A 72,089-nucleotide genomic window follows, 5' to 3' on the forward strand; every position below is an offset into this window, starting at 1 on the left:
TCCGATTTTCGTCTCATTAGTACAGATTTCGACGGGGAAAAAACCTTATGAGCAAGACTAGGCATGCTCAGAGATGAAAGAACACATACAAAGCAATCCAACACATGACATCACTTCTGAAGTATGTCATACGGGAAAATTCGTTTGCAGTCTAGAGCACATTACAACCAACGGACACCACTCTGGACAAAAGATGGACGACCGGTTGGCGGAAATTCGTAGCGTGTGTACGAGGCTTTAGTTGAAACAACTGATGAGTATCCTGAGAGAGGCTTCAGAAAATGGCCATTATTGAAAACGGACAATCAGCTCCTCTTTTGATTTCAATGGAGTTTGGATTCCAGATCCGAAAACCAATAATATTTACTGAACGTTCACCAAACGAAACCAGAGAATGTTCATCTCAACACTAATGACAACCAATGTAAGGAGCAGTCTTTCCAAAGAGCATCAGTATATTGAGTTCCTTCTTCCGTTACCAATTTCAGGAGACCTTTCTCCACTCACCACCACTGTAAAGGCCCGTACACACGATACGAAAATCGGAAGGGAAATTTTGTCTGACGAACGTTCTGCTGATTTTCAGGTTGTTAGTATGGTGCTTTCGACAGCCGATTACGGATTTTCGGACGACAAAAACTGGATGTGCAGGCTATAAAATTTTTATCGTACGTCAACACAACGTCCGATTTTTGTTTAATTAGTACAGTTTTCCTCTGAAATAAATTGTAATAGCAAGACTGGGCATGCTCAGAAATGAAAGAGCACATAAAAAACAATTCAACACATGACATCACTTCTGAAGTTGAATTCTGTCGTACGGGAATTTTCATATGAAAATAACCTTCACTTTCGACATGAGACTAGCATGCCACAAAAAACGGACAACAGATCGTTCGATAATCTGATCGTGTGTACGAGGCTTTAGGCAGGTTTTCAATGACCACCAATTTAACAGGCATTGTATCACTGACCAGCAATGTAAGGGGGCATTTCTCTACAGAACACCACTGAGAGGGAACACTACAATTTTAACTGTCTGCATTATAATATCAATTCATTATAATTATTATAATAATAATTGTTATTTATATTGATAACATCATTTTTTTTTTCTTTTTCATTTTATCAGGATTACCATGAATAATTTTGTTGTATAGGCTATCCCAGGGTGCCAAATATATACTAAGTACTCCACATTACTTGTTCTTTTTTTTATTTGAATTATTAATATTATTATACAGGATTTATATAGCACCAACAGTTTGCACATATCTCCACTTACTATTTACACTACTTTACCATAGGAAGTAGTTTTAGTAATGATCAATAGGGGTTCTCTGAGACCTAAATAAAATAAAGGCGGCTCTGTAAATTGTATAATGTATTCTTGTTTTTAACACTTTTAATTTTACATTTATCAACATTAAAGCGATAGTAAACTGCTATTTTTTTTACCTGCAAGGTAAAGGCATAATGTGCTAGTATGCATCACATACTACGGTAGCACATTATGTGAAACTTGAAAATACGGCATTCCATCTTAACCTGGTCTTCCTTCCGGGTCCGTGACTGGCCGAAGCTGCAATGATGTCACTTCCCGCATGCACAGGGGAGCCGCCGTTTGAAGGAACAGCCACCAGTGACGTCATTGGTTGCATATACATTAAATATCTCCTAAACAGTGCACGTATAGGAGATACTTAGATATTTACAGTACCTATGGGTAAGCCTTATTATAGAATTACTTATAGGTACAAGTCATAGACGGGAGTTTACTCCCACTTTAAAGAAGTAGGGCCAAATCTATTTTAGCTATAATTCTCCTACAGATCACAGGAGTGCACATCGTTCTGCACCCCTGTAACCCGTTTTCAGCCAACAGATGGATAACAGTCCGCTGTTGGCTGATACCACTCAGCCGGTCCAGGCTCCTGAAAGATCCCAACTTTAAAGTCAGGATCCACTCAGATGCCTGAGCCAGCGGCTCTCGCCCCCTCCACAGCCCTGTACTCCAGTGAGTGCTGGAGGGGCAGAACAGAGACTCTGACAGTCACGGCAAACTGAAGACGAGCTGAGCAATCAGCGGTCTTTGATCGCTCAGTCCTAAGTCGTAGAGGCAGTGGGAGACAGATGCAGCATGGGACTGATGCTGCATCCACCCAGGTAAGTATGTGTGTTTAGTTAAACCCTCTTTTAATCTTTATTTGTCACATGTTTGACCAGTCAAACAGTGCTTTCAAGTCAGAGACATTTAGGAATCCAAAATGTTTTAGTGTTCATATAATAAAAAAAATTCTCCTGTCCCCCTGGGAGTTTTGGGTGTTCCCATCCACCTCGGTTTCATTTTCTCTATTATTGATTATAAATATAAATCCAGCAGGCATGGTGGGGGCACCTCATGATAGACGTAGTGCACAGGCATGGTGGGGGAACCTCATGATAGATGTAGTGCAAAGGCATGGTGGGGGCACCTCATGATAGACATACTGCACAGGCATGGTGGGGGTACCTCATGATAGATGTAGTGCACAGGCATGGTGGGGGCACCTCATGATAGATGTAGTACACAGGCATGGTGGGGGAACCTCATGATAGATGTAGTGCACAGGCATGGTGGGGGCACCTCATGATAGATGTAGTGTACAGGCATGGTGGGAGCAACTCATGATAGATGTAGTGCACAGGCATGGAGGGGGAACCTCATGATAGATGTAGTGCACAGGCATGGTGGGGGCACCTCATGATAGATGTAGTGCACAGGCATGGTGGGGCCACCTCATGATAGATGTAGTGTACAGGCATGGTGGGAGCAACTCATGATAGATGTAGTGCACAGGCATGGAGGGGGAACCTCATGATAGATGTAGTGCACAGGCATGGTGGGGGCACCTCATGATAGATTTTGTGCACAGGCATGATGGGGGAACCTCATGATAGATGTAGTGCACAGGCATGGTGGGGGAACCTCATGATAGATGTAGTGCACAGGCATGGTGGGGGAACCTCATGATAGATGTAGTGCACAGGCATGGTGGGGGAACATCATGATAGACGTAGTGCACAGGCATGGGGGGGGGGGGAACCTCATGATAGATGTAGTGCACAGGCATAGTGGGGGAACCTCATGATAAATGTAGTGCACAGGCATGGTGGGGGAACCTCATGATAGATGTAGTGCACAGGCATGGTGGGGGAACATCATGATAGACGTAGTGCACAGGCATAGTGGGGGAACCTCATGATAAATGTAGTGCACAGGCATGGTGGGGGAACCTCATGATAGATATAGTACACAGGCATGGTGGGGGAACCTCATGATAGATGTAGTGCACAGGCATGGTGGGGGCACCTCATGATAGACGTAGTGCATAGGCATGGTGGGGGAACCTCATGATAGATGTAGTGCACAGGCATGGAGGGGGGACCTCATGATAGATGTAGTGCACAGGCATGGTGGGGGAACCTCATGATAGATGTAGTGCACAGGCATGGTGGGGGCACCTCATGATAGATGTAGTGCACAGGCATGGTGGAGGAACCTCATGATAGATGTAGTGCACAGGCATGGTGGGGCCACCTCATGATAGATGTAGTGTACAGGCATGGTGGGAGCAACTCATGATAGATGTAGTGCACAGGCATGGAGGGGGAACCTCATGATAGATGTAGTGCACAGGCATGGTGGGGGCACCTCATGATAGATTTTGTGCACAGGCATGATGGGGGAACCTCATGATAGATGTAGTGCACAGGCATGGGGGGGCCACCTCATGATAGATTTTGTGCACAGGCATGGTGGGGGAACCTCATGATAGATGTAGTGCACAGGCATGGTGGGGGCACCTCATGATAGACGTAGTGCACAGGCATGGTGGGGGAACCTCATGATAGATGTAGTGCAAAGGCATGGTGGGGGCACCTCATGATAGACATAGTGCACAGGCATGGTGGGGGTACCTTATGATAGATGTAGTGCACAGGCATGGTGGGGGCACCTCATGATAGATGTAGTACACAGGCATGGTGGGGGAACCTCATGATAGATGTAGTGCACAGGCATGGTGGGGGCACCTCATGATAGATGTAGTGTACAGGCATGGTGGGAGCAACTCATGATAGATGTAGTGCACAGGCATGGAGGGGGAACCTCATGATAGATGTAGTGCACAGGCATGGTGGGGGCACCTCATGATAGATGTAGTGCACAGGCATGGTGGGGCCACCTCATGATAGATGTAGTGTACAGGCATGGTGGGAGCAACTCATGATAGATGTAGTGCACAGGCATGGAGGGGGAACCTCATGATAGATGTAGTGCACAGGCATGGTGGGGGCACCTCATGATAGATTTTGTGCACAGGCATGATGGGGGAACCTCATGATAGATGTAGTGCACAGGCATGGGGGGGCCACCTCATGATAGATGCAGTGCACAGGCATGGTGGGGGAACCTCATGATAGATGTAGTGCACAGGCATGGTGGGGGAACCTCATGATAGATGTAGTGCACAGGCATGGTGGGGGAACCTCATGATAGATGTAGTGCACAGGCATGGTGGGGGAACATCATAATAGACGTAGTGCACAGGCATGGGGGGGGGCACCTCATGATAGATGTAGTGCACAGGCATAGTGGGGGAACCTCATGATAAATGTAGTGCACAGGCATGGTGGGGGAACCTCATGATAGATGTAGTGCACAGGCATGGTGGGGGAACATCATGATAGACGTATTGCACAGGCATAGTGGGAGAACCTCATGATAAATGTAGTGCACAGGCATGGTGGGGGAACCTCATGATAGATGTAGTACACAGGCATGGTGGGGGAACCTCATGATAGATGTAGTGCACAGGCATGGTGGGGGCACCTCATGATAGACGTAGTGCATAGGCATGGTGGGGGGAACCTCATGATAGATGTAGTGCACAGGCATGGAGGGGGGACCTCATGATAGATGTAGTGCACAGGCATGGTGGGGGAACCTCATTAAAGATGTAGTGCACAGGCATGGTGGGGGCACCTCATGATAGATGTAGTGCACAGGCATGGTGGAGGAACCTCATGATAGATGTAGTGCACAGGCATGGTGGGGGAACCTCATGATAGATGTAGTGCACAGGTATGGTGGGGCCACCTCATGATAGATGTAGTGCACAGGCATGGGGGGGGGGGGACACCTCATGATAGACATAGTGCACAGGCATGGTTTGGGAACCTCATGATAGACATAGTGCACAGGCATGGTGGGGGAACCTCATGATAGATGTAGTGCACAGGCATGGTGGGGGCACCTCGTGATAGATGTAGTGCACAGGCACGGGGGGGGGGGGCACCTCATGATAGACATAGTGCACAGGCATGGTGGGGGAACCTCATGATAGATGTAGTGCACAGGCATGGTGGGGGCACCTCATGATAGATGTAGTGCACAGGCATGGTGGAGGAACCTCATGATAGATGTAGTGCACAGGCATGGTGGGGGAACCTCATGATAGATGTAGTGCACAGGCATGGTGGGGCCACCTCATGATAGATGTAGTGCACAGGCATGGTTTGGGAACCTCATGATAGACATAGTGCACAGGCATGGTGGGGGAACCTCATGATAGATGTAGTGCACAGGCATGGTGGGGGCACCTCGGGATAGATGTAGTGCACAGGCATGGGGGGGGGGGCACCTCATGATAGACGTAGTACACAGGCATGGTGGGGGAACCTCATGATAGATGTAGTGCACAGGCATGGTGGGGGCACCTCATGATAGATGTAGTGCACAGGCATGGTGGGGGCACCTCGTGATAGATGTAGTGCACAGGCATGGGGGGGGGGGCACCTCATGATAGACGTAGTGCACAGGCATGGTGGGGGAACCTCATGATAGACGTAGTGCACAGGCATGGTGGGGGCACCTCATGATAGACATAGTGCACAGGCATGGTGGGGGAACCTCATGATAGATGTAGTGCACAGGCATGGTAGGGGCACCTCATGATAGATGTAGTGCACAGGCATGGTGGGGGCACCTCATGATAGATGTAGTGCACAGGCATGGTAGGGGGAACCTCATGATAGACCTAGTGCACAGGCATGGTGGGGGAACCTCATGATAGATGTAGTGCACAGGCATTGGGGGCACCTCATGATAGACATATTGCACAGGCATGGTGGGGGAACCTCATGATAGATGTAGTGCACAGGCATGGTGGGGGCACCTCATGATAGATGTCGTTTTTAACGAAAAAAAAAAAATACAAAGATGTATAAAAATAAATAAATGGGCAGACTTGATGGACTACTCAGTATTTTTTTTCTATGTTTCTATATTAGATTTATGGCAGTGCTAAGTACTTATTCCAGCACGCCTCTACAATGGAAGAACACAACCGCCACTGATGCAATGTAAACAGTTGTAATTGTAAAACTGCTGAAATCTAGTTTTAGAGATTAACGTGAAACCTTTATCATGTATTGCACTTTTTTGTTTTTATATGATTTCATCATTGTGATATAAAAGATGATATACTACAACTTCCTAAAATTGATGTATATAAAGGAGCATAGAGGCGTCCAAGAGATGAAGAAGCATTTGGATGCAGAAAGAAACCCACTGACCCACCATTGACAAAAAGGTAAATGCAATTTCTAAAGAATAAAACTTGGAGGGAAGAAAATGTGATGTGATGCCCATAGTGACCGATCAGACGTTTCCCATTAAAGATTGGTCTCTGGGGTCAACCAAACATTTCCATCCAGGGCTGCTGATAGGGCAGTACAAACAGCCCAGTTGTACCAGGCTCCGTCCTATCAGCAACACTGTGGGGCCCAGGCAGCATTACAGTTTATTGCTGCATTAAATTAAAAAATTTAAATATTGAGCTTGCTAAACTTATACCCCGCTCCTACTTGTTTATGGAACGGGGTTATACCATTTCCCAGAAGGGCCCAGGTGCGCACAGAGGAGGGACTATTTCTTCATTTTTGGGGTGCATGTACACCATGCTGCCCTGCAGAGGTGTAACTAGAACCTTCAGGGCCATGGTGCAAGAAACCATGAAGGCCCCCCCGGACCCCTGGCCGGGCCCTTCCCTTTAAGCCTGGGGCTCTTCCCACTGATCCTGGGGCCCTTTACTCTCGTTACGGGGCTCTTTTTTTTTTTTACAGTCCCGCAGCGTGACCCTTTCACAAGTTCTGCAGTGGGCCCCCTTCCTGCCATCTTGGGGCCTCCCCACGGTGGTGGAATGCCAGGGCCCGATCGCAAGTGTGACCTTTGCGATCCTGGAAGATCACCCACTGGTGTCAGTAGTTTTTATTTTTTGGTATTTTAATTGTATTATTTTTTATCATTTTTTATTTTTTTTACAATGTCACTGACTATGACTCTGTCCATTCAGAAAAGGAAGGAGCTGGTAAATACATATTTACCGACCCCTTCCTGGTTCTCTATTGTGAAACATCCCCTGCAGCAGCCAGCAGGAGAGGGGAGGGAGGAAACCTGCAGCATAGTAGAGGGTGGGGGGGGGACCAGGGGAGCACACAGGGGCCCAGAGAAAGCAGAGCACAAGTGAACTGGAAAGGAGGAGTGGCGGGGGCAGCATACAGAGGAACCAATCTCCTCCATTTTCCTGCAGCTACAGGAGGAAAAAGGAGGACAGTGATTTCTCTACATGCTGCCCCCGCCGCCCCTCCTTTCCAGGTGTACAGGGGAGCTGCACAGGCCCCCCTGGAGGATGGGGCCCGGTTGCAATTGTGACCCCTGCAACCCCTGTAGTTACGCCCCTGCTGCCCTGCTACTCAATTTGTCCCGGCTGGCAGAGTGACACTATGATTCTGGGGGAATGTGGTGGAGGGGGAAAGTGGCTATTTAAACATATATTTTATTGGCACCTCCCCTCAAAAGCAAAAATTGTATGTAGGGGGTATGGGCCTATGCTGGTCTGCACACCAAGGGAGTACAGTCCAAAGCATTGAGCCTAGGGGTTTAGGTGTGCCACGAATACCAATATGAAAATAAAAATACTTCCACACTTCCAGATGGTATAAGAATTAAAAAAATATAAGTTTATTCACAGTTCATTTACATAATTTAGGGATATATGGAATTGGATAGACAATACATAAATTACATATGACAATACATATTAAATTTCAAAAGACCAAAGAGAAAACAAAGAATGATGCAAAAAGATCATTAATTTTTAAGAGCTTTACAGAATAGAAAAGAAGCTGGAACTACGCGTTTCGCAAAATATGCTTCTTCAGGCTCCAGCAGGTTAGCTGGCGAGACTGGACAAAAAAAGACTACAAGGCTTTAAAGATCCTCACGGAATTAGAGGATGAGTCGGGTTCCTCCATGGACGGACCCCTCTCCTCTGAACCAGTGGGAACACCAAAAACCAAACAAAATACTTTACAACCTTTCAAACAAAAATCAAAACGATTCCCAAGTCAAACTCATCCAAAAGTAGATCTACTCGTGCATTTAGTAACTAGGGATATAAAACAAATGAAACCTCAAAAAAAGGCCACAAATATATCTGAAACCGAATATCAGGCTCTAAAAAATCTCCAGGCTAGAAATGATATAATTATAAAATCAGCCGATAAAGGCGGAAACGTTGTTGTTTTAAACGATACACAATATACAGAAATGTGTATGGAGATCTTGAACAACCGAGCCTGGTATTCGAGAGTAAGTTGCATCGAATTACAAAAAAATCAAAGACATTTTACACAACTTATCATTAGGGTTGAGCGGACACCTAGATGTCCGTGTTCGACGGGTTCGGCCGAACTTTAAAAAAAAGTCCGGGTCCGTGTCCCGGACTTTTACCGAACTTTTCCCGGACACCGAACCCCATTGAAGTCAATGGGGACCCGAACTTTAAGGCACTAAAATGGCTTTAAAACACCAAAGGAAAGGGCTAGAGTGCTGCAAATGGCAGCAAAACGTAATTAAGAGCATGGCAAGTGCTCTGCAAACAAATGTGGATAGGGAAATAACTTAAAACAACAAAAAAAAACAGAAAAATAAAACAATGTTCTTCTTCATCTCTGAAGGACGAGGCCCATATGGAGTAGGAGGGAGGTTGAGGTGGTGGTGGATGTGGCGGTGACATAGGCGTGCGCACAGGGTGTGCTGGGTGTGCCTGGGCACACCCTAATCACCTAGGGCACATAGCATTGCCAGTGAGGAGATGGGAAAGATCTCCCTGGGACCTGCTCTGCTCTATTTCTCCTTGCCTACAGGTACATGGCCCCGATACATTACTCTCCCTGCTGGCAAACACATGCATGTGTATTTCAACTTTGGGGTGCACACCTTAATGCAATAGGCTGCGCACACCTATGGGCGGTGTAGGTGGAAGCGGCGGTGGAGGAGGACCAGGGCCGGATTAACAGCATCATGGGCTTGGTGCTGAGGATTTTGAAGGGCCTTAGGGCCGTGCCTTGCCATGCACCCAGAGGAGGAAGGGTGCAGCCATGCATGCCTAATTCAACATGGGATGCTGTCTCTGAAGCCCATAAACACATCCATGCATCGCCAACTGTCCCTCCTTGTCCGGCCTTCACGCTGTGTGGGGAGGTTCTGAGGGTGCTGCCTGGGGAAGCGAGCATAGAAGCCAGACTTCTGTGTTTACAAGTGACAGAAGAGCAGTAACAGTGAATATGGCCAACCCGGGGCCTATATAAAAGGTAGGGGCCTGGAGCTGCAGCTCCAATAGACCCTACATTAATCTGGCCCTGAGGAGGAGGACGAGGTAGCCAACACTGCTTCTTTTCACAAATTTTAAATGAGGGTACACCCCAAAAGAGTGAGAAAGAGCAAAAATGGAACAATGGGTGGGTAAGGTCGGTATCCATTGCTATTCTGCATAAGGTACGGAAAAGTCCCGTGGGATCCATGCCTGGTTCATTTTAATGAACGTGAGCTTGTCCACATTGTCTCTGGACAGGCGGCTGCGCTTGTCTGTTATAACGCCCCCAGCCGTGCTAAATACCCGTTCAGATAATACACTGGCTGCAGGGCACGCCAGCACCTCCAAGGCGTAAAGGGCAAGCTCAGGCCATGTGCCCAATTTGGAGACCCAGAAGTTGAAGGGGGCAGACCCGTCATTCACTACATGTAGGCGTGTGCACACATACTGCTCCACCATGTTGGTAAAATGCTGCCTCCTGCTAAGACGTTCCATCTGAGCTGCTGGTGCTGCTGTTTGTTGTGGCGTGCTGACAAAGCTTTTCCACATTTCGGCCATGCTAACCCTGCCTTCTGAGGTGCTGGCGGTGCCCTGGTTGCGTTGGCGACCTCCTCCTCCTCCTCCTCTGCCTTGTGCTTCCACTGTGGCCCCGCTGTCAGATGGGAATGCCAGCAGCATGGCGTCTACCAGCGTGCGCTTGTACTCGCGCATCTTGCGATCGCGCTCCAGTGAGTGAATTAAGGACGGTACGTTGTCCTTGTAACGGGGATCCAGCAGCGTGGCCACCCAGTAATCAGCACAAGTTAGAATGTGGGCAACTCGGCGGTCGTTGTGGAGACACTGCAGCATGTAATCGCTCATGTGTGCCAGGCTGCCCAGAGGCAACGAAAGGCTGTCCTCTGTGGGAGGTGTATGGTCCGTGTCCTCTGTATCCCCCCAGCCACGCACCAGTGATGGCCATGAGCTGGCCTGGGTGCCACCCTGCTGTGAACATGGTTCCATCTCCTCCTCCAGCTCCTCCTCCTCCTCATCCTCCTCATCCTCCAGAACTGTGCCCCTGCTGGACAATTGCGTCCCTGGCGTTTGCGTGTGCAGGAACCCACCCTCGGAGCCCCTTGCGAATGACTGCCCTGAAAGCCTTGGAAATGTTACCTCTTCATCCTCCTCCTCCTCCTCATCCTGTGCCACATCCTCTTCCATCATCGCCCGAATTGTTTTTTCAAGGAGGCATAGAAGTGGGATAGTTAAGCTGAGAACGGCGTCATTGCCACTGGCCATGTTGGTGGAGTACTCAAAACAGCGCAACAAGGCACACAGGTCTCTTATGGAGGCCCAGTTATTGGTGGTGAAGTGGTGCTGTTCCGCAGAGCGACTCACGCGTGCGTGCTGCAGCTGAAACTCCACTATGGCCTGCTGCTGCTCGCACAGTCTTTCCAGCATGTGCAAGGTGGAGTTCCACCTTGTGGGCACGTCACATATGAGGCGGTGAGCGGGAAGGCCGAAGTTACGCTGCAGCGCTGCCAGGCGAGCAGCAGCAGGGTGAGAACGCCGAAAGTGCGCACAAACGGCCCGCACTTTCTGCAGCAGCTCTGACATATCGGGGTAGTTTTTAAGGAACCTCTGCACCACCAAATTCAGCACATGCGCCAGGCAAGGGATGTGCGTCAAACCGGCTAGGCCCAGAGCTGCTATGAGATTTCGCCCGTTATCGCACACCACCAGGCCGGGCTTGAGGCTCGCTGGCAGCAACCACTCATTTGTCTGCTGTTCCATGCTCCTCCACAACTCCTGCGCGGTGTGTGGTTTGTCCCCCAAACAGGCAAGTTGTAAAACTGCCTGCTGTCGTTTACCCCTGGCCGTGCTGAAGTTGGTGGTGAAGGTGTTACGCTGTCCGGATGAGGAGGCGGTAGAGGATGAGGAAGCGGAGAAGGAGGAGTTAGGAACAGGAGGCAAACTGAAGCGCCCTGCAATCCTCGGTGGTGGAAGGACATGCGCCAAATTGCTATCCGCCTCAGGCCCATCCGCCACTGCATTTACCCAGTGTGCCGTTAGGGAGATATAACGCCCCTGACCGTGCTTACTGGTCCACGTATCCGTAGTTAGGTGGACCTTGGCACAGATGGCGTTGCGCAGTGCACACCTGATTTTTTCCCCCACTTGGTTGTGCAGGGAAGGGATGGCTTGCCTGGAAAAGTAGTGGCGGCTGGGCACGACGTACTGTGGGACAGCCACCGACATAAGGTTTTTAAAACTGTGCGTCTCCACCAGACGGAATGACAGCATTTCAAAGGCCAATAATTTTGAAATGCTGGCATTCAGGGCCAGGGATCGCGGGTGGGTAGGGGGGTACTTCCTCTTCCTCTCAAGTGTTTGGGAGATGGAAAGCTGAACGCTTCCACGGGACATTGTGGAGATGGTTGTTGGTGACCCAGGTGGTGGTGTTGCTGACAGATCGTCTGTTTGCGGGGTGGCAGGTGCCGGTATCACTACAGATGTGGATGGAGCGGCCGAGACTGCAGCAGAAGAGGAAGCAGGATGAGCCAGAGACGTTTCTTGGTTTTGAAGGTGTGTACTCCACTGCAGCTCGTGCTTTGCACTTAGATGCCTGATCATGCAGGTTGTGCTCAGGTTGAGAAGGTTCATGCCTCGCTTCAAGCTCTGATTGCACAGGGTGCAAACCACTCGTGTCCTGTCATCAGCACATTTTCTAAAGAACTTCCACGCTAGAGAACTCCTTTGAGCTGACTTTGGTGCGCTCGTTCCCTTGCTGCGTTGGGCAGTAGCGGGCGTAGTGTCTAGGGCACGGCCGCTCCGCTTCTGCACCCTGCTCCCTCTTCTGCTGTGCTGGTGGCTCTGTGCGACCACCGCCTCTTCCTCCAAACTACTCAGTTCACCTGCATGACGTTCATTCCATGTGGGGTCGAGGACCTCATCGTCCTCCACATCATCTTCCACCCAGTCTTCACCCCTGCCCTCCTTGTCGGTCTCCACAATGCTGAACGCCGCAGCAGTTGGCACCTGCGTTTCGTCATCATCGGAGACGTGCTGCGATGATCCTTGCATGTACTCATCTTGAGGAATAAGTGGTTGGGCATCGCTGCACTCAATCTCTTCCACTTCTGGGGCAGGGCTAGGTGGATGGCCCTGGGAAACCCTGCTGACAGAGTCCTCAAAAAGAATAAGAGACTGCTGTATGGCTTGGGGCTCAGACTGCTGGCCTGATTTGCAAGGGGGTGAGGTGAAAGACGGTTGGACATTGGCTGCAGGTGCCAACTCTGACCTTTCTGCAGTAGACTGGGTGGGAGACAATGTGAAGGAACTGGAGGCACTGTCAGCAGCAAACCAATCTACTATCGCCTCAACTTGTTCTGGCCTCATCACTTCTAGGGGCGTTTGATGCCCTACCAAATACTGATGCAGGTTCTGTCGCCTACTCACACTTGAGGAAGGTGTTTCACTTGTGCGTGTAGCTGGCACAGATCGACCATGTCCTCTCCTTGCAACAGGAGCTCTACCAGCAGCACCACGACCCAGGCCACGGCCCTTATTTGACGGTCTCCTCATATTTCTGTAATTTAAGATCTTGCCCTAGAAAGGTTTTTATTGAATAGCGGAATAGAAAATATGATCCAAAAAAAGTGTATGTATATCACACGTACACAACCACACTAGGCCCCAATTACTATTGTTTGTACCCCTAAAAGGCTAGATGAGGAGTAGGGGGAGTATGGAACAGGCAGCACCCTCAAACCTTCAGAAGTATGAGATGAACCCCAACAACTTGGAAAGGTGGATCTCTCTCACACGTACCGACACAGACTATCCCGCAATTCAATTGATCCTCAAAGGTTTTTATTGAATAGCGGAATAGGAAATATGATCAAAAAAAGTGTATGTATCTCGCACGTACACAACCACACTAGGCCCCAATTACTATTGTTTGTACCCCTAAAAGGCTAGATGAGGAGTAGGGGGGGTATGGAACAGGCAGCACCCTCAAACCTTCAGAAGTATGAGATGAACCCCAACAACTTGGAAAGGTGGATCTCTCTCACACGTACCGACACAGACTATCCCGCAATTCAATTGATCCCCAAAGGTTTTTATTGAATAGCGGAATAGGAAATATGATCAAAAAAAGTGTATGTATCTCACACGTACAGAAACACACTAGGCCCCAATTACTATTGTTTGTACACCTAAAAGGATGGATGAGGAGGAGGAGGAGTATGGAACAGGCAGCACCCTCAAAGCTTCAGAAGTATGAGATGAACCCCAAAAACTTGGAAAGGTGGATCTCACACGTACCGACACAGACTATCCCGCAATTTAATTGATCCCCAAAGGTTTTTATTGAATAGCGGAATAGGAAATATGATCAAAAAATGTGTATGTATCTCACACGTACAGAAGCACACTAGGCCCCAATTACTATTGTTTGTACACCTAAAAGGATGGATGAGGAGGAGGAGGAGTATGGAACAGGCAGCACCCTCAAAGCTTCAGAAGTATGAGATGAACCCCAAAAACTTGGAAAGGTGGATCTCACACGTACCGACACAGACTATCCCGCAATTTAATTGATCCCCAAAGGTTTTTATTGAATAGCGGAATAGGAAATATGATCAAAAAAAGTGTATGTATCTCGCACGTACAGAAACACACTAGGCCCCAATTACTATTGTTTGTACACCTAAAAGGATGGATGAGGAGGAGGAGGAGTATGGAACAGGCAGCACCCTCAAAGCTTCAGAAGTATGAGATGAACCCCAAAAACTTGGAAAGGTGGATCTCACACGTACCGACACAGACTATTCCGCAATTTAATTGATCCCCAAAGGTTTTTATTGAATAGCGGAATAGGAAATATGATCAAAAAATGTGTATGTATCTCACACGTACAGAAGCACACTAGGCCCCAATTACTATTGTTTGTACACCTAAAAGGATGGATGAGGAGGAGGAGGAGTATGGAACAGGCAGCACCCTCAAAGCTTCAGAAGTATGAGATGAACCCCAAAAACTTGGAAAGGTGGATCTCACACGTACCGACACAGACTATCCCGCAATTTAATTGATCCCCAAAGGTTTTTATTGAATAGCGGAATAGGAAATATGATCAAAAAAAGTGTATGTATCTCGCACGTACAGAAACACACTAGGCCCCAATTACTATTGTTTGTACACCTAAAAGGATGGATGAGGAGGAGGAGGAGTATGGAACAGGCAGCACCCTCAAAGCTTCAGAAGTATGAGATGAACCCCAAAAACTTGGAAAGGTGGATCTCACACGTACCGACACAGACTATTCCGCAATTTAATTGATCCCCAAAGGTTTTTATTGAATAGCGGAATAGGAAATATGATCAAAAAATGTGTATGTATCTCACACGTACAGAAGCACACTAGGCCCCAATTACTATTGTTTGTACACCTAAAAGGATGGATGAGGAGGAGGAGGAGTATGGAACAGGCAGCACCCTCAAAGCTTCAGAAGTATGAGATGAACCCCAAAAACTTGGAAAGGTGGATCTCACACGTACCGACACAGACTATTCCGCAATTTAATTGATCCCCAAAGGTTTTTATTGAATAGCGGAATAGGAAATATGATCAAAAAATGTGTATGTATCTCACACGTACAGAAGCACACTAGGCCCCAATTACTATTGTTTGTACACCTAAAAGGATGGATGAGGAGGAGGAGGAGTATGGAACAGGCAGCACCCTCAAAGCTTCAGAAGTATGAGATGAACCCCAAAAACTTGGAAAGGTGGATCTCACACGTACCGACACAGACTATCCCGCAATTTAATTGATCCCCAAAGGTTTTTATTGAATAGCGGAATAGGAAATATGATCAAAAAAAGTGTATGTATCTCGCACGTACACAACCACACTAGGCCCCAATTACTATTGTTTGTACCCCTAAAAGGCTAGATGAGGAGTAGGGGGGGTATGGAACAGGCAGCACCCTCAAACCTTCAGAAGTATGAGATGAACCCCAACAACTTGGAAAGGTGGATCTCTCTCACACGTACCGACACAGACTATCCCGCAATTCAATTGATCCTCAAAGGTTTTTATTGAATAGCGGAATAGGAAATATGATCAAAAAAAGTGTATGTATCTCGCACGTACACAACCACACTAGGCCCCAATTACTATTGTTTGTACCCCTAAAAGGCTAGATGAGGAGTAGGGGGGGTATGGAACAGGCAGCACCCTCAAACCTTCAGAAGTATGAGATGAACCCCAACAACTTGGAAAGGTGGATCTCTCTCACACGTACCAACACAGACTATCCCCCAATTTAACTGATCCCCAGAGGTTTTTGATTAAATAGCGGAATAGAAAATATGATCCCAAAAAAGTGTATGTATATCACACGTACACAACCACACTAGGCCCCAATTACTATTGTTTGTACCCCTAAAAGGCTAGGAGTAGGGGGAGTATGGAACAGGCAGCACCCTCAAACCTTCAGAAGTATGAGATGAACCCCAACAACTTGGAAAGGTGGATCTCTCTCACACGTACCAACACAGACTATCCCCCAATTTAACTGATCCCCAAAGGTTTTTGATTAAATAGCGGAATAGAAAATATGATCCCAAAAAAGTGTATGTATATCACACGTACACAACCACACTAGGCCCCAATTACTATTGTTTGTACCCCTAAAAGGCTAGGAGTAGGGGGAGTATGGAACAGGCAGCACCCTCAAACCTTCAGAAGTATGAGATGAACCCCAACAACTTGGAAAGGTGGATCTCTCTCACACGTACCAACACAGACTATCCCCCAATTTAACTGATCCCCAAAGGTTTTTGATTAAATAGCGGAATAGAAAATATGATCCCAAAAAAGTGTATGTATATCACACGTACACAACCACACTAGGCCCCAATTACTATTGTTTGTACCCCTAAAAGGCTAGGAGTAGGGGGGAGTATGGAACAGGCAGCACCCTCAAACCTTCAGAAGTATGAGATGAACCCCAACAACTTGGAAAGGTGGATCTCTCTCACACGTACCAACACAGACTATCCCCCAATTTAACTGATCCCCAGAGGTTTTTGATTAAATAGCGGAATAGAAAATATGATCCCAAAAAAGTGTATGTATATCACACGTACACAACCACACTAGGCCCCAATTACTATTGTTTGTACCCCTAAAAGGCTAGGAGTAGGGGGAGTATGGAACAGGCAGCACCCTCAAACCTTCAGAAGTATGAGATGAACCCCAACAACTTGGAAAGGTGGATCTCTCTCACACGTACCAACACAGACTATCCCCCAATTTAACTGATCCCCAAAGGTTTTTGATTAAATAGCGGAATAGAAAATATGATCCCAAAAAAGTGTATGTATATCACACGTACACAACCACACTAGGCCCCAATTACTATTGTTTGTACCCCTAAAAGGCTAGGAGTAGGGGGAGTATGGAACAGGCAGCACCCTCAAACCTTCAGAAGTATGAGATGAACCCCAACAACTTGGAAAGGTGGATCTCTCTCACACGTACCAACACAGACTATCCCCCAATTTAACTGATCCCCAAAGGTTTTTGATTAAATAGCGGAATAGAAAATATGATCCCAAAAAAGTGTATGTATATCACACGTACACAACCACACTAGGCCCCAATTACTATTGTTTGTACCCCTAAAAGGCTAGGAGTAGGGGGGAGTATGGAACAGGCAGCACCCTCAAACCTTCAGAAGTATGAGATGAACCCCAACAACTTGGAAAGGTGGATCTCTCTCACACGTACCAACACAGACTATCCCCCAATTTAACTGATCCCCAGAGGTTTTTGATTAAATAGCGGAATAGAAAATATGATCCCAAAAAAGTGTATGTATATCACACGTACACAACCACACTAGGCCCCAATTACTATTGTTTGTACCCCTAAAAGGCTAGGAGTAGGGGGAGTATGGAACAGGCAGCACCCTCAAACCTTCAGAAGTATGAGATGAACCCCAACAACTTGGAAAGGTGGATCTCTCTCACACGTACCAACACAGACTATCCCCCAATTTAACTGATCCCCAGAGGTTTTTGATTAAATAGCGGAATAGAAAATATGATCCCAAAAAAGTGTATGTATATCACACGTACACAACCACACTAGGCCCCAATTACTATTGTTTGTACCCCTAAAAGGCTAGGAGTAGGGGGAGTATGGAACAGGCAGCACCCTCAAACCTTCAGAAGTATGAGATGAACCCCAACAACTTGGAAAGGTGGATCTCTCTCACACGTACCAACACAGACTATCCCCCAATTTAACTGATCCCCAGAGGTTTTTGATTAAATAGCGGAATAGAAAATATGATCCCAAAAAAGTGTATGTATATCACACGTACACAACCACACTAGGCCCCAATTACTATTGTTTGTACCCCTAAAAGGCTAGGAGTAGGGGGAGTATGGAACAGGCAGCACCCTCAAACCTTCAGAAGTATGAGATGAACCCCAACAACTTGGAAAGGTGGATCTCTCTCACACGTACCAACACAGACTATCCCCCAATTTAACTGATCCCCAAAGGTTTTTGATTAAATAGCGGAATAGAAAATATGATCCCAAAAAAGTGTATGTATATCACACGTACACAACCACACTAGGCCCCAATTACTATTGTTTGTACCCCTAAAAGGCTAGGAGTAGGGGGAGTATGGAACAGGCAGCACCCTCAAACCTTCAGAAGTATGAGATGAACCCCAACAACTTGGAAAGGTGGATCTCTCTCACACGTACCAACACAGACTATCCCCCAATTTAACTGATCCCCAAAGGTTTTTGATTAAATAGCGGAATAGAAAATATGATCCCAAAAAAGTGTATGTATATCACACGTACACAACCACACTAGGCCCCAATTACTATTGTTTGTACCCCTAAAAGGCTAGGAGTAGGGGGAGTATGGAACAGGCAGCACCCTCAAACCTTCAGAAGTATGAGATGAACCCCAACAACTTGGAAAGGTGGATCTCTCTCACACGTACCAACACAGACTATCCCCCAATTTAACTGATCCCCAGAGGTTTTTGATTAAATAGCGGAATAGAAAATATGATCCCAAAAAAGTGTATGTATATCACACGTACACAACCACACTAGGCCCCAATTACTATTGTTTGTACCCCTAAAAGGCTAGGAGTAGGGGGGAGTATGGAACAGGCAGCACCCTCAAACCTTCAGAAGTATGAGATGAACCCCAACAACTTGGAAAGGTGGATCTCTCTCACACGTACCAACACAGACTATCCCCCAATTTAACTGATCCCCAAAGGTTTTTGATTAAATAGCGGAATAGAAAATATGATCCCAAAAAAGTGTATGTATATCACACGTACACAACCACACTAGGCCCCAATTACTATTGTTTGTACCCCTAAAAGGCTAGATGAGGAGTAGGGGGAGTATGGAACAGGCAGCACCCTCAAACCTTCAGTATGAGATTGTGTTCACTGTACCCCACAAAGATTGAGTTCACTGCACCCCACAATGATTGTGTTCACTGCACCCCACAAAGATTGTGTTCACTGCACCTCACAAAGATTGTGTTCACTGTACCCCCCAAAGATTTTGTTCACTGCACCCCACAAAGATTCTGTTCACTGTACCCCACAAAGATTGTGTTCACTGCACCCCAAAAAGATTGTGTTCACTGCACCCCAAAAAGGATGTTGTTCACTGCACCCCAAAAAGGATGTTGTTCACTCCACCCCAAAAAGATTGTGTTCACTGCACCCCACAAAGATTGTGTTCACTGCACCCCAAAAAGATTGTGTTCACTGCACCCCAAAAATGATTTTGTTCACTGCACCCCAAAAAGGATTTTGTTCACTGCACCCCAAAAAGGATGTTGTTCACTCCACCCCAAAAAGATTGTGTTCACTGCACCCCAAAAAGATTGTGTTCACTGCACCCCACAAAGGATTTTGTTCACTGCACCCCAAAAAGATTGTGTTCACTGCACCCCAAAAAGGATGTTGTTCACTGCACCCCAAAAAGGATTTTGTTCACTGCACCCCAAAAAGATTGTGTTCACTGCACCCCACAAAGGATTTTGTTCACTGCACCCCACAAAGATTGTGTTCACTGCACACCAAAAAGGATTGTGTTCACTGCACCCCAAAAAGATTTTGTTCACTGCACCCCAAAAAGATTGTGTTCACTGCAGCCCAAAAAGATTGTGTTCACTGCAGCCCAAAAAGATTGTGTTCACTGCAGCCCAAAAAGATTGTGTTCACTGCAGCCCAAAAAGATTGTGTTCACTGCAGCCCAAAAAGATTGTGTTCACTGCAGCTCACACACAGAAAAATGGATGTGGATCACTGACACCTGCCTATCTCCAATCCCACACCACACAGCAATATCGATTGTAGTTTGTAGAACACAGTTTCCCTAAAATTCAGCAGACTCTGTCCCTAACAGGATTGAGAAGAGATCGTAGATCAGGATTGAGTGCAGATTCACCCCACCCCCCACACAGCAATATCGATTGTAGTTTGTAGAACACAGTTTCCCTAAAATTCAGCAGACTCTGTCCCTAACAGGATTGAGAAGAGATCGTAGATCAGGATTGAGTGCAGATTCACCCCACCCCCCACACAGCAATATCGATTGTAGTTTGTAGAACACAGTTTCCCTAAAATTCAGCAGACTCTGTCCCTAACAGGATTGAGAAGAGATCGTAGATCAGGATTGAGTGCAGATTCACCCCACCCCCCACACAGCAATATCGATTGTAGTTTGTAGAAGACACTGACCCTATATAATTCAGCAGACTCTATCCCTAAAATGCCTACAACTCGCCCTGCCTAAACACTCCGACCTGTCCCTCAATTCTATCCGGACACAAATGGTTTTTTCCTGCCTATCTTTCCCTAATCAGCAGCCAGCACGTTGATGTGTGCTCTCTGTCCCTGAATCTAAGCAGCATAATGACGCCGCTGCGGCTGCCTCGAACTTATAAAGACTTGGTCACATGCTTCAGACGGCCAATCACAGCTACTGAGACATTTGCAGGCATGGCTGGGATGGCTTAAGGCACACCAGTTAAACGATTGTTGATTGGCTGTTGAAAGCCCGCCATGAAAAGAGCGCCAAAGCATGCAAAACCCGGAAATAAAACGACCGAACACGGATTTTTACCCGAACATACAGTAAAGTGTCCGTGTCCGTGTTCGGGTACAAAAAATCCAATTATTCGGTACGAACACGAATAATACAGTCCGTGTTCGCTCAACACTACTTATCATCCAATATCTTCAATGGGGCATTATCACTAAAGAATTAGCAGATTTTCTGATTATTAAAGAACCGACCACCCCTACTTTTTATGCATTACCTAAGATGCACAAGGGGAAAAAAAATCCTCCCGGACGCCCAATTGTGTCTGACATCAATAGTTTGACACAAAATGCCAGTTCTTACATAGACGCTTATCTACGTCCACACATAGAGGCACTACCATCTTACCTTAAGGACACAATGCACATGTTATTAACTATTGAAGGAATCCAAATAGGAAAAGATACACTGTTAGTCTCTATAGATGTTGAATCCCTGTATTCAAACATACCCCATAATTTAGGGGTGGAAATAGTGGAAACTTTCCTCAATGAAAGGGGACTCGACCACAGACGTTTGAATAAATTTATTATAGATTTATTATTTTTCATCCTTACTCATAATGTCTTCGTCTTCGACGGCTCCCACTACCTCCAGGTACAGGGAGTAGCGATGGGGACCAAATGTGCCCCATCCTACGCTAACCTGTACCTGGGGGGGTGGGAGCGTTGGTTGTTCTCTCAGGAGCAATTTTTACCTTTTATGGAATACATCGAGATTTGGAAGCGTTATATTGATGATATTTTCGTTCTGTGGTCGGGTCCCCTTGACAAATTGAGGGATTTCACCGAAATGTTAAACAATAACATCTTTAATTTGCATTTTACATATATCTTGGACCAACATAAAATTCCCTTTTTAGATCTCGAAATCTATAGAGATCCTAATAATATAATTGCTACAACATTATTTAGAAAACCTACAGCGACTAATTCCCTTTTGCACGCGAATAGTAGCCACCCCAAACATGTCATAGAGGGCATACCCACAGGACAATACTATAGAATTAAACGTAATTGCTCAGAGATGCAAGATTTGAACAGGAGGCTAAACAACTCCAAACAAGATTCTTGAATAGAGGTTATAGTAAAAAAAGCACAAAAAGGGCCTATAAAAAGGCCAAAGATAGCCCACGTGATCTTCTCCTATTTCAAGGGGAGCCCATGGCCAATACTAATAAAACTAAGTTAATAACTAAATTTTGCTCTCAATCAGACCAGTTGAAAAAAATCCTAACAAAACATTGGCATCTCTTGACAGAAGATAAGGTCTTAAACAACTTTGTAGAAACCAAACCTAACCTTATATTCAGAAGAAATAAATCCGTTGGTGATTTAGTTACAGCGAGTCACTACGAGAGAATTAAAAAAAAGGACCCTTGTGAAAAGTTACCACATGGCACCTTTCCCTGTCGCTCTTGTGCATATTGCCAATTCATTGCCACGCAATCGCAACAAAAACTGCCAAACGGAAAAACTTTCATATCAAGACATTTTGTCACATGTGAAACAATCGGTGTAGTTTATCTGTGGAAATGCGAATGTCCAGCCTTCTATATAGGTAAAACTAAACGCCACTTTTGGGAACGCATCAAGGATCATGTGACATACACAAAAGGAGGGGATCTTGAAAGCCCAATAGCCCGTCATATAGCCTATATACACAAATACAAACGACCAAAGTTTAGTTTCTTTGCTCTAGAAAGAATCCAGCCAGGCCCCAGGGGTGGACCCTTTGACAATGTTATTCTTCAGAGAGAATCTCGCTGGATTTTTAATTTAAATGCCTGTATTCCTCCAGGCTTAAATGAGCAACTAAGCTATGCTCCATTCTTGGAAAAATAACATTGTCCTCCCTTATCTGGGTTTTTTTGAGAGGCTAACCACCTTTAACGGTAGATGGTTTAAACCCCATCTTTTTAACGCCACATTTGGAACTTTTTTCTGTCAGTCATGATGTTCCTGGGAACAATCATCTCCTTCCCCCCTTTTTCCTTTTCCTCTTTCCCCTTTTCCTCCTCCCTTACCCCCCCCCCTTTTTTTTTTCCTCATTGTTTTGTTTATCATTTAACCATCAGGGGACCTTTTGTCCTGTTATCCTTAACTCCACCTAACATGTAGTAAGCTTATAAATAACCTATCTATGAGCAAGGGTTCTGTAAATGTATAGATGAATTAAATTTGAAAATATATATAATTATTCGCATATTAATTATTGACGGATGGATATACTATTTTACCCATGAATTTCTATTTTGTTCATGGGATTATTTTATAGCTCCTTATTTAATTATCATGAATAATAGTGAAAAGTCTAATCCAGAAACATTATACTCTTTAAAATCAGTAATTCTTGGAGATGCGATATATATATATATCCAATTTCCCGTTTCTCTGAAAAATATATCTCTCCTAAATTGTATCCCTAGTTATCTTTCTTCTTCTTTGTTGGCTGCTCTGGCGAAATCTTCTATTATCTTATATTAAGAAGGAAACTAAATGTTATTATTTTTATAGTCCATTGCTGAGATTGCCCATTCTTATGTTATTTATATATACCATTGTAATTCTATTCTTGAGAGATACCTCCTTTGCTGACACTACAGGTGGTACGCTATCGCCACTTCCGGTCCATATGACCGGAAGTGGACGTTAGTGATGGTGATGCAGGAACGTCCTCCCGCAAGTCCATCACGGACAATTGGCGGGCGGACGTGGGGGGCGGGAGACGCAGGGGAATTGTTTTGGCGCCAAACTTACGCTTATTTAAGTGCCAAACAAATGTGCACATTGACATTGCCAGCCAAACTGATGCGGACACACATATTTGAACTTCCCAGATTTCTCAATCTTTTCGCACTCTCTCATTTTAGCGCTGATGGAATAAGGTAAAAGCCCTAAAAGACTTTAAATACAAATTTTATTTTATTTTTATTTTTTCTTATAGATTGTATTCTTGGTCACTTTTGACCTTTTTTTCTGTATAGATAAGGTTAATAAACCATCTTTATGATCTCTCTTTTCTATAGAGACTGGACAACTGCAATTGACTTTTCAGTCAATAATATCCACAAACAGCGCTATTGAGAGATATGATTGAGTCGTCTGTTATTTATATCCTTATTTTTTTATCCTCCCCTTTGGGCCTCTCTTTTTCTATCCAGGCCATATAAATGATTATTTTTTTGATGCCTCTTTTATGCTGAGAGACATAAATAACAAATTAAAAGACTCTATCCCATCCTTATAGGGTAAGTTTCTTTCCCAAACAATCATATCCCTTTTTTACATATTGGCATTTATTTTTACCAACACTACACACACTCCTACCCATATTCCCTTTTCCTTCCTTTCCTATCACATTCTTTTCCTATGCTAATTATCTATTTATTTATAAATACTAATTCCTTCCCTTGGCACTTGTTACTTTTTTCACTACCTGTAACATTAATTTTTTCACTTTATAATTCGATTGGGAAAGCAATCATTTCACTTTATCCTTTGGGCACAATTTTCTTTATAATCACACTCTGTGTTAATCAATGAATTTTGATAACCCTGGCAACATTATCTCCTTATTTATAGGTCCCAAATATATACAAAATCTTTTTCCACCCATATTCTTTTCAAATTTCCCCCCCCCCCTTCTACTTATCATGTGACCATACGGAAAAGACATATACTCAGTCAACTGACCAGATATATATATCCAGTAAAAAACAACGTCAAAACAAGATCATAGGTAAGCTTTCTTTGGCATTTGTATAATACTGATTTTCCTCATATATTTGCCAATCACTTCTCTTCATGTCTGGCCCTTTCCCAGACATACCCTGGACTTCTCATCCAGGGGTTGCTGGGGTTTGGCCTAAACGCCCCCCCTCAAGCTTCTCTGATGGATTACTTTATATACAAATAATGAGCTTTATTATATTTAATTATTCATTTTTTTTTTTTTTTTTCCCCTTTTCTTTCTTGTCATTTTATATAATTGAATGTCAAATAAGATAATATCCGCTAAGTCATTCCTAGCTTTAAAATCTAAGGAATATACAATAAATATATATTCATCCAATACTGGCTAAAATGAATCAATTTGTGTTTTTAAATGAACAATTAATATCTGAATATTTAGAAATATTTAATATTAAACAATATTGGTAAATAGTTAAACCTTTTTTATTATTTTTTGTAATTATGTATGTTTCGATTAGACGTGTTGTATTACAAGAGCATATATTTCTATTATAAAATAATACATATATTGTTTATCTCATAGAAGTACCTATATCCTTAACCTGCTGGAGCCTGAAGAAGCATATTTTGCGAAACGCGTAGTTCCAGCTTCTTTTCTATTCTGTAAAGCTCTTAAAAATTAATGATCTTTTTGCATCATTCTTTGTTTTCTCTTTGGTCTTTTGAAATTTAATATGTATTGTCATATGTAATTTATGTATTGTCTATCCAATTCCATATATCCCTAAATTATGTAAATGAACTGTGAATAAACTTATATTTTTTTATTTTTTATACCATCTGGAAGTGTGGAAGTATTTTTATTTTCATATTGGTATTCGTGGCACACCTAAACCCCTAGGCTCAATGCTTTGGACTGTACTCCCTTGGTGTGCAGACCAGCATAGGCCCATACCCCCTACATACAATTTTTGACACTATGATTCTCTGCCCGGTGCCCGCCTCCAGGTCTCAGTTCCTGAGATGTAAAGGAGGCTGACAGGAAGCATCTGAAGTAGATCGTGGCTGCAATGGACACAGTGAGTGAATAATAGAGCACAGAATCCTCACTGGGTCCTATTGTGTATCTCCCAGCACAGCAGGTTATCATTAGCATTACAAAAATCATCACAGGCAGCACAGTAAGCTTGTGCTCCAGTGACGGCCCATCCATTGGGGGCACAGGGGCGCTGCCCCCTCCCCCCATCCATGCTTCTATCCCTCTAATCTACATGCAGAGCGCCGGACGCATGGATTCCAATTGTTTTTTTTTATTAGCACGTGATTAGAGCCAGAGGCTCTAATAGGCTTAAAAAAAGAGTGGGCTCGGGGCGCAGAGCACTGAGCCCCGAGCCCATCCGATTGTGTGACAATAGCGAATGAATATTTGCTATTGTTATACGGATTCTCCTGGGCAATCAGGAAGCAGGTCCTGAGACCCGTTTCCCGATTGGCTGAAAGGAGAAGCCATCCTATTAGCGGAGGAGGGAGGAGACACAGGAGAAGCCAGACCCACGAAGGAGACTGAGGGGGGAAGCCCCCGCTGCCTGCCCTCCACATGTCAGTCCAGGGTGAGTGAGCTGGCGATCGGTTTGGAGGAGGGGGTATGGTGTGTGGGCTAAAGCTGGTGTGCGGGTTGGAAATGGTGTGGTCGGGGGGGAAGCTGGTGTGCGGGTTGGAAATGGTGTGGTCCGGGGGGGGGGGGGGGTTATGGTGTGCAGGCTGGAGCTGGTGTGGTGTGGTCTGGTGTGGAGCTGGTTCTCTCTGACGTAAACAAGCCATTACCGGCTTGAACAAGCATCTGATCAAACCCATCTTGGTTTAATCGGATGCTTTAAAGGCCAGAGGACAGATACGGGGTCTAAAAGACCCCACATCTCTCAAAAAAGAGGCCCTTTTATGGCCCATGCTACCACAACAGGTGATTTTTTTTTCCCTTGTAAAAGCAAAAAAAGAAAGAAAAAAAAATTAAAGATACAGTGTGAATTTTTTTTCAATTTTAATAAAATTAAATTAAAAAGAAATTTAAACTGCCCCTGCTCTTTGGTGCTCATGCGCAATTGCAAACGCACACGTTGGCCCGCTACACGGATGTGTAAACAGCACAAACCGGCATTTTGTTTCCAAACGCGGTCAAGGGCAGGGACAAGGGTGGGGTCAAGGGCATGGTTGAAGGGGCCCCGTCAGGTAGGCTGTACGGGGCCCCATAATTTCTAACAGCAGCCCTGTTTCGATCTCTTTCCCTGTTGTCAAAAGTATAGTAAATACTTCGACATAACCAATCTTTTTTGCCTGTACAGAAATGTATCATCTACTGCTGCTCCTTTTGTTGGGATCCATCTATGCCCAGGAACCAGGTGAGCTAACAATCTAATATATCTGTATTCAAATTTAGTAAGCAAAACGGTAATGTAAAACTTTTATTGCATGCTGACTGTTTGAGGCTCCAGTATAAATTATTAAAGGAAGTTTTTTTTATAAGTGGGAAAGGGCTTGAACCTCTCAGGTTGGGAAAAAGGTGCATGTCTGATATTTAGTACAGTGAGGTGCAATGTCAACCCATTGAATGAGCTGGCTTAAAACTGATGTTTATATATATACCTGTATATATATCTATCTATATATGTATATAGATATCTCTATATATATATATATATATATATATATATATATATATATATATATATATGTATATATATATATATATATATATATATATATATATATATATATGTATATAGATATCTATATATATATATATATATATATATATATATATATATAGATATAGATATATAGATATATCTATATATATCTATAGATATATCTATATATATCTATATCTATATATATATATTTATCTATATAGATCAGGGGTGTCAAATTCAATTTAATCGCGGGCCGCATCAGCATTATGATTGCCCTCAAAAGGGCTGGTTGTATCTGTAAGACTAGATGTCAAGAGCATCCCCTACCCTTACATAAGACGTCAAGAGCCTCTCCACCATCAAAAGTTGAGTCCCCCACCCTCCCTTACATCACAGTGCACCTCCCTTACCTTGTGGTGCTGCTGGAAAGAGGCTGGAGGCATTGCTGGAAAGCAGAAAGTATAAGGTCTGGAGGAGGACTGGTGCTCTCCTGCAGCTACAGGAGAGGTGCGAGGGCCACATAAAATGGCCTGGAGGGCCGGATTCGGCCCGCGGGCCTTGTGTTTGACACCTGTGATATAGATAGATAGATAGATAGACATATATACACTATATTGTCAAATGTATTGGGACGCAATTGTATTTTACACGCACTTAAACTTGAATGGCATTCTAGTCTTAGTCCGTACGGTTCAATATTGAGTTGGCCCACCCTTTGCAGCTATAACAGCTTCAACTCTTCTGGGAAGGCTGTCCACAAGGTCTAGGAGTGTGACTATGAGAATGTTTGACCATTCTTCCAAAAGTGCATTTGTGAGGAGCCAGGCACTGATGTTGGACAAGAAGGCCTGGCTCGCAGTCTCCGCTGTAATTCATCATAAAGGTATTCAATCGAGTTGAGGTCAGCACTCTGTGCAGGCCAGTCACGTTCCTCCCCCCTTAAACTCGCTCATCCATGTCTTTATGGACCTTGCTTTGTGCACTGGTGCGCAGTCATGTTGGAACAGAAAGGGGCCATCCCCAAACTGTTCCTACAAAGTTGGGATAACGTAATTGTCTAAAATGTTTTGGTATGCTGATGTCTTAAGAGTTCCCTTCACTGGAACTAAAGGGCCAAGCTCAACCCCTGAAGAACAACCCCACACCATAATCCCCCTCCACCAAATTATTTGGACCAGTGCACAAAGCAAGGTCCATAAAGACATGAATGAGCGAGTTTGGGGTGGAGAAAGTTGTCTAGCTTATAGTCCTGACCTCAACCCGATAGAACACCTTTGGGATGAATTACAGTGGAGACTGCGAGCCAGACCTTCTCTCTAACATCAGTGCCTGACCTCACAAATGCGCTTCTGGAATAATGGTCAAACATTCCCATAGACACACTCCTAAACCTTGTGGACAGCCTTCCCAGAAGAGTTGAAGCTGTTATAGCTGCAAAGGGTGGGCCAACGCAATATTGAACCCTACGGACTAAGACTATTATGCCATTAAAGTTCATGTGTGTGTAAGGGTGTCCCAATACTTTTGGAGATATATATATATATATATATATATATGTAAAACAAATCCTGTATATAGATGTTTTACAGCATATACAATGCTCAAAAAAAATGACAGGAACACTTTGAAAACATTATGGGGAAAAATATTATGCTGGATATATATACTGATATGGACTGGGTAATGTGTTAGGAAAAAAAGGATGACGCATTGTTTAATGGAAATGAAAATGATCAAACTACAGAGGGCTGAATTCAAAGACACTCCGAAATGAAAGTGAAAAATTGATGCTAGTCCATTTTGTTGAAATTTCATTGCAGCAACTCAAAATGGTAGTCAGTAGTTTGTATGGCCCCCACGTGCTTATATGCATGCCTGACAGCATTGGGGCATGCTACTTTTGAGACGACGGATGGTGTCCTGGGGTATTTCCTCCCAGATCTGGACCAGGGCATCACTGAGCTCCTGAACAGACTGAGGTGCACCCTGGTGGCATCAGATGGACAAAAACATAATGTCCCAGAGGTGTTCTATTGGATTTAGGTCAGGGGAGCGAGGGGACCATTCAAAGGGGTCAACTCCTTCATCCTCCAGGAACTGGCTGCATACTCTCGCCAAATTGTCCTGCACCAGGAGAAACCCAGAACCCACTGCACCAGTGTAGGGACTGACAATGGGTTCAAAGATTTCATCCCAATACCTAATGGCAGTCAGGCTGCCATTGTCTAGCCTGTATGTGCGTCCCTCCATGTATATGCCTCCCCAGATCATCACTGACCCACCACCAAACTGGTCATGCTGAACGATGTTACAGGCAGCATAACGTTCTCCATGACTTCTCCAGACCTTTTAGCATCTGTCACATGTGCTCAGGGTGAACCTACTCTCATCTGTAAAAAGCACAGGGCGTCAGTGGCGGACCTGCCAATTTTGGTGTTCAATGGCAAATGCCAATCAAGCTCCATGGTGCCAAGCAGTGAGCACAGGGCCAACCAGAGGATGTTGAGCCCTCAGGCCACCCTCATGAAGTCTGTTTCTGATTGTTTGCTCAGAAATATTCACAACAGTGGCCTGCTGGAGGTCATTTTGTAGGGCTCTGGCAGTGCTCATCCTGTTCCTCCTTGAACAAAGGAGCAGATACCGGTCCTGCTGATGGGTTAAGGACCTTCTACGTCCCTGTCCAGCTCTCTTAGAGTAACTGCCTGTCTCCTGGAATCTCCTCCATGCTCTGGAGACTGTGCTGGTAGACACAGCAACACTTCTGGCAATGGCACGTATTGATTTGCCATCCTTGAGGAGTTGGACTGCCTGTGCAACCTCTATAGGGTCCAGGTATGGCCTCATGCTACCAGTAGTGACACCGACCCTAGCCAAATGCAAAACTAGTGAAAAACAGTCAGAAAAGAGGAGTAGGGAAAACATTTCAGTGGCTTCCACCTGTAAAACCATTCTGTTTTGTAGGTCATCTCATTTCCCATCCAGTGCCCCTGTTGCTAATTTCATTAACACCATAGCAGCAGAAATTGAATACCAACCCCCCTCTGCTACTTAACTGACCAGATCAATATCCCAGGAGTTTAATTGACTTGATGCTATACTCTGATTAAAAAGTGTTTCTTTAATTTCTTTTTTTGAGCAGTGTAAATAAATAAATATATATATATATATATATATATATATATATATTTTTTTTTACTATATATACAGTATATATATATATATATATATATATATATATATATAGTATATATCACTTTTTCTGAAAAATAATCAGAAATAAATTGTTAACAAGGTTTTCAGCCTTTCCCTACTCTACTAAAAAAAGGAGTATTTTTTTTTTTTTTTTTCATATATACCTTAGTACTTTATATGGAAATATACAGGATTACCAGGGCTGTGAATGTGCAAAGGGATGTGATACCTGCAGTTGTTGCAAGTGACCTACTGAATCTCCTGTTTTTTGTTTTTATTCTCTTTTTTGTTTCTTTATTGGTTGAGGCAGATGGTCTTTTTTTTTTTTTCAACCTAACTATGTAACTATGAAATGTTCTGTATTAACCACTTGCCGACCAGTCACCGGGACTGTACTGCGGCAAAGTGGCTTGATTCCGTCCAGCGACGTAGACCTACGTTGCTGGACTCCTCCCCCTGTAGGTGGCGCTCGCGCGCCGCCTGAGGCGCGCTCCCGCTGTTTTCAGTCACAGCGGGAGTCGGGCCAGGGGAGGAGCGGCGGCGATCGCCGCTGCTCTTCCCCGATCTTCGGGGAATCGAGTCTGGAGATCCGCCCGCTTGTGTAAACAGAGCGGGCGGATCTCCCAAGTGACAAACAGTGACAGATTGCAGGGTTCAGCATAGCTGAACATGCGATCTGTCCCTGTGTCACTCAGTCACCTCCCCCCACACACGTCAGTATGCACCAGACATACATTAACCCCTCCCTCTCCAATAAAATGAACCCCTTCCCTGCCAGTGCCATTTTTACAGTAACAGTGCATATTTATAGCACTGATTACTGCAGTAATGTCACTGGTACCCCCAAAAGTGTCCAAAATGTCAGTCAAGGGTCCGATCTGTCCGCTGCAATGTCGCAGTCCCGCAAAAAAAATCGCAGATCGCCGCCATTACTCGTTAAAAAAAAAAAACACCAAAAATTACAGAAATCTTTCCCTTAGTTAGTAAACGCAATAACTTGCAATAACTTGCGCAAACCAATCAAAATACGCTTATTGTGATTTTTTTTTACCAAACATAGGTAGCAGAAAATAAATTGGCCAAAAATTTAAAAAAATTTTGATTTTTACATTTTTTTGGGGGGAATTTCATATAAAAAAATTTGAAAAATATTGTTATTTTTTCAAAATAAACGCTCTTTTTTTGTTTATAGCGCAAAAAGTAAAAATCGCACAGGTGATCAAATACCACCAAAAGAAAGCTCTGTTTGTGGGGAAAAGAAGGACATAAATTTCGTTTGGGTACGGCGTCGCATGACCGTGCAATTGTCAGTTAAATTCGCACAGCGCCAAATAGCAAAAAGTGGCCTGGACGTAAGACAGCAAAATCCTCCGGTGGTAAAGTGATTAAGGCAGCTGCATTATCGCAATGAATAGTGCTTAGGAGGATCTAATAAAACACAAAAAATTTGAATGAAAGCTATGGGATTTTGAGAAAGTCAGCAGACAGGGAACTGATCTATGATTGGTACTCCCACTGTACACCCCTGTGGTCTTTTGGTACTCATTGCATGTTCCTCCTAGCGGCCCATTAGTCAATGTTTTACCTGCTTGGGTGCTTCCCCAGGGCCAGTGAAAGAAGATTTTCAACTGACTGGGTTCTTCCACCTCAATGGCTTGGTTAATTTCTTTCACATTTTCAGATTTTTTTTTTCTGATATTTTTTATGTATTTTTTTCCCTCTGATCTTTTAACCACTCCTGGACCGGCTGCAGTACATTTAATGTAGTGGGGTGGCCCCCGTACAAGCACAACTACGTATCTGTAAGCCGGAAGCAGATTCTAGGTTGGGGGTGTGCATTAGCACCCCCGTCTGCCTACTTCCCTGTGATTTCACACAGCGGGAGTTTGTCAGCAGATCCTGGCCAATGATTCATGGCTGGGACCTGCTGATCGGATATGTCGAATCACATCCCAGAGCCCTGTGTTGACAAACAACACAGTACTCTATACAGAGGGAACAATTGCTTTGTTTCTTTTCCCTGCAGGGAAAAGAAACAAATCGATCTGTAGTGAAATGCAGGAAATACTACACACCTTAACCCTTGTTAGGCACCAAGTTAAAGAGGAAGTAAACCCTCCTCTGACACTTGTACCTATAGGTAGGCCTAGGATAAGGCTTACCTATAGGTACTGTAAATATCTCCTGAACATGCACTGTTTAGGAGATATTTACCTTACATGCAGCCAGTGATGTCACTGGCGCATGCGCTCTGAAGGAACGGCCGCTGGTGCCGTTTCTTCAGAGCCTTGTGCCGTGACCGTCGGCTCCCGCGCGCGTGCATGCGCGGGAGTGACGTCACCGCGGCTCCGGCCAATCAGATGGCCGGATGCCACGATCCCGGAAGACGGGCGACTGGACATGTCACCCGTCATACAGGCGATGCATACTAGCTCATTATGGGTTGTAGCAAAAAAAAAAAAAAACTTTTTTGACACTTTTGGGGTTACCAGTGACATTTCTACAGTAATCAGTGCGATACATATGCACTGTTACTGTGAAAATACACTGGTAGTGAAGGGGTTAACTTTATTTGAGAGGGAGGGGCTGTGTGTGTCCCTAGGGGCGTGATTCTTACTGTGATTGGCTGTGGCTTGAGCTGTAGGAACACTGATCAACGGTCCTACTTTGTAGAACCGTGTGATCAGTGTTTCTACACCGGGGAGAATGACAGGTGGCTTGTTTACACAAGCCGCCTGACTTTCTCCCTCTCCCCCGACGATTGCCGAGTGACAGGCGGACATCGGGTCCGCCGGTCACACGCACGGGGGGGGGGGGTCCGTGACCGCGCGGGAGCGCGCCTCCGCGGGCGCGCGCTCGCTCCCCAGAGCCTCACAGGCTAGCGATGTAGACCTACGTCGATCTTCCTGTGAGGGGCTGACTGCCGCAGTAAATATACTGTGAGCAGTCGGCAAGCAGTTAATAGCAGCAGCTTATATATATTATATTTTACATTGTCTATGTTTTAGACTATTTATTGAGCTTTCTCTTTTGGAGCGCTGGGTGAGCAGGTTTCCTTTATTCTTCCTGCTCCCATTTCTTAACAGTGTAAATATGCTGTCCCCTCAAAATAACTCAAAGCACAGCCATTATTGTCTAAACCACTGGAAACAAAAGTCAGTACACCCCTAAGTGAAAATGTTCAAATCGGGTCGAAAGTAGCAAGTTTTTGTGTGGCCACCCCTATTTTCCAGCACTGCCCTAACCCTCTTGGGCATGGAGTTCACCAGAGCTTCACAGGTTGCCACTGGAGTCCTCCTCCACTCCTGCGTGAGGACATCACAGAGCTGGTGGATGTTAGAGACTTTGTGCTCCTCCACCTTCCATTAGAGGATGCCCCACAGATGCTCAATAGGGTTTAGGTCTGGAGACATGCTTGGCCAATCCATCAGCTTCTTTAGCAAGGCAGTGGTCATCTTGCAAGTGTGTTTGGGGTCATTATAATGTTGAAATACTGCCTGCGGCCCAGTCTCCGAAGGGAGGGGAATCATGCTTTGCTTTAGTATGTCACAGTACATGTTGGCACTTATGGTTCCCTCAATGATCTGTAGCTCCCCAGTGTCGGCAGCACTCATGCAGCCCCAGACCATGACACTCCCACCACTATGCTTGACTGTAGGCAAGACACACTTGTCTTTGTACTGCTTACCTGGTTACCACCACACACGCTTGACACCTTCTGAACAGAATACGTTTATCTTTGTCTCATCAGACCACAGGACATGGTTCCAGTATTCCATGTCTGCTTGTCTTCAGCAAACTTTTTGCAGGCTTTCTTGTGCATCATCTTTAGAATAGGCTTCCTTCTGGGACGACAGCTGTGCAGACCAATTTGATGCGGTGTGCAGCGTATAGTCTGAGCACTGACAGGCTGACCAGCTCCCCCCCCCCCCCCTCAACCTCTGCAGCAATGCTGGCAGCACTCATACATTTATTTCCCAAAGACAACCTCTGCATATGAAGCTGAGCACGTGCACTAAACTTCTTTGGTTGACCATGGCGATGCCTGTACTGAGTGGAATCTGTCCTGTTAAACCGCTGTATGGTCTTGGCAACCATGCTGCAGCTCAGTTTCAGGGTCTTGGCAATCTTCTTATAGCCTAGGCAATCTTTATGTAGAGCAACAAGTCTTTTTTTTTTAGATCCTCAGAGAGTTCTTTGCCATGAGGTGCCATGTTAAACTTCCATTGACCAGTATGAGAGAGTGAGAGTGATAACAAAATTTAACACACCTGTTCCCCATTCACACCTGAGACCTTGTAACACTAACGAGACACATGACCCTGGGGAGGGAAAATTGCTAATTGGGCCCAATTTAGACATTTTCATTAGGGGTGTACTCACTTTTGTTGCCAGCAGTTTAGACATTAATGGCTGTGTGTTGAGTTATTTTGAGGGGACAGCAAATTTACACTGTTATACAAGCTGTACACTCACTGCTTTACATTGTAGCAAAGTTTCATTTGTTCACTGTTGTCACATGAAAAGATATAATAAAATATTTACAAACGTGAGGGGTGTACTCACTTTTGTGAGATACTGTATGTATATATATATATATATATATACATATATATATATATATATTTTTTTTTTTCCATTTATATCACAAAAAAATTAAAAACCCAGTGGTGATAAAATGCCACCAAAAGAAAGCAGTATTTGTGTGAAAACAATTCTATCATCTTTGTTTAAATACAGCGTTGCATGATTGCGCAATTGCCAGTTAAAGTAGCGCAGTGGCGAATAGTAAAAAATAGCCTGGTCATGAAGGGGGTAAAATCTTTCGGCGCTCAAATGTATCCTGTTCAAAAGAATACTATTGGCGCTTTTCCACTGCATGGAACCGAACGGTTCGGCTCGCTTTTTTGCTTTTCCACTGCTGGTACCGCATGGTACGGTTTTGGAACGGTTCGGTACGGTACGGCGGCGCTTTTCCACTGCATGGAACCGAACGGTACGGCTCTGAAATACAGTACCTACTCGATTGTGGTTCCAAGCGTACCATACCGGTACTAAATTCCACAACCCCTCCCATGCAGCCTGATTGGTCCTCACTACAAGGCAGTGATTGGTCAATAATCATCACTGTCATTGTTTATGCGGCAGTAGAGGCCGTGCAACCACAGAGTATTCCTGCCCACTACTTAGTAATCCTGCCCACTACTTATCAGTACTATAAACAGTGGAAAAGCAAACCATACCGTACCGTACCGAACCGTTCCAACACCGTACCATGCGGTACCAGCAGTGAAAAAGCAAACCGGGCCAAGCAGGGCCGAGTAGAGCCGAGCCAACACTTGCCAAATGTGACATTAGGAATTTTTAAGCGGACTGTTGGGAGCACAAGTAAAGGAACTGTAATGGCAGAGATCTCCAACAGTCTCCTGTAATATGTCCCCAGTTTATGACTGTAATTTGAAGCAAAACTTTTATCCCCAACCACAACAGTAGCATTTTTTCAGTTTCTGAGAGTCTATTCAAACACGTTCACTGTCTCTGACCATCTCCTCTAGCATGCCCATAGTCACTTACCATCTACTCCAGTATGCCTGCAGTTTCTGACAGTTTTCTGCAAGATTAAAAAATATAATTTGTAGTCCTTTGTCAAAGTCAAGGGCTGCACCAGAGGTCATATATATCTAGTAATTTGACTAGTACTATATGTAGCACCCTACAGGTAGGAGCTAGGTAAATGTATAGTGGGCCATGTCTGCCTAACAGCAGGGCTGTGATTTATTTAGATAGGGTGTCAGGACTTCCAGATGTGCCTGCTGAGGGGAGCAGTATCCCCGCTGGCTCCTGTGAGAGGCTTCTCATAGGGCAGTGGAGGAAGCCCAATCAGGGGACACATTCGAGCTTGTAACTACCCCAGAAGGCAGATTATGCTGCAAAGGATTCTGGGAGTGGGTATAAGTTTGGGGAAAGTGCGTGACAGGGTGTCTTTGGCGGGAGCAGAGTCCCAGGAGGGAGAGAACGGCTGTCTCTCCTCCTGTCTGAGGAAGAGGATGTCTCGGGGTGTCGCCTGAGAATCCAGAGAGTGCTGAGCTGAGGGGATCCGGTGTGCCGAGAGCCTGCGGAGCATGAGAGGGGTCCAATCCCGGGAAAGCCTACACAGGTCATGAGTACTGTGGATTGCCCCTGGGGGTCTGCCAGAGTCAGAGGGGACCACTCTGGAAAAGGTTCTGGGATCCAGTGGCAGCTAGCTGAAAGGGGGTACCTAGTTTGAGGACCCTCAAGTACCGGCTCGGCTCTACTCGGCCCTGCTTGGCCCGGTTTGCTTTTCCACATACCATGCGGTGTTGGAACGGTTCGGTACGGTACGGTATGGTTTGCTTTTCCACTAAACTAGTACTAAAGTTAAGTGGGTGGGATAACAACGGGGTGGGTGGGATTCTCTGACCAATCAGTGGCTAGTAGTGACTGCATGCAAAGGATTGTGGGATATGGTACCGGGTATGGTACCTCTTGGAACCACAATCGAGTAGGTACTGTTTTTGAGAGCCGTACCGTTCGGTTCCATGCAGTGGAAAAGCGCCGCTGTACCGTACCGAACCGTTCCTACACCATACTATGCGGTACCAGCAGTGGAAAAGCACAAAAGCGAGCCGAACCGTTCGGTTCCATGCAGTGGAAAAGTGCCTTAATTCTACAATTCCCAGTCCTGGGTCTTCTGGACTTATTGTCGAGGATCCAGCACTTCTATCAAGCTACAGTGTGTTGTCAGTGTTAGTAGGCGTTGGCTGGCGTCAAGGAGCGCCAACGGGTATTTTTCCAGGATGAAGTCCCAAGTGTAATTAGTTAAGCCTAAAGGAGTATCCCACTCATTCCCTTCTCCCATCCCCCTTTTCTACAATAAAAACCACAAAACCAAGATGCCAGAGTCGTCCATGTCTCAGTCTACACACCCAGGGCCCGCAGCTCACATGGGCTGGAGAGGTAACCGGTAACAATGGCAGACCCACATCAGGCCACAGGACTGGAAAACCTGCTACATATAGTATGTCATTAACTTCACTTTCCTCCTTTAAGCACTTGACCTCCAGAAGGTTTTACCCCCTTTGTGATCAGGGCATTTTTTGCTATCCAGCACTGCACTACTGTAACTGGCAATTGCTTGGTCATGCAACGCTGTAACCCAAATCAAATGTGCGATGAACTTATCTGGGTCTTGAGTTATTTTTTTTTACCAAAGAAATGTATAAATCAGTTTTTTATAATTTAGCCTGTGTGAAGGTTATACTGTAGAGTCTAAAACTATGAGATGTCTATTTGAAAACTGATCAATCCTGATGTACTGATGGCCATTTCATTTCTTGAGGCCCTAAAATGCCAGGACAGTACATATGTCCCCAAATGACCAATTTTTTGAAAGTAGACAGTTCAAGGTATTTAGTAAAAGGCATGTTGTAATTTGTTGTCAGACTTTTTTGGAAAATGAACAAATTAAATAAAATTAGTTTGTCTTCTAATGTTTTTACATACTGTTACCAATGCAGTACAGCATCATCATATAACTGGCGTTGTGGTGATCAGGGATACTGACTGGTGACAGTATGTAAACAAAAAATGAATGATTACATTTTTCAAACATGTTTTTTTTTCCCTTTTTTTCCCTGTTTCTTTTACATACTGTCATCAGAATATATCAGTGTTACCATAGTGACACTGTAATACTTTGAGGGGGGATCATGAATTTTTTTTTTTACACTGTGATTGCTTATAGCAGTGATGATCACTGTTATAAGCAATAGTTAACTGTCATGAATGGCTTTCCATTCATGCAGCTTGCTTACTGTTGACATGCTGTGATTGGCTGCAACTAATCACATGGAACAGGGTGTCAGGTACCATGTGATAGTCATGGGCTAATCATACCATAGTAAGCAAACAATCATGAATGGAAACCATTCCGGACTGTTTTGTTTACACTCTAATTATGTGATCACTATGATTGGTCATAGCAAAGACATGGTATCCCACCCATTCACAGTGGTCGGGTACCATAATCTGCTGTGTCCCAGGGGGGGTGCATAAGTGCACATGTACATTGCAACGTACAGGTACGTTGTCTAGCCTAGCTGTGCCACCCACCTGTAGTAAAAGTACTGTGGGCAGGGGGCTAGTGGTTAAATATCCCATTTTAGTAAAAATATTTAATGTTTAAAAAGCACACTTTTGATTAAATGGAGCTTAGCTTGGGGTGTATCTCTAGTCTTGCCTCCAGCAGGCACTGTAATGTTAAACATTTAGACCTTCCTGTAAAGCATCTCAACATTTCCCAAATGTATTTTTTTAAGATAATTTCTCTCAAGATGATTCAATGTCTCAAGATGACTCGATGTCTCAAGATGACTCAATGTCTCAAGATGACTCAATGTGTCCAGATGATTTGATGTCTCAAGACGACTCAATGTCTCAAGATGAAAAAGAGGATCCAAGTGGCCAAGAAAATTACTCTGACATGCCTGATGCCCTGAAGACAACCCATTTAAATGACTGCCTTTTGGGGAAATGCCACAATGTCTCTATAGAAATAAATAAAAGATTTGGTGATGTTTGTCCAGACAAAAGTACCTGTCACTATCAAGCTTTCAACTGCCTTACAACCTTTGCGTGGGCTCAGGTTAGTGAAAATCTTAAAGATAATTTTTTTCCCCTCAATTTTCATTAAACACAAGAATATGAAATAGATAGGTGGGAGGATGAAATGGGATACAAGAAGGCAGACAGGATGGGCAGCAAAATAAAAATAGAGACCAGTCTGCAACATTTTACAACCCAGACTAAAAGTCACTAATGGCCCGTTCTCACTGCCGCGACTTGAAAAGTAGTTCCTGCACTACTTTTGGGCCGACTTCAGTGTGACTTCCTTCTATAATGAGGGACAAGTCTCACTGAAAGCCGCGAACAAGTAAACACTACAGAGTCGTGCTAGAAGTAGCGCGACTCTGTAGCCGCAGCAGTGGAAACCGAGCCAAAGTATCTTTTATGACTAGGTTCAATTAAGCCTTGGCTTCTTGTATGTAAATTCTACAAGTCTTTGAAGAATCACCACGCTCTTTTAGAGCATTCTTGAGAAAGTTTTCTGATAGTATGGCTAAAATATTTTCTTACCTACATTTTTCCACTATATTCTCTCTTCTCATTAGTGACCATGGGTCTGAATTACTGTTTATCCCAAAGTAGGTTGGAAAGCAGTTTTGTGGCTGGGAGATATAAATGGTCAAGGAGTGGAGAGTAGGAGCAGCTCTTCAATCTTGACTTTAAACTTCAAATTGGAATGTCTCTATAAAACACGACTTTATAAATAGTAATGTGTGAATCTGCCTGGGTTCAATTCACCAAGGTTTCAACAAATCTTGCTCGAAATTTGGCAAACCGAAACTTAGAGATGATTCCCTTTGAAGGTCAAACGTTGCTAAATTCTGGCAATTTTTAGGGCTAAAAAGCAAATTATTGTCAATAAAGGCATGCAAAGCTTGACACTGCCTTGGGAAACATGTACCAATGTATTGTTTACAATGCCATATTGCAGGGAGAGTGTCTTTTCATGCAACTTAGAGGGCAACAATGAAAATTCACCAAATCTTTAAGCACTTGCTTACTGGGCACTTGTACCCCTTTCCTGCCAAGGCCAATTTTTAGCTTTCAGTGCTTTCTCACACTTCAGAAGATAGAAATTAGCTAGTAATTTGATGTGGCTCTCCTTTTTTCTGCAGATGCAAACCTAAACTGTCATTTCTATCAAGCTCTCATTAAGAATTAAGAGACCACAGATGATATAGCAGTGTAAATTGGCCAGCAGCAAGACAATTATGAAGGCAAGGCTAGGGCCAAATTTACAAGAGACAAAAAGTACAGGCTGGGGTTTTTCTATAAGAATTAGGATATCGTGAGGAAACAGCAGTGTAATATTGGTCAGGAGTAGGGCAGTTTAAATGAGATAATATAAATTTTAGGCATACGAGATAATATAAATTTTAGGCATACATCAGTTAGGCCTATTATTCCTATGGGAAAGTGGAGTGCATTGGATGTGAGTCATATTATGTAAGGTATTTTAGTTGCACAGTGTTCCTGCACTGAGCTTTCTTTCCTTTCAAACCATGCAGAGGTGTGCTGCAAACAAGAAGCAACTTGAACAGACAGTCAGGAGCACGTGAATACTCAGCTTGAAGTACCCCAAAATTGCTCAGCTTGAAGTACCCCAAGCTGTATCGAAAAAACACACCAAAGAAATACAAACCCTAAAATACCATCCTTAAAACATACACATTTTTTTCCTAAAGGAAGCCTTGCACAAAAACAATTTGGTATGAGCAGTGACTGCTGACCTCAAATCGTCTACATAATAAAATGAAAGACAAAAAAGGAAGGGGAAGGGGTTAATTGGTGAGGGAGCTAGCACTCTGAATTAAAGAACAGTTTCTTAACTGACACTACATTCTCCCTATGAGGGCTATTAGCTTTCCCTGCAACAGCTTCCAATTCACTATGGCTGCTCTGTGCTCCCCTTTAATAGTGCTTTATCCAAAAGTCCCTTTATTGGCCCTCCCAAGCCTGCTGGCCATAGTGCAGTGCATTATGGTTTAAAAAGAACGCCCCTAAGTGAATCCCAAACCCACAGAATTTACCTCAAACCCATGGAATATAAACATGAACCTCATCCCTTTTTTTTGTAAGGTGGTAACAAAAGTTGATAAGGAGGTATCAAAAAAAGTTGATAGAATAACAAAGATGTAACTTAAAGGAATCTGACCCTTTTGCTTCAAAATTTGGAGTTATATTCCTCTTAGGAAAGGTCAATGAAACTACAATTTTTGTTTATTGAATTACAATACATTTTTACTTTGGTCCTTCAAACATGTGTTGACAAATTTGTCCCTTCATAGCCCTAAACATCATGCTGAGGTCACATGTTATGGAGGGTGTCACTTCATAGCCCTAAACATCATGCTGAGGTCACATGTTATGGAGGGTGTCGCTTCATAGCCCTAAACATCATGCTGAGGTCACATTTTATGGAGGGACCCTATACATGTATTTGTCACCCCTCAGAAGTATGTGGACACCTGACCATCACCCATATATGAGCCCCTCTCTTTGCGGCTACAACAGTCTTCACTTTTCTGGGCAGGTTTTCCACAACATATGGGGTGTGGCTTTAGGGATTTGTGCCCATTCTTGAAAAAGAATATTGTGAGGTCAGTAATGATGTTGGATGAGATGATCTGTCTCTCCATCAGCAGTCCAATTCTTCACAAAAATGTTTAATATGTAATATGGTTGATTTCAAGGTTCTGTGCAGCACCCTCAAGTTTCTCTACGCCAACCTAGCCAAACCATATCACCATGTCGTTATGGAGCTGGCTTAGTGCACAGAGGCACAGTAATGTTGGAATTATTGTTACAAAGTTGAAAGTAGGGCTGAACGATAGTCGATGTGATATCGACTATCGTTCTGCGGGCGTGGGCGACATTCATATCGCCGAAGACATGATATTGTGCAGGCAGCCGACACAAACGAGTTTCCCCTTGCTTTCGGCTGTGATCGGAACTCCGCCCCTCCAGCCCGATGCAATCCAGCCCTCCCAGCTCTGCCTCTAGTCTCCAGCCGACCATTACTCCGCCCTGCTCCGCCTATTGTCTCTCCTGTCTGCATCGGGGGCGCGCACGGGGGCGGGATCAGGCTGTAATGTGTTGTAAATAGAGTCAATGAGCGGAGCAGGGCGGAGTAATGGTCGGCTGGAGACTAGAGGCAGAGCTGGGATCACAGCCGAAAGCAAGGGGAAACTCGTCTCCAGTGAGGGAGGGGGAGCGCTGTGTCAGGTGTAGTACCGGTGATGAGAGGACGGTGACGGGGATCCTCCGGTGTCCGCTATGGAGTTCGCAGAGCTGATCAAAACCCCCCGGGTGGACAAGGTGGTCCTGTACCGACCCTTCCTCCCGCCAGTGGGCGGGACCCTGTGCCTGACGGGTCACCATCTGATCCTGAGCTCCAGACAGGACAACAGTGAGGAGCTGTGGCATCTCCACTCATGTTGGGCTGTGTTCTAACTTCTTCTACCTCCTATCACCACTGTGAGTCCCGACTCTGCCTAATCCACACTGTCAGTGTCTTCTGCATTCCACCCAGAGAAATATCGCGATATATATCGTTGAAAACCAAATATCGCAATGTACTTTTTTCCCCAATATCGTGCAGCCCTAGTTGAAAGGACACAATGGTCTGGATTGTAATTGTATGCTGTAGTACCCTTCACTGGAAACATCTGAACTTAAAGTGTTACTAAACCCAGGACCCTGCATTCACTATATCTGGTCTCCCACAGTACACAGAACATGGACATGCAATTATTTTATTAAATATAAACTGCTAAATACCTTTCCTCATTAGAAGTTAGAGCAGTCTTGTGACTTCTTTCAGTGTCCAGCCAAGCACTCGTTAAAGCTTGTAGGAGGAGTTTTCTGACTGTCCTATGAGACTGCAAGATCGGTGACCCTCTGTCTAGACAGTGCTGATTGGCCCTGTGCTGATTAGATGCACCCTCCCAAAAAAAAAAATCCTCTCTAGCAATACACACCAAACTGAGCATGTTCAGCCTGTCTCCATAGACTCTTCTGTGCTCAGGAAATTATTAGGTGACAGTGGAAGGAGGGGAGAATCAGAGAAGCCAGGATCAAACAGCCTTTTTTACGCAATGTGGAGGATTAACCCCTTAGGTCCCACAGTGAGTATAACAAGCATGCTTTACTGCATATACAGACTGATTTTACTATAGTAGGTTTAGTAACACTGTAATAATTTAACCACTTAAGCCCCGGAAGATTTTACCCCCTTTCTGACCAGGGGGTATTTTGCGATTCGGCACTGCGTGACTTTAACGGACAATTGCACGGTCGTGCGACGCTGTACCTAAACTAATTTGACGTCCTTTTTTTCCCACAAACAGAGCTTTCTTTTGGTGGTATTTGATCACCTGTGCGATTTTTTGATAATGCGCTATTATCAAAAAAAGAGCAAAAATTTTTGCAAAAAATAACAATATTTTTCACATTTTTTTATATGAAATTCCCCCCAAAAAATGTAAAAATCAATTTTTTTTTAAATTTTTGGCCAATTTGTTTACTGCTACCTATGTTTGGTAAAAAAAAAATCAAAATATGCGTATTTTGATTGGTTTGCGCAAAAGTTATTGCGTTTACTAACTAAGGAAAAGATTTCTGTCATTTTTGGTGCTTTTTTTTTCAAACGAGTAATGGCGGTGATCTGCGTTTTTTTTTTGCGGGACTGCGACATTGCGGCGGACAGATCGGACCCTTGACTGACATTTTTGACACTTTTGGGGGTACCAGTGACCTTACTACAGTAATCAGTGCTATACATATGCACTGTTACTGTAAAAATGACACTGGCAGGGAAGGGGTTAACTTTATTAGAGATGCAGTGACTATGTGTGTCCCTAGGGGCGTGATTCTAACTGTGATTGGATGTGGCTGTGTGTAACAGCACAGATCAACGGTCCTACATAGCAGGACTGTTAGATCAGTGCTTTTACACAGGGAAGAATGACAGGCGGCTTTGTTTACATTAGCCGCCTGAACAGACAAGGACTCACTGCTCAAGGTGGTGTAATCGCCTGATGACTCACACCGTTGCATGCCCCGGCTCGCCTCCGTGAAAACTTGATAAAGGAAAAGGAATTGGCAGCACTCCGGGTTGAGTCAAAATCCAGATTTATTGACTGGACATCCAAATAAATTTATTTGGATGTCCAGTCAATAAATCTAGATTTTGACTCAACCCGGAGTGCTGCCAATTCCTTTTCCTTTATGCAAAGGGAATAAATCGTCTCATGATTTGCCACAAATCATGTCTAGTATCCTCCATCCCTGTAATTATACATAAGAAATAAAAGCACAAGTGTGGGACTTTAAATGAGGTTAACTAGACAAGGAAATTTATTACAAAAATACAGAAACATATGAAGATATTTACAGAGACATACACAGAGATATAATAACCAGTCATGGTACAATATTGGTACAAATAAATACAAATAAAATATTATAGAATACAATATTCCTCGGATCATATGCGGATCTCTCTGAAATAAATAGGTACAATAAAACCAATAAAATATGTCATAATACATTAAGAACATCTGAGTAATCGTAGGCTTGACGCGTTTCATGGACCTCCGTCCATTCATCAGGAGCTTTGATATATGTCTATAAAATGAGAATATGGATTAAATTAATATATTGATTGTGTGATGATATCATTTGGAAGGTATATAAAAGAAGACACTACCTTGTGCAGTGTCAAAATATATGAGCTGTCCAGTCTGGGAATGAGGGACCAACAGGGGACCCGGAGAGAGCCTGATCCGGGGCTGAGGCACGGAATCTATCCAGCAAAAGGACAACAGGGGGGGGGGGGGAGGAGAGGACCATCACCACAAGGACTCAGAGGACTCCTAGTGTGTTGCTTGAAATTATGTTGGTAAAGGCACGTTGTAAGCCAAAAGGCGGGGTCTGTAGGTATGTATAAAAAACATTCATTAACTGTACTAGAAAAATAATATATGCTGAGAAAGCCATCTCAGAAGCAAAATTGTCAACGATATTGAATACGTATACTCAAATGAAAAGACCCAGAAAAAAATAGTGCCAGTAAAAAAGGCCACTAGAGAGGCCACCAAGGAGATATGAATAAATGGAAAAAGCCAGGGCTTGCTGGTGAAGCCCATAACAAAGCAAATTAGTGCCAGTAGAGAAGCCAGTAGAGAAACCACCAAGAAGATACAGATTGATAAAAATAATTGGGGCTTACTTTTCCTTTATTACACTAGCCGCCTGCCTTTCTCCCTTCACAGCGGACAATCGCTAGTGACCGGCGGACATCGGGTCTGCCGGTCACACGCACGGAGGTGTCCGTGAACGAGCCGAGGCGGGGCGCGCCCGCTATCGGCTCCCAGGCTAGTGATGTACCGGTACGTCACTTTGCCTGGCCGGGGCTGACCGGCCACCGGCAACCGATTAAAGAGATGTTTTCATTCTTTTGGCCAAATAGTTGGTGGGACTGTCAGGTGTCCTCATACATCTGGTCATATAGAGTATAATTGCTTGTTGACAAAGTTTTTTTTTTTTTTTTCTTTTTGGCAGGAGAGGCTCGGTAGAGCAGTGTGTTTGCATGAACTAATGTATTCATTATCCTTTTCCACTTCTTCCACAGTATTCTTGCTGGTACCGCAAAGGGAATCTGAGTTCAGTTTCTGGTGCGTGGACCAATTACCAGATCAGATATGTTGCACAGAGAGGATGTTCAAAGCAGCAATATGCATGGATTGGTGTGTGGAAACCTTCCAATGTAAGTGACAGAGATGGAGTGGCATTTCTTATAATATATAATATGATCATATAAACTATGTTATGGTCAGGAGGAACAAAAAGAGTCAAACGTCTTTCTAATTAAAACACCAAAAATCTTCCTAAATTCAAAGTCCCCAAAAATAAAAGAGATGGTAAAGGCAACCTAAACGCAAAACACAACCATCAGTGGTTAATATGTTTTTTTTTTTTTTTTTAAGTTCTGCAGAGAATAATCTTTATCAAGTTCTTGTCTCCTGTATCTTAACCACTTAAGCCCCGGAAGATTTTACCCCCTTCCTGACCAGGGGGTATGTTGCGATTCGGCACTGCATGAATTTAACGGACAATTGCGCGGTCGTGCGACGCCGTACCTAAACAAATTTGACGTCCTTTTTCCCCCACAAACAGAGATTTCTTTTGGTGGTATTTGATCACCTGTGCGATTTTTTGATCATGTGCTATAAACAAAAAAAGAGCGACAATTTTGAAAAAATAACAATATTTTTCACATTTTTTTATATGAAATTCCCCCCCAAAAAATGTAAAAATCAAAATTTTTTAACATTTTCGGCCAATTTGTTTTATGCTACATATGCATGGTACAGGAGAATGCAGGGTGGCGGGCATGGTACAGGAGAATGCAGGGCTGCGGGCATGGTACAGGAGAATGCAGGGTGGCGGGCATGGTACAGGAGAATTCAGGGTGGCGGGCATGGTACAGGAGAATGCAGGGCTGTGGGCATTGTACAGGAGAATGCAGGGTGGCGGGCATGGTACAGGAGAATGCAGGGCTGTGGGCATTGTACAGGAGAATGCAGGGTGGCGGGCATGGTACAGGAGAATGCAGGGTGGCGGGCATGGTACAGGAGAATGCAGGGTGACGGGCATGGTACAGGAGAATGCAGGGCTGTGGGCATTGTACAGGAGAATGCAGGGTGGCGGGCATGGTACAGGAGAATGCAGGGTGGCGGGCATGGTACAGGAGAATGCAGGGTGACGGGCATGGTACAGGAGAATGCAGTGCTGTGGGCATGGTACAGGAGAATGCAGAGCTGCAGGCATTGTACAGGAGAATGTGGGGCTGCGAGTATACTACAGGAGATGCAGTGCTGCGGGCATGGTACAGGTGTATCATGCCCACAGCCCTGCATCCCTTGTAGTATGCCCGCAGCCCTACATAATAGCAGGTAGTGTGGCTGTGTTTCACCTACCTGTTCCAGAGCCGCCATTCAGGAAAGCTTGTATACGTTCGGCTATTTCCGGGAATAGCCGAACGTGTACGGCCTGTCCCGAGCGGGGGCGGCACATGCGCAATGACGTGTCGGCGCCGGGCGGTGCCATTTTTAAATCTAAAGCACATCGGGCCGGCCAGGGGAACATTTTTTTTGACTCGAGTATAAGCCGAGGGGGACGTTTTCAGCGCAAAAAAATGTGCTGAAAAACTCGGCTTATACTCGAGTATATAAGGTAACATTCCCCCCCCCAAAAAAAAATTTAAATATCTGTTTTTTTCATCCTGTTAGGCCAATTTTTATTCTGCTACATATTTTTGGTCAAAAAAATCCCAATAAGCGTATTTTGATTGGTTTGCGCAAAAGTTATCGCGTTTACTACCAAAGGGAAAGATTTTTGTCATTTTTGTTGTTTTTTTTTTTACGCATAATGGCGGCTATCTGCGTTTTTTTATTTTGCGGTACTGCGACATTGGGGCGGACAGATCGGACCCCTAACTGACATTTTTGGCACTTTTGGGGTTACCAGTGACATTTCTACAGTAATCAGTGCTATACATATGCACTGTTACTGTAAAAATACACTGGTAGTGAAGGGGTTAACTTTATTTGAGAGGGAGGGGCTGTGTGTGTCCCTAGGGGCGTGATTCTAACTGTGATTGGCTGTGGCTTGAGCTGTAGGAACAATGATCAACGGTCCTACATAATAGAACCGTATGATCAGTGTTTCTACACCGGGGAGAATGACAGGCGGCTTGTTTACAGTAGCTGCCTGACTTTCTCCCTCTGCACCGACGATCGCAGAGTGACCGGCGGACATTGGGTCCGTCGGTCACACGCGCGGGGGGGTCCGTGACCGCGTGGGAGCGCGCCTCTGGCGGCGCGCGCTCGCTCCCCAGAGCCTCACAGGCTAGTGACGTATATATACGTCACTTTGCCTGTGAGGGGCTGACCGCCGAAGTATATCTACTTGTGGCGGTCGGCAAGTGGTTAAAAGACCTTCTTGTGACTTAAGGGTTTCCTAGTGAAGATCTCTTTGAGGGTTTCCCCAGAAAAGTAATAGAAGGGAAATCTAACGGGGAAACAAAGTTTGGGTGTCCTAGGGGTCCCCAAAGGATTCTCTTATTTTGTAGGGATCCTTTTTTGACTATGGGACAGGAAATTAAGGTTGACCTCTCCAATGGGCCACATATGGCAAAAAATAAGCTCACTTGTAAAACCCTATTTTACTTAATGTTTGCTTAAAGTTCCTTTCTAATTCTAAAAACTGTACTTTGTGTTTAATTTTTGCAGTCAAGTTTTCTTCATAGCCAGTTTGAAGATGGATGTTGAGGGCTCAGTAGGCTTTTAACCAATTTGAGACCGGCAGATTTTTCCCCCTTCTTGACCAGGCCCTATTTTGCGATTCGGCACTGCGTTACTTTATCGGACAATTACGCGGTCATGCGACTCTGTATCCAAACAAAATGTACGTCCTTCTTTTCCCACAAATAGAGCTTTCTTTTGGTGGTATTTGATCACCTGTGCGATTTTTTTTTTATTTTTGCGCTATAAACAAAAAAAGAGCGTCAATTTTGAAAAAAAAAAAAAAAAAAACAATATTTTTCACATTCTGCTATATAACATTCCCAAAAAAAAAATTTGAATCAACATTTTTTAACATTTTAGGCCAATTTGTTTTCTGCTACATATTTTTAAAAAAAAAATTGGAATAAGCGTATTTTGATTGGTTTGCGCAAAAGTTATCGTGTTTACTAACTACAGGAAAGATTTAAGTCATTTTTATTGTTTTTTTTTTTACTAGTAATGGCGGCGATCTGCGATTTTTAGTAGGACTGCGACATTGCGGCGGACAGATCGGACCCATAACTAACATTTTTGACACTTTTGGGGGAACCAGTGACATTACTGCAGTATGCAGTGCTAAAAATATGCACTGTTACTGTAATAATGACACTGGCAGGGAAGGGGTTAACACTGTGGGTGATCAAATGGTTAAATGTATGCCTCATGCTTACTGACGTGTGTGGGGGGAGGGGGTTCTGTAAAAACAGACAGCGATCGCAGGTTCAGCTATGCTGAGTCTAGTGATCCCTGTCTGTCCCAGAGAAGATCCGCCTGCTTTGTTTACATAAGCAGGCGGGTCTTCTCACACTTTCCCCAACAATCGGGGAAGGGAGGCGGCGATCGCTGCCTTTCCTCCTCCGGCCCAACTCCTGCTGTGTCTAAACACAGCGGGAGCGAGCCTCCAGCGGTGCGTGTGCGCCTCCAAGACCACTAGGAGTCTCTGGACCCAGGGGGGCCACACTGCCACAGTAGGATTACTGTGAGCAGTTGGCTAGTGGTTAACAGACTTTTGAAGATGGATATTGAGGGCTCAGTAGGCTTTTAACAGAACTTTTAAATCAGCTTTCTTTTGACATGTCATGGTCCATCTTTAGGTTCTAATTCATCTATATTTTCATTTTCTTAAATATTTGTAGAACTGTCTGGTTACATTTTACAAATGTAGACAAGACAAATTGTCAAAGTGTCAAAAAGGTCATTTAGGGGTCCAATCTGTCTGCTGCAATGTCGCAGTCCCGCTATAAATCGCAGATCGCCGCCATTGCTAGTAAAAAAAAATAAATAAATAAAAATGACATAAATCTTTCCCCCAGTATGTAGACGCGATAACTTTTGCGCAAACCAATCAAAATACGCTTATTGGGATTTTTTTGACCAAAAATATGTAGCAGAATAAAAATTGGCCTAACAGGAGGAAAAAAACAGATATTTAAATTTTTTTTGGGGGGGAATGTTACCTTATATACTCGAGTATAAGCCGAGTTTTTCAGCACATTTTTTTGCGCTGAAAACGTCCCCCTCGGCTTATACTCGAGTCAAAAAAAAATGTTCCCCTGGCCGGCCCGATGTGCTTTAGATTTAAAAATGGCACCGCCCGGCGCCGACACTTCATTGCGCATGTGCCGCCCCCGCTCGGGACAGGCCGTACACGTTCGGCTATTCCCGGAAATAGCCGAACGTATACGAGCTTTCCTGAATGGCGGCTCTGGAACAGGTAGGTGAAACACAGCTGCACTACCTGCTATTATGTAGGGCTGCGGGCATACTACAAGGGATGCAGGGCTGTGGGCATGGTACACCTGTACCATGCCTGCAGCACTGCATCTCCTGTAGTATACTCGCAGCCCCACATTCTCCTGTACAATGCCTGCAGCTCTGCATTCTCCTGTACCATGCCCACAGCACTGCATTCTCCTGTACCATGCCCGTCACCCTGCATTCTCCTGTACCATGCCCGCCACCCTGCATTCTCCTGTACCATGCCCGCCACCCTGCATTCTCCTGCACAATGCCCACAGCCCTGCATTCTCCTGTACCATGCCCGCCACCCTGCATTCTCCTGTACCATGCCCGCAGCCCTGCATACTCCTGTACCATGCCCGCCACCCTGCATTCTCCTGTACCATGCCCGCAGCCCCACATTCTCCTGTACAATGCCTGCAGCTCTGCATTCTCCTGTACCATGCCCACAGCACTGCATTCTCCTTTACCATGCTCGTCACCCTGCATTCTCCTGTACCATGCCCGCCACCCTGCATTCTCCTGTACAATGCCCACAGCCCTGCATTCTCCTGTACCATGCCCGCCACCCTGCATTCTCCTGTACCATGCCCGCAGCCCTGCATTCTCCTGTACCATGCCCGCCACCCTGCATTCTCCTGTACCATGCCCGCCACCCTGCATTCTCCTGTACCATGCCCACCACCCTGCATTCTCCTGTACCATGCCCGCCGCCCTGCATTCGTACCCTAGGCTTATACTCGAGTCAATCATTTCTCACATTTTTTTGTGGTAAAATTAGGGGCCTCAGCTTACACTCGGGTCGGCTTATACTCTATTTGTGGGGAAAAAGGACACTCATTTTATTTAGGTATAGCGTCGTACGACCTCGCAATTTTCCGTTAAATTAACTCAGTGGCGAATTGCAAAAAATGGCCTGGTCATTAATGGGGCAAATCCTTTCGGTTCAGAACTGGTTAAAGAAGTTGTAAACTGCTATGCTTTTTTTTTTTAATTTAAACCTGTAAGGTAAAGTTATAATGTGCTAATATGCATTGCATGCTAGCACATTTTATGAAACTTACCTTAAAATGAAGCCCTCCTGCACCACACTGTCACCGCTTTCCCTGGCCGTCTGATTGGTTGTGACAGGGATGACGTCACTCCCACGCATGCATGCGGGAGCCACCATTCACAGCTTCAGAGCGCATTAGTCGGTGATGTCACTGGCCCATTCACAAGTAAATATTTCCTAAATGGTGCACATTATAGGCTTACCTATAGGTAAATTTCAACCATTGTAAAGGTAAAAGAAAAAAAAACATGTTTAGTTTTAGTAACACTTTATTATCACTGGAATCAGTAGTGATACTATAGCTGCAACATCAAATTCCAGAGTGAATGATTAGGCAAACAAAGAACAAAGCCTGAGAAAACATAAGGAGAAATGAAAATTCACTCATACAACACTGAGAGGCGCATACACATATGCCAGGAGCCTAGCTAACAAAATGGAGGAACTGGAGCTTCTATTACATGAGGACTTGGACTTTGTGGGAATATCAGAAACTTGGTTTGACAGCTCACACGACTGGTTGGCAAATATTCAGGGGCATTTTTTGTTTTTGAAGGGTAGGAATGGTAGAAGAGGGGGTAAGGTGTGTCTATAGATATATATATCAAAAATGATGTAAGGGTGGTAGAGAGGAGTGACAATGTGAATGGGAACGACGGGGGAGGTGAAATCCGTGTGGGTAAAACTCCAAAAAAAAAGAAGGAAGTGGGAAATTACTAGTAGGGGTATGTTACAGGCCCCTTAACCTTAAGGCGGAGGAGGAGCTGGACCTCCTATCACAGTTAGAAATGGTAGCGAGGCAGGGAAATGTTATCATAATGGGGGACTTTAATGAGTGTGCTCAGTCAGTCCCTCTGCCCAGTCGATATCAGAATAATTTAAGACCCGTCATTTCATGAATGTCTTACAGGACAACTTCATGTCTCAATTGGTAGATTCCCCCGACTAGAAAGAATGCATTGCTAGATTTATTAATTACAAACGATCCAAGTCTGATCTCAGGTGGGGCAATACGGGACAACTTGGGATCCGGCAATCACAGGATAATCACATTTAGCATAAATCATAGGAAAAGGAGACATGAGGGTAGCATAAGAACTCTAAATTTCAAACGAGCAAACTTTTCTGAACTGTGCTCAATACTACAAGACATCAATTAGGACAAAATCCTAGAAACATTGAACCCGGAAGAAAAACGGGAATGCTTTAGGAACATATTAAAGAAAAAAGTATAAAGCAGAGGGGGCTTTGTTAGCATTCCAACACTACAAGGAATGCAATAAAAAGTGTAAGAAGGCAATCAGGGTGGAAAAAAAGGACGCATAGTGTAGGAGACTACAAAAAATCCTAAGAAATTTTTTATATATATTAACAGTAAAAAAGGGAGATCAGAGCACATTTCCCACATAAAAGACGATGATGGGAGGATGGTTACAGTTGACACAGAGAAGGCAACTGTACTAATTGCTTTCTTCTCCTAAATCTTTACACAGGAAAATTAGGGTTATTCCGAGCATGACAGTATTGTTAATAACACATCACAGGATGTACTCTTGTGGGTAACATACAGAGATATGGGAAATGATAATCGCCATTGACACGCATACACCTACACAGGTTGAACTGGGTGGACTATTGTCTTTATTCAACCTTACCTACTATGTAACTTTAAGCTGGCCATTAACTAGTAGCGTTTTTTGTTTTTAGAATGTTTGTTCAGTTTTCTACTTGTTGAAGCAGTGCCAGGCAGCTACCATGCTCCATGTTAGGAAAAGCAGGAGGAGCTTTTGAGATGACTGGATTGTTACATTTATTTAGAGATGTTGCCAACATAAAATGTTATGTTTGCGAACGGCGAACGCGAACTTCCGCAAATGTTCGCGAACGGGCGAATCGGGCGAACCACCATAGACTTCAATAGGCAGGCGAATTTTAAAACCCACAGGGACTCTTTCTGGCCACAATAGTGATGGAAAAGTTGTTTCAAGGGGACTAACACCTGGACTGTGGCTTGCCGGAGGGGGATCCATGGCAAAACTCCCATGGAAAATTACGTAGTTGACGCAGAGTCGGGTTTTAATCCATAAAGGGCATAAATCACCTAACATTCCTAAATTGTTTGGAATAACGTGCTTTAAATCAGCCAGTGTGTGAATACGATCAGGTATGATGTATCGATCAGGTAGTGTAAGGGTTACGCCCGCTTCACAGTGACAGACCAAACTCCCCGTTTAACACACCGCAAACAGTCCATTTGCAGTGGGCACAGTACAGTCTGTGGGCCTGACACTCACTGGCAGGCAACTGCAATTATATTACAGAGGAAAAATTAAATTACTTTTTTATCTGCAAGGTGCTGTGCCACCCTATATGAGTGGTGGGCAGTAGGCACAGTACGGTCTGTGGACCTGACACTCACTGGCAGGCAACTGCAATTATATTACAGAGGTAAAATTAAATAAATTTTTTATCTGCAAGGTGCTGTGCCACCCTATATGAGTGGTGGGCAGTGGGCACAGTGCAGTCTGTGGGCGTGACACTCACTGGCAGGCAACTGCAATTATATTACAGAGAAATAATTAAATTACTTTTTTATCTGCAAGGTGCTGTGCATCCTATATGAGTGGTGGGCAGTGGGCACAGTACAGTCTGTGGGCCGGACACTCACTGGCAGGAAACTGCAATTATATTACAGAGGAAAAATTAAATATATAAATATCACTACTTGTACTAAATTAATAGACAATGTTGTAATCCACTGCGCTTTAGGAAATACAGGTAACACAAACCTGACAGAATAACACAAATAACACAAATTGCTGCTACTTAAATGAGTAAATATAATAAAAAATAAAATTCATCCAGAAAAAACAGGAACTGGCTTTTTCATTCGAATTTCAGTAGCGAAGGGATGGTGATAACCTCTTACCAAATAAATAGGACGATAACATATACCAAAATATATGAATCAGATGTGATAAATATAAGCATAAAATCATAAATACATAAAAGCATGAAATCACATCAATAGGAGTCCATAAAGTCCATAGGTATAAAGTGCATAGAGCAATGAAAGTGCAAACATGAAGGATCACAGGTGCAACTTATGGGGACCACCCTTGCTTGCCACCACCACACAGTGCCGGGAGAAGTATCTGAAATTCAGACTCACCAGACGCCTATGTCTAACCACTCTCATGGACTATCCGACAACAGCATATAGTAAAATCAGGTTTCCTCCAGATCTCTGATTTGTGCTGCAAAGACTCCTCTGGAAGATTTCCTGGTAAATTTATAGTGAGTCTGAATTTCAGATACTTCTCCCGGCACTTTGTGGTGGTGGCAAGCAAGGGTGGTCCCCATAAGTCGCACCTGTGATCCTTCATGTTTGCGCTTTCATTGCTCTATGCACTTTATACCTATGGACTTTATGGACTCCTATTGATGTGATTTCATGCTTTTATGTATTTATGATTTTATGCTTATATTTATCACATCTGATTCATATATTTTGGTATATGTTATCATCCTATTTATTTGGTAAGAGGTTATCACCATCCCTGCGCTACTGAAATTCGAATGAAAAAGGCAGTTCCTGTTTTTTCTGGATGAATTTTATTTTTTAGTATAGGAAAAATTAAACATATGTTTTATCTGCAAGGTGCTGTGCCACCCTAAATGAGTGGTGGGCAGTGGGCACAGTACAGTCTGTGGACCTGACACTCATTGGCAGGCAACTGCAATTATATTACAGAGGAAAAATTAAATGAATTTTTTATCTGCAAAGTGCTGTGCCACCCTATATGAGTGGTGGGCACTGGCAGTGGGCACAGTTCAGTCAGTGGGCCTGACACACACTGGCAGGCAACTGCAATTATATTAAAGGGTAAAAATTAAATTACTTTTTTTTATCTGCAAGGTACTGTGCCACCCGATATGAGTGGTTTGCACACAGTACAGTCTGTATATATATAGAAAAAAATAAATAAAAGCAGACTGAAATACCAGGCCTAAAAAGGGCTTTTTTGGGGTGCTGTCAGGACGCTCTCCTTACAGCAGGAGTGGACACAGAACACTGGCCTAGCTAACAATTTCCCTATCAATTCAGCAGCAGCACTCTCCCTGCTCTAACTAACACTGCAGCTTCAGAATGAATCTAAGATGGATGCTGTCCTTGCTTTTTTATAGGAGGTGGGAGGGTGTGGGAGGGAGGGTATGCTGATTGGCTGGAATGTGTCTGCTGACTGTAAGGTACAGGGTCAAAGTTTCGGGACATCTCTACACTTATTCTGGGACCAAATGAAGATTTATATTAAATATAGCTAACAACGGAGTTTACCTTTAGTATAATGTCTGTCTTGCAAATTAACAAATACACAGTAAATATTTTTTTTCTTTAATAGTATTCTTACTATATAAATGTTAATGGAAGCAGACTGACCTATCGTAACTTTGCTTGTGGACAGTATCGAACTCATGGAGTCTGGTGTGTGGCCATTAATTTGTCAAGTAAGTAACAAAAAATATAAAACAAAAAAGGAAATATTGAACTTCTTTATTCTTCTGTGTCATCTTTATTGGGGTAGTAGTCTTAAAACGTTATTTTTTATTTTTCTTCTATTATGCTTTACACCCATCAGGTGCAGTCCCTGTCTCACTGCAAAATTAGATTTTTATATTATTGATGTGTTTATGATTAATTTATGATATACTGAAGAGAGAAAGAGGATCTGAACTGTCTGCTGGAATCAGAGAGAAGTTCAGGAATGCTTGATGTACATTTACATCAAGTACAACCAAAGGCTCCCCTATGACAGTCTAAACCACCAGTACCATATCTATTTACATGTGATGCACAAGCCTTAAAAGTAGACCAAAAATTTAATTTTCCCTCTCCTGATTGAGCCAAATCTTCCTTTATCTGCACCTCCTATACTCCCTTTCCCAGACACAGTCTACATGAGAGCAGTTACTCAGCTCTGAACTCAGGAGCAGTGCAACATCATTGCCACATCATCCTAGAAAAATTAGGGGAATGTCACTGACAGAATCAACAGGAATTTGCAGGGAGACGAAGAGACAATTGTAACCATGGATACACTTATAAATATGTGCTGTAGCACTTTTTTTTTTTTTTTTTTTTTAATGGAAGGCCATCCTACTTTGAGGTTAATGTTTTTGAGGCACCCCCTTACACCAGACACTGTATAATTTAAAATAGAATGGCTTGGACAGTAGGGGGGGAGACAATTATGGGTTCCAACCCACTGTTGCCTGAGTCGTTCTCGCCACAGGACATCCTGGCTATGGAGGATCATCTTCGTGCCCTCCATTCCTCTTGGGTGCAGATTCAAGAGTCTTTACGGGTCTCTGCACAGCGTCAGAAGCTCCAGGCAGACCGGAGACGTTTATCTGCTCCTTCGTACCAGGTCGTCGACCCGTAATCTCAACCTCAGGGTGCCCACTCCAAAAATGGCACCCCGTTTTGTTGGTCCTTTTCGCATCCTTCGTAAGGTGAACCCGGTGGCCTATGACCTTGGTCTTCCCCCTGGCATGCGTATTTCCAATGTTTTTCACGTATCACTTTTGAAGCCACTGGTTTGCAATCACTATACTTCTTCACTTCTTCGCCCTCATCCCATTCCTGTGGGCAATTATAAGGAGTATGAGGTTAGCAACATCTTGGACTCTCATCTGTTCCGAGGTCAGGTTCTAACTGGAAGGGTTATGGTCCTGAGGAGTGCTCCTGGGTTCCCTCTGCTGATGTTCATGCTCCCGCCCTTTTCCGTGCTTTCCATGCTCGCTTTACTCAGAGACCGTTTTTTGCTCCGCATAGGAGGGGCCATTGAGGGGAGGGTACTGTCAAGGTCTTACTTTGTCCTCCTGTTGGCAGCCATCTTGGGCATGTGCAGACTGCTGCCTCTAATAAACTCTGATTGCATCATCACTTGCCTGCTGCCTGGGTGTTGCACAGTGATGATGCTGCACACCTGACTATACAGTATCTATCACCTGATGAGTTGCAGTCCTTGCCCTTGCGTTTGTGTTCCAAGGTGCATCTCTGCTAGCAGCCTTCTGTTCTCCGTGTTCCTCTGTGTATGACTTGGCTTGACTGACGACTCTCCTGGTTCTTGACCCCCGCATCAGCAGACGACCCGGTATCGGTAGACTACCTGCTTCTGGACTTGACCCCGGCTTGGATGACTACCCACTTCTGGACTTGACCCCGGCTTGTTCCTGATCTCGCTCCCTCACTCTTGCTGTGCATTTATTGTTGTTTGCTTCAATAAACTGCTTTATTTTACCTGCATTCCCGTGTGTCTGGTTACCTGGCACCCTGACACGCACACATATGTAAACGGTGTTGACACCCCACATGTGAGGTATTGCCACGAAGGTTAGAGCTAGAGCAATAATTCTAGTGCTAAACCTCCTCTGTTTAAAGTGTTGCCTGTGAGATTTTTAGGTACTGTAGTTTGTCTCCACTCCATGAGTGTGTGCAATTTAAAAGCGTGACATATTAGGTATCCATTTACTCCACATAACATCATCTTTTATATTAAACAAATAAATGGGGAATTTATTGTATTTTTTTTTTTTTGGATTCATTAAAATTTACTCTTTCTAAAAAATTGCGTGCGTCACATATACCGCGTGACATAAAAAATTGCAACGATCTCCATTTTATTCCCTAGGATCTCTGCTATAATGTTTTGGGGTTATAAGTAATTTTGAAGCAAAAAATACTAATTTAAATTTGTAAACAAAAAGTGCCAAAAAAGTCTTGGTCTTCAAGCGGATAATTCCTTGAAAATATTTTTGGGCTGGAATTCAATAAACCTAAACTCTTAATTTTTAATTTTAGATAGTAGGGAAAGGGATTATAACCTTTTTCAAGAAAGATTTTCCTCATACCATATATACTGTATATTGCTTAACATCTCTGTCCCGTTTTGTCTTTCAGATGGTCGATGGTATTCTTTTAACTGTTTCACTTCACTTCCTTTTGTCTGTACCATCTAAGAGTAGAGGATCCACTAAGGCTTCTGACCTCCATCTCCAAAGTTTTCTTGATTGTCTGCTTTCAACTACATCTTCCCCTGCTTTATATACCACATGCTGATTTTTAAATAAATCAATAATGCATTTATAATTGTTTTGTGTGTTGCTGTTTTCAAATGTGTGGCTTTTAACAAAAGTCATGGTTTTGCTGGTTTATCATAAAAATATAAGCTTGATATCACATATTGTCTGCCTGGCTTTGACCCTCAGGTTTGACATTTTATTCTCTAAAACACAACCTGGCTTCTGAGCTGCTGCAATATCAGACAACTCTGCTTTTTAGTTTGTTGGGTTACTTTAGATCTGATTCTTAGCCATCAAAAAGAGTAAGGAGAAAGTTTTCAGCATGCAATTTCTTGCTCCTCTCTATATAGAGTCTTGTAGCTAATAGAATTTTAAATGGAAAACTTCCATATACAGAATTCTATACCCACAGTTATTCCAGAGTAAGGCAAATCCCCTTTAACCACTTAAGCCCCGGAGGATTTTCCTGCTTAACGACCAGGGGGTATTTTGCGATTCGGCACTGCGTGACTTTAACGGACAATTGCGCGGTCGTGCGACGCTGTACCTAAACGAATTTGACGTCCTTTTTTTCCCACAAACGGAGCTTTCTTTTGGTGGTATTTGATCACTTGTGCGATTTTTACTTTTTGCGCTATAAACAAAAAAAAGAGCGTACATTTTGCAAAAACAACAATATTTTTCAAATTTTTTTATATGAAATTCCCCCCAAAAAAAATGTAAAAATCAAAATTTTTTAACTTTTTCGGCCAATTTGTTTTATGCTACCTATGTTTGGTAAAAAAAATCGCAAAAAGCGTATTTTGATTGGTTTGCGCAAAAGTTATCGCGTTTACTAACAAAGGGAAAGATTTTTGTCATTTTTGTTGTTTTTTTTTTAACGTGTAATGGCGGCTATCTGCGATTTTTTTTGCGGTACTGCGACATTGGGGCGGACAGATCGGACCCTTGACTGACATTTTTGACACTTTTGGGGTTACCAGTGACATTTCTACAGTAATCAGTACTATATATATGCACTGTTACTGTAAAAATACACTGGTAGTGAAGGGGTTAACTTTATTTGGGAGGGAGGGGCTGTGTGTGTCCCTAGGGGCATGCTTTCTGCTGTGATTGGCAGTGGCTTCAGCTGTATGCAGAGTGATCAACGGATCTACATAGTAGATCCATATGATCATCTCTCATACAGAGGGGAGAATGACAGGCAGCTTGTTTACACAAGCCGCCTGACTTTCTCCCTCTCCCCCGCCGATCGCAGAGTGGCCGGTGGACATCGGGTCCGCCGGTCACACGCGCGGGGGGGTCCGTGACCACGCGGGAGCGGGAGCGCGCCTCCGGCGGCGCGCGCTCGCTCCCTAGACCCTCACAAGCTAGTGACGTAGCCCCACAGGGCATTCTCAAAGACCTACTGTTATACTGTGTTTGCTCGTACACTGATATGCCACTAATCTATACACACATCCTTTACTGATATACCTCTGATTACAACTATTTACAATTATATAATTATACTCATCTGCATGCTCAATACTGTGCAATATGCACTCATAATACTATATTACCCACTTCTGGACCGGAAGGATTTTCCCCCTTAATGACCAGGAGATTTTTTGCGATTCGGCACTGCGATAGTTTAACCACTTTAGCCCCGTAGGATTTGGCTGCTCAAAGACCAGGGCCTATTTTGCAATTCGGCACTATGTGATTTTAACTGACGATTGGGCGGCCGTGCGGCGCTGTACCCAAATGAAATTGACGTCCTTTTTTTCCCACAAACAGAGCTTTCTTTTGGTGGTATTTGATCACCTGAGCGATTTTTACTTTTTGCGCTATATAACCAAAAAAAAAGAGTGACAATTCTGAAAAAATAACAATATTTTTTAAATTTTTTTATATGAAATTCCCCCCAAAAAAATGTAAACATCAAATTGTTTTAACATTTTAGGCCAATTTGTTTTTGCTACATATTTTTGGAAAAAAAATCGCAATAAGCGTATTTTGATTCTTTTGTGCAAAAGTTATTGCGTTTACTAACTAGGGGAAAGATTTATGAAATTGTTATTGTTTTTTTTTTAAACTAGTAATGGTGGCGATCTGCGATTTTTTTTTTTTGTGGGACTGCGACATTGCGGCGGACAGATCAGACACCTGACTGACATTTTTGACACTTTTGGGGGTACCAGTGACATTACTACAGTAATCAGTGCTATAAATATGCACAGTTACTGTAAAAATGACACTGGCAGGGAAGGGGTTAACTTTATTGGTGAACAGTAGGTTAAATGTATCCCTAGGGGCGTGATTCTAACCGTGGGGGGGCGTGGCTTGTGGTGTAACCACAGAGACATACGATCCTACATAGCAGGATCGTACAGTCTCTGCAGTTACATCAGAGACAATGACAGGTGGCTTTGTTTACATCAGCCGTCTGCCTTTCTCCCTCTCCAGCGGGAGGTCGTGAGTGGCCGGCGGACATCGGAGCCACCGGTCACTCACGCGGGGATGTTGGGGAACGAGCGGGAGAGGGAGCACGCCTCCAGCGGTGCGTGCTCGCCCCCTAGAGGCTCATGGGTGAGTGACGTACCGGTACGTCACTTTGCCCAGGAGGGGCTGACCGCCGCCGTATATAGTCGTGCGGCGATTGGCAAGTGGTTAACAGACAATTGCGCAGTCGCGCGACGCTGTACCCAAATTAAATTGATGTTCTTTTTTTCCACAAATAGAGCTTTCTTTTGGTGGTATTTGATCACCTCTGCGTTTTTTTATTTTTTGCACTATAAACAAAAAAAGAGCGACAATTCAGTAAAAAAAAAAAACAACATTTTTCAAATTCTGCAATATAACATTCCCAAAAAAAAACAAAATGTAAAAAATCTATTTTTTTTTTAACATTTCAGGCCAATTTGTTTTCATCTACATATTTTTGGTAAAAAAAAAACCCGCAATAAGTGTATTTTGATTGGTTTGCGCAAAAGTTATCATGTCTACTAACTACGGGAAAGATATATGTCATTTTTATTTATTTTTTTACTAGTAATGGTGGTGATCTGCTATTTTTAGTGGCACTGCGACATTACGGCGGACAGATCGGACCCCTAACTGACATTATTTACACTTTTGGGGAGACCATTGACATTACTACAGTAATCAGTGCTAAAAATATGCACTGCTACTGTAATAATGACACTGGCAGGAAAGGGGTTAACACTGTGACTGATCAAGGGGTTAAATGTGTACCTAGAGGAGTGATCCTAACTGTGGGGGGGGGGGGCTTGGGATATTATCACAGAGACATGTAATCCTACCAGTACCATCTTAAGAGCATTAAAGGGCCCCGGGCAATACAGTGCACTGGGGCCCCGCCTACAAAATCACCCACAAGACTAAAAATGCAAATTATCGATAAAGCAATATTTATTGTTACAGCAGTGCCAGGCTAATGACAGCTTCCAAGTATGGCGGTTGGGTCTGGTGAACACACACACACGGACGGGAGTCAGTCTCGACTGTCCTGTGTGCGCCTGTTCTGTGGAGGCAGACAGGTATGCCTGCAGTTGTGGGCTCCCCCTCCACGGTCCAAATGGCCTGACAGCAGCGCAGGGCCAACAGACGCTTGCCACCTGCTAAGTATTGGCGGGTGGATGCACACGGGAATCAGGACTAATACTTGGCTGGGGCTGGGTCGCTGGGCAGATGGGGCCCCACAGACAAGTGGGGCCCCCGGGCCACTGCCCAGGGTGCCCATTCGGTAAGATGGCCCTGAATCCTACATAGAAGGATCACAGGCACTCTGTGATCATTCCAGAGAGAATAACGGTCCGCTGTGCTTACAATAGCTGACCGTTCTTCTCTCTCAGCGAGGAACAATCATGGGTGTCAGGCGGCAATTGGAGCCACCTGCCCTGTGCATCCGAGTCCCCTCTGCCGAGTGGGGGCGGGAGCACGCCACCGGCAGCGTGCACTCGCCCCCTAGCTGCAGGCGTGCAACCGACATATACCTACGTCGTTTTGCACAGGAGGGGCTGCCTGCTGCAGTATAACTGTGGTGGGCGGTCCTTAAGTGGTTAAAAATGACTTCCGGTTCCGGCACCGCATGACCAGGGAGTGAGAGACCGCGGTTCCCACAGCCCGCTTAAAAAATCTGCCTCCATACCGCTCGTACCTTCAGCTGGCCGGCACAAACAGCTCCGCTACCACTACCCGACTGGATGGATCAGGTTTTAGTCCACGGCGGGACCGGCAATCCTCCGCCAGCAGCATCGGATCCACAGCCCCAGACCGCACATCTCTCCACAGGCAATATGGCCGCTACTGATCACACAGACGACGCGTAAGCCTCCTCTGCCCTGCAGCAGACGATACAGCCTGTTGACCCGCAATACCAACAGATGGCACAGGCGGTGGCTGCCTTGTTATCCCCCACCATTGCAGAGGCTGTCGAGAGGGCCATGGCAACAGGGATCTCTCAAATCTGCAAGGAGCTGGGGGATCATGCCAAATGGCTGAATGAGGTGGAACACAGAGTGTCAGACCTGGAGGAGGAAATCCAATCGTCCTTCACAAATGAGGCAAGGTATGCTCAGACACAATCAATTCCTACTTGATAAAATAGATGACCTAGAAAACAGGTTACGCAGAAACAATCTGCGCATCATAGGACTACCTGAATCGATTAATGCGACCCTGCTACCCGATATATGCGCCACACGGATCCCTCAGGCACTGGGCCTAAATTCCATCTGCACCATAGAAAGAGCGCATTGCCTGGGATCTCCCTCTAACGACCGCAGATCACCGCGCCCAGTCATAGTGAGATATCTAAATTATGCAGATAGACTGGCCATATTGAAATCTTTCAAAAATGCCAAGTCGCCCATACTTGATGGTGCTAAGCTATTGTTATTTGCAGACTATACTCAGGAGGTGGCACATAGACGTAAAGCCTTTCAATCGTCCTGCAGTGCTTTATATCAAAAGTGCCTGAAATTCACCCTGGCATACCCTGCCACGCTTCGATTCACAGACCAATTTGGTGAATCCAAATCTTTCACCCACCCAGATGACGCTATGGACTACATTAACTCCCACCTTCATCTTTCCATGAAAACGCAATCATCTGCTGCTCCCTCCATCTCGCCCTCCAACAGAGATCTCCGCAGCCCCCGCAAAGATTCTCCTAAGAGAGCGCGCCTATCCGGTCAACCACCGCACAGAGATAGACATCGTTGATTTCTCTATGCAAGCTACCGGGGTACAGAGGTGCCAAGCTACTATGGTTAGCCACATTTTGTCTCACCTATTAAGCCTAGTTGTATTATCTCATGTTGCTTGAGCTTATTACTCTGAGATCCGTGATTCTACCCTGTTTTTATTGCTTTTATAATCCAGTTGCGCTTTGTGCTACTGTGTATGGTTTACTTAACATTCCGATTCTTGATGTTCATTGCATCCCTCTGCCACAACCTTACCGGAGCCTAAGACTCCCCTCGTTATATGTAGTCGTCTGGTGGCTAGGTTTATTTGTAGTACAAATTGGATGGTTGGTACAGGGCTATGCCGAACCAGCCCAAAATCCCTTCCCCAATACTAAATTCATGAAAGAAACAACCATACATGTCCCTGGGGAATTTGAGTGGAGGGGCTGGAGATAGTTAGTATAGTAACAAAAAGTATAGAAAAAAGTATATAAAATTCAACATTTATTGATTATATTAAAATCCAACAGATAACATACAATAAATAGAATTTAAAAATTCAATAACATTCCATATACATATCCTAGTAGGGATATTACATTAGGGGTTCACGAGACAGGTGAGTGTGTCCTCCAACATGTTTCGGAATTTTTTCATATAATTCCTTCTTCAGGGAAGTTACATACACACAACCGTGCTCTCACCACTTGTATATCTAGGGATGTATAAAGTACAAATATTATCTTGAACAAGTACATAAACAGAAAGGCATGAAATATCTCGTCATCTATAGGGAAATCCCCATAATCCCATAAGGGTAGAGGATACCCATAATAGGCATGTATAGATATACGTGTATATATCTCCTTTAAGGTAGACAAGTATTTGTGAGGATATCAACTTACCCCCAGGGGGAATATGGAGCAAAAAACGTCCTCCTAGTTGTCTCCTTACAGAGGATGCACTAGGGGGATGACCGTTTGTGTGATAAGGGGATACCACATATTCGTGCAGTCTGACTGTGTTGCATCAAGATGTTATCCAAGTATGTATAGCATGCAGACTCAAGAGGATATGGATCCCTTCACAGCCTGTTAAGGTATTAGTGCTACCACCGTCAGTTCCCTCTATTCCCCAATGGGAGGGGGGGGGGATGGATCCACACCTATCAAGGATGCACAAATGAGGGAAGTTTAGCCATTACAAATCATTATTCGTGTGTTAATTGGGATATGGTTTGGGATAGAGAAATGGGTGTCCATGATCCACTTACCCAGCCAGGAATCCAGTGCGGAGCAACAACAGCAGCAGGGAGGTGCCCCATCTGTGAGTACTCACCTAAATTAGGGGGAGTGTACCCGGACAGATGGTGGAAAGAAGGTGGGAGGAGAGTGGGTGGTTCCATTTTGGCTTTCCCCGTTCAGTGTATTTTGGTCATATCCTTTATCTTTGTCACCCTTTCTCCATAGATCCTAAGCAGGAGAGGAGACCAGGGGGAAGAAGGCGCGGATGCGACATCCAGACTGCGCTCCCCCGGTCTAAGCGGCGCCGAGGGCCGCCGCGTACCAATGACGCGGCGGCGCCCGGCGTCACATGACTGCCGGCACGGACGTGCGCAGCTCCCGCAAGATGATGGATAGATCTCGCGAGGGGGTGTAAGTGAGGGACATAAGGCGCTCTGGTACCGACACCTCCCCAGGGTAGCTGCCCAAACTACAGGCCCCAGCATTCCTTGCGGGGGCCTGGCCGTGCCGGGGAACACCAATGCGGACAGGCCAGAGGGAAGAGGGAGGACCGCAGTGGGCAGCACTCCATCGTGGCTATGTATACCATGGAGATAAAAAGCAACATGTAAACAAATGAGGCAACACAGCGAGCTGCACGAAAAATATATAGCATATCCAATCATACCTATATGTGGGATAGGGATCCCTAATCGTCGATGAGGAGATAGCAGCCCTTCTGCAGAAATATAATTTGTATTACAAATTAGGTACATACAAAATAATAATATTATATATATACACCGATTTATTTGATTTTCTTATTGGAACTGAAAACATCTCAAGCATGTAATGTGACCATGAAGGGTATATATTTTTATACAAGTAGATAAGTGAAGGTATTCCATGAAGAGACAGGAATAAAAATAAAAAGACAAAGGTAAAATGGGAAGAAAAGTATGTGTAAAAGATTACACATCTTTATTGTCTTAGTACTCCTACCCGCTTTTAAGGCTGTTTTGGAAAAGTTGCCATTTGGCGAGTCTGGGTGTTACCCCAGAAAACTAATCCAGTCTCCTACACGTACCTCTTCCCATCCGTCCTAAAGGCTAAAGATCCCATTCAAAACCCCCTGAGCTGAAACCAGGGAGAAAAGGTTTGAAGTTGAAAGCTTCATTTAGTCCTGGGGGAAAGGTGGCATTTAGGTCCGAAATCCAACAAAGTTCGCGCTGGAGAAGAATCTTGTTAAGATCCCCTCCGTGGGAGCTGGGGTGGATTCGGTCGAGTGCCAAGAATTTCACATGCGGAGTATTCGCACCATGTACTAAGGCTGAATGTCTGCCTAATGGTACTTCTGGATCTTTCTTTTTGATACTTGACATATGTTGACCAATCCGTTTCCCGAATCTTTGAATAGTCTTGCCAATGTAATAGCAGCCGCAATCACAAGACAATAGATATACGACTGCTGTAGTCTGGCAGTTCACGTAATGTTTCGGGTGGAAGTTTCTTCCATTAGGAAGTATGATATTTTTCTTGGTGTTAATATACCGACACTGGGCACAGGATCCACAAGGGAATGTGCCCAGATGTACACATGGGTCCTTTCTTGACTGGCCCTTGTATTCACTGCTTACGAGGGCATCAGCCAGGGAGGGGGCCCGTTTGAATGTTATCTGCGGTGTCTCTGAGATAAAAGGGCTGATAGACGGGTCGGATGTCAACACATGCCAGTACTTTTTTAAGATCTTCCTAACATTATGGTGTCCTCGGGAATACTTAGTTATAATTCTGGTAGTATCACAGGAGCCTTCAACTTCTTTTTTATATGAGAGGAGATCCCGACGGGATCGAGATTTGGCTTTTTTGAAAGCTCGTTTCAAACATTTTGAGGTATATCCTCTTGCTAATAGCCTTTGTTGTATGTTAGAAGCCTCCACAGAAAATGCCTCCTCAGTAGTGCATATGCGTCTGGCCCTCAAGTATTGGGAGTATGGGATAGAGTCTACTAACGGCTTAGGGTGTGAGCTAGAGGCATGCAGGATAGTGTTGCCAGAGGTTGATTTTCTGAAAAGCTCACAATGTAGCATGTCATTCTCCCCTCTGATTATTTTGAGGTCAAGGAAAGTCACCGATGAGGTGCTATGCTCTACGGTGAATCTCAGGTTTAAGTCATTATGGTTTATATAGTCCATGCACTCCAAAAGGAGAGAGGGAGATCCATCCCATATCATAAGAATGTCATCGATGTAGCGGTACCACATGGGTATGTGGTCCGCGTACACCGTGAATTCTTCAGACAGGAAGAGGTTTCGCTCCCACTCCCCCAGGTACAGGTTGGCGTATGCCGGGGCACAACAAGTGCCCATGGCAACGCCCTGTACCTGGAGGTAGTGGGAGCCGGCAAAACAAAAGACATTATGTCTTAGAATGAAATCCAAAGCAGATAAGATGAAATTTTGAAATGTTCCATCAATCTCATTGGTTCTCATCAGGGCCTTACGTATAGCTGCCAATCCCAGGGTGTGAGGTATTGAGCTATAGAGTGCTTCCACGTCTATAGTGACTAAGCTAGCATTTGGCGGTATATGAATATTCTCCAAGATGCGTAGCATATGGATTGTGTCTTGAATGTAAGATGGGAGATCAGCTACAATGGGCCTGAGATGTTGGTCAATGAGCTTGCTGAGATTCTCAGTGATTGCCCCATTCCCTGATATGATGGGTCTACCTGTCGGATTAGATATGCTTTTGTGGACTTTTGGGAGGGCATAAAACGTGGGGATGCGTGGGTGGGTAGTTCTAACGAAATCCCAAGTTGTTTTTGGGATGACATTGCTGTAGTAGGCTTCATCTACAAGGTTGTAAAAGTCCATGTTGAATCTCTCGACCACGGTTTTGTTGATCGGACGGTACCAATCGGTGTTTTTTAGAATGCGTAAACACATAGCAGTGTATTGGCTATTGTCCATGAGGACAATATTGCCACCCTTGTCGGATGGCTTTATTGTCAACTCATGGTTATTGCGCAAATTTTGCAAAGCTTTTTTCTCCTCCGTGGAGAGATTCCCATGGGCCCTCACATCAGTACCATCAGTTTTCAAAGTTTTTATCTCCCTTGAGGTGAGTTTTAAAAAGGTGGCTATGGCCTGGTTAGAGCTGGGTGACGGGTAAATGTTAGATGGCTTTTTTAGGAGTTTTTGTTCAGCTGACAACAAAGGCACCGGGGGGTCAGGATCCTCTACTTGAGATAGCAGCATCTCAATATCGAGGCGATCAATCAAATCTAGAGGTTCATTCTCCTCCAGGAGAGCCTCTAGATTGATCAAGGCTTGCCGTTCCTTAGGGGTCTGTGTAGTGTCACGAGTTTTTTTAGAATACATACTCTTTAACAAGAGTTTGCGGGTGAAAAGGTGTATATCTTTTATGGTCTCAAATTTGTCGAGACAAACGTCAGGGCAAAAGGATAGACCTTTGTGCAAAAGTTGTGTTTCGGTATTTGTGAGAACGTGTGAAGAAAGATTAATAATGCTAAGTTGATCAGTGCACTTCAAATTTTGAGTATTAGGGATTATTGGGTTTGGGGATTGGGGGGAGGTGCCTTGCCTAAAAAAATCTTAGGGATTTTGGGGGTGGTTGTGAGTGAGGAGTTACTTGAAATGGCAAGATCCGAGGCCTCGTCTCGAATGTTTTGTTGTTCACCTGTGAGGGCAACTGCTCCTTCCTGGGTAGACCCGGGTGGAAACATTTTAGTTGTTTTGTCTTTAGGGGTTTTTGGGTATTTTTTAGGAGGACCCTCACCTTGTTGGCGTCTTTTTTGTCGTCTGTTACTCGTGGTGGATTTTGATGAGCTGGAAGAGATAGAGGAGTTATCAGAGGTATATGATAATTTTCGTGATTCATTATTCCTAAAGACATCTCTAGGAATATGGTTTTGGGTTTGTTTCCATTTATATGCTTTTCCCTCCTTAAACGCACGTCTATCCCGTAAATATTTTGCTTCTTTCTTTTTGAGTATTTCTCTATTGAAATGCTCCAAATGTTTTGAAAGTTTTGTATTAAGTTCTTCATATAGATGGTGCGTTTTAAAGGGGGCAAGCTCTAAATAAATTTTTTCAATGTTAGTATTAACCTCTATAGATTGTCTCCTATATTCCCCTATTAGGAGTTCCATCATTTTGTTGGAACATTGTTGTAGATTATCCTCCCAAGCTTTCTTGAAGGCAGGGTTGATGTCTTCAAAAGAGGGGAAGATTTGGATACGTAGGCCTAAGGGGTTTAGTTCATCTTCTCTATATTGTTCGAAGGTTTTTATATGCCAATGAATGGCTGATTTTTTCTCAAGCCATTTTATAAGGCCTGAAAAGATAAAGGTCAATTCTGAAGTTACAGATTCTTGTTGACCAAAATCTTTTTGGAGGCCAGAAACAAAGTCCTCCCATACTTTACCCTGAAATTCAGCCATTGGAAGGAAGGAGGGGAGGGGGAGTGAGGAAAAAAGAGAGGGAAAGTTTAGGTCAAATTTATTTGTAATACTATGCATTACTCCTGGCGAGAGACGTATGGTATTTCATAGCGAGCTGTACCAGTTCCTTGATTTGGTAACGCTGTGACACTGCGCTGATGAGGAGGCTGCATTCGTGGGCACTGCGCTGATGAGGAGGCTGCATTCGCGGGCACTGGTGAGACTGCATTTGATTAAAAAAAAATGTTCTGAGTTCAAAGCTGTTTATTTTCAATTTCAGCTTTTTTCCTGAAATTTCTCTCCTAAAATTTAGGTGCGTGTTATACGCCGATAAATATGGTATATCCTTTGGAGTTGTGTACTTTGGGATACTGTATACACGCTATACACTGTTTTAAAATTCATCAAGTTTAACCAATAAAAGAATGAATAAAGGAATCATGATAATACACAAGGCTCTAAGCCCACAGCTAATCCAAAGGAAATGAAAAAAAAGAGGTGCACTTTTCTTCGACAGGAAAAAAAAATGATTTCAGATTCCCTAAGGTAAGTGATTATTTTGTGTAACACACATTTCTGAACATACAGTATTTACTACCCTCCTAGATAGGCTTCAAGGAATGATGATTTACTGTATTTCTGTAAACAGCAGAGCCGCATGTGATTGCTTTGGTCTGGTCTCGGCTCTGCAGGCTACAAGTTTGATTGCTTCTTCCGCCTTCTAGAGACTTCCAGAATATAGAAGCAGCCTGAATATTTATTCAACCCCAGCCAATTCCTTGGGGGACCATATGGTGGTTGAGAGAGCTAAAAGAGGGGTTTCATTGAGGATCTGGCCTGGAGGCTCCACTGAGGAGACCGTCTTCCTGGGTCTAAAGCGAGACATCCAAGTACCCAAGAACACTGTGGGTACAGACCTGAGTGAAGGATCCTAGTGACAGTTGTTACTGTTAACCCCCCCCCCCCCTCCAATGCACTAGTATTAGGGTTTGCATGACCTGGAACATTGTTTATGATGTCCCTGTGCTGTCCAGCTCATGTCCTACAGCTCAAGGGACAGTTCTGAGAAGTAACTGCAAAGGGAAAATGTGCTCCCATTCCTGTTCAGTGTTCTGGAGTATCCCTCAGCTTCCTTAACCACTTTACCCCCGCTCACATTGCTGCTACTGCGGCAATGTGGCTCGTTATCGTCCAGCGACGTAGACCTACGTCGCTGGACTCCTCCCCTTGTGGGCGGGGTGCGTGCGCCACCGGAGGCTCGCTCCCGCTGTATTCAGTCACAGCGGGAGTCAGGCCAGGGGAGGAGCGGTGATCACCGCTGCTCTTCCCCGATCGTTGGGGAATCGAGTGTGGAGATCCGCCCGATTGTGTAAACAAAGTGGGCGGATCTCCTAAGTGACAGGCAGGGTCAGATTGCAGGGTTCAGCATAGCTGAACCTGCGATCTGTCCCTGTGTCACTCAGTCACCTCCCCCCACACACATCAGTAAGCACCAGGCATACATTAACCCCTCCCTCTCCAATAAAAATGAACCTCTTCCCTGCCAGTGTCATTTTTACAGTAACAGTGCATATGTATAGCACTGATTACTGTAGTAATGTCACTGGTACCCCCAAAAGTGTCAAAAATGTCAGTCAAGGGTCCGATCTATCCGCCGCAATGTCGCAGTCCCGCAAAAAAAATCGCAGATCGCCGCCATTACTCGTTAAAAAAAAAAACACTAAAAATGACAGAAATCTTTCCCTTAGTAAACGCAATAACTGTTGCGCAAACCAATCAAAATACGTTTATTGCAATTTTCTTTTTTACCAAAAATATGCAGAAGAAAACAAATTGGCCTAAAATGATAAAAAAAATTAGATTTTTACATTTTTTTGGGGGGGAATTTCATATAAAAAAATGTGAAAAATATTGTTATTTTTTCAAAATTGTCGCTCTTTTCTTGTTTATAGCGCAAAAAGTAAAAATCGCACAGGTGATCAAATACCACCAAAAGAAAGCTCTATTTGTGAGGAAAAAAAGGATATAAATTTAATTTGGGTACAGCGCTGCACGACCACGCAATTGTCCGTTAAAGTAACGAAGTGCCGAATCGCAAAACGTGGCCTGGTCAAGAATGGGGTAAAACCTTCTGGTCATAAAGCGGTTAAAAATACGCTCTTTGAGAATTTTTTTGTCAAAGACATGTAGCTAAACACATTTTGGCCTAAATATATGACAAAAATTGAATATATTGGATATTTTTTAACTGTCAAAGTAGAAAAATATTGTTATTATTTCAAAATTGACTCTTTTTTTAATTAATATCGCAAAAAATGAAAATCGCACAGGTGATCAAATACAGCCAAAAGAAAGCTCTGTTTGTGGGGAAAAAAGGACGTAAATTTCGTTTGGCTACCGCATTGCATGACCGCGCAATTGTCAGTTAAAGTTGCACCGTGCCGAATCGCAAAAAGTGGCCTGGACGTAAGACAGCAAAATCCTCCGGTGGTAAAGTGGTTAAGCCCCATCCGTTTTATTTTGCAGGTAGCGGTACATATAATTAATAATGATAATATATCACTATTTAAAATGAATATCCCTTGCATATATTAATACAAAAAATATAATAATAACTTGTTAAAAATTATTCCATCATACTATGGTTATGATGTTCTTACGCATACAGTTCTGTTTGGGTTTGGGAACTACGAAATCTACGGGATGTGCGTGGTAAATGTTGGTCAGATGCGCCCGCTTCCCATGGGGCAAAAACTGCTCCCAGGTGGGTGTCCCCGGGTGGGGGGGTCTGTTATAACATGAGATATCTGACTGCATTATTTGAATGTGTTCATTGTTGCTTATATCTTTATTTGTAGAACCATGAAGTACACATTTTTGTATACAAGGTTATACTATC

At 44.1% G+C, this 72,089-nt stretch overlaps 1 protein-coding gene across 1 annotated transcript; it reads left to right on the plus strand.

Moving 5' to 3' along the window:
• Positions 1-26,893: 26,893 nt before the first annotated feature.
• On the plus strand, positions 26,894-58,288 carry LOC309562520 (uncharacterized protein; the record flags this gene model as incomplete). The annotated part of the gene is made up of 5 exons (XM_082266761.1): positions 26,894-26,948; positions 38,771-39,096; positions 45,712-45,846; positions 55,625-55,730; positions 58,186-58,288. The coding sequence occupies 5 exons, from the start codon at positions 26,894-26,896 to the stop codon at positions 58,242-58,244; spliced, it is 681 nt and encodes a 226-aa protein (XP_082122887.1). The 3' UTR covers positions 58,245-58,288.
• Between the last annotated feature and the right edge of the window lie 13,801 nt (positions 58,289-72,089).

Source organism: Pelophylax lessonae (genome assembly GCF_965119305.1).
Source record: "Pelophylax lessonae genome assembly, chromosome: 9".
Classification (NCBI taxonomy): Eukaryota; Metazoa; Chordata; class Amphibia; order Anura; family Ranidae; genus Pelophylax; species Pelophylax lessonae.